This window comes from Mchenga conophoros, linkage group LG2 (genome assembly GCF_057382185.1).
Source record: "Mchenga conophoros isolate Kocher_MC1m ecotype Shallow Benthic linkage group LG2, M_conophoros_male_GT1.1, whole genome shotgun sequence".
NCBI classification, from domain to species: domain Eukaryota; kingdom Metazoa; phylum Chordata; class Actinopteri; order Cichliformes; family Cichlidae; genus Mchenga; species Mchenga conophoros.
Window position 1 is genome coordinate 32,659,053 of NC_140527.1, and position 60,948 is coordinate 32,720,000.

The window sequence follows — 60,948 nt, forward strand, 5'->3', positions numbered from 1 at the left end:
TGACAGCCTCTTTTCAAAAAGTCAGCATAACCCACCTGTGGGGCACTTGACACCTCATGTTGTTCATTAACTTTATGCTGCAGTCCACTCTTTACAGCATCAGCATAAGATACCTGTTGTACATGTGCAGGAACATGTTGACCTGCCTGTTTGACACTGTCAGAATTGGTCTTTGTAGACACACTGTCTTCTGCAGAGCTCTGAGGAAAATCAAACTCAGCTTGTTCACATGTTGGTACTTTGTGAAACTCATGAAACTTTTTCCAGCGTTGTTTTGCAGCTTGTGACTTTTTCTGCTTCCTTGGCATTTTCACACACCTGCAAGTGTTTCTTAGTCTTTAGAAAATATGTTCACAAGATAAGAGTGGCACACACCAGGAGATGTTGTCTTTGTTTTTATATTTCAGTTTTTATTTGTCTTAAACAGTTGTCTTTCGTTTGACAGTTTGTTCTTCAGTTGAGAGAATATTATGCACTCTCTTTATTGGCTTGGCATTTTTCAGCAGCAAGCCAAGAGTGAAAAACAGGTAGAGAGAAAATTTAGAAGAGAGAACAGGCAGAGCAGGAGAGACACGGCTGGGAAATCACAATCAAACCGTGAATTAGTTTTCTTTGTTCAGTTTGTTCTCAGGTAGAGGCAATATATGCACTCTTTATTGCTTTAATGGCTTGGCGTTTTTCAGCAGCAAGCCAAGAGTGAAAAACAGGTAGAGAGAAAATTTAGCAGTGAGAACAGACAGAGCAGGAGAGACACGGCTTTAAATCAAACCGCAGATTTTTCTTTGTTTGTTCAGTTTGTTCATAGGTTGAGGCAAAATATGCACTCTTTATTGCTTTGTTGGCTTGGCGTTTTTCAGCAGCAAGCCAAGAGTGAAAAACAGGTAGAGAGAAAATTTAGCAGAGAGAACAGACAGAGCAGGAGAGACACGGCTTTAAATCAAACCGCAAAAGGATTGTTGGTTTGGCAAAATTTCTCACAAACCACAGAGTGAAATACAGATGAAAAGAAGGCAGAGACAATAGGTGGAGCAGGACAGAGGATAGAGGGGTTGGGGGGTTGGGATGTGAGAGAGAAGACTGGAGATCTGGTCCTTGTTCTTCTTCTTCTACACACTCTGAACAAAAAACAAGAAAAAAAAATAATTTTATTAAAATTATATCACATGGTAATTGTATGAACTAAATGTGACTACTGCAAAAGGACAAAACAAATATTCAAGCTAAACTGTTGTCGGCTGCCATGTGCAAAAAGTTGCATAATTGGGCACTTTTTAAAAGAATAAATATTTAATTAAATTCAGCAATAATATTTTTAAATACAAATATGATTGAGTGAATCATTAATTAATCACATGTAGTGTGACTACAAAAATGTACGAAAAAAATATTTTAGCCCAATTGTTAAGCTGCACTTATGTGTATTTATTATAAAATTGTGTTTAAAAGGTCTAGCACAAAGTTTGAACCCATCACTTTACAGCTTATATTAGTCATATAATTTTTTTATTTTGGTCTACTTCTCTTACAGTATGTGCACACCTACCAGGCAAAGCACAGTGTCAGTCAGGTTCCTGAAAGAAACGAGAAATAATACGTTAGTTGTCTGTACAGTGTTATCAGACTAACAGAAATACAAAGCCCACACGACATGATACACTGAACTTCTAGTCAGCAGGGTAATTATAGAGTAATATAGCACACCAACTGATACAGCAGTCATTTTACAATTCAAACTAGTTAACTGAAGTATTGCCACTTATGTAAGGCTACTGTTAGACTGTTACTAGCCTTAGCATTGCTGCTAGCGCTAGCATTCCGGCTAGCATTAGCACTTCAGTTAGTGTTAGCATTGCAGCTAGCGTTAGCATTGCAGCTAGCGTTAGCATTGCAGCTAGCGTTAGCAATGCTGCTAGCGCTAGCAATGCTGCTAGCGCTAGCACTCTTACTGTTAAAACTGAGCCACAATGGCAATAATAAAGCTAATTTCTTACTTTTGTCTCACTGACCGGCAAGAAATATCACAGGAATATTATTTTTGTCAGTTAACAACTGCTAAGGCTAGTGTTAGCACTATAGCTAGCGTTAGCATTGTTGCTAGCATTAGCATTGAAGCTAGCGTTAGCACTGCTGCTAACAGCAAAACGTAATAAACGTATATAAATGATAGCGAAGGTTATTCTTTTTTCTTTCTTTCTTCTTTGAATTGTTTTTAACTCTGTTGGACTTGATATGTGAGTTTAAATGTCAAACATGTATTTTTTCCATCATAAAAATAAAACACTGCAGTACTGAGTGTACTGTACTTACCACAGCAGAGAGCAAAGCGGAATGACGACAGTTGGTCCAGTGATAGGTTAAAAACAGATGAGGCGTTCAGGTGGTGCTTGGAAATTTGACCATCAGTTTGAACAGCAATAATGAGCATATACATGTCTGTGTGTTGGTCTCTGTGTGTGACAGACATAGAGAGATAGAGGGAAAAAATACACTATACTAGTGTAAAAATTGGTCCTTTTTGCCCAAGTATAAGCGAATGAGTGACATACAGAAAAACAGGGCAACTGGCATTAAATGAGCAAATAAAAAGTATTAAATCTTGAACTGTTTTGTGGGTTTTATTTTAAGACTACTTTGAGTATATTCGTGGGGAGATAAACTATACAGACTATAAACAGAGACATTAAATGAGATTAGGTTAGTGAAACGTTAGTTAAAAGGTGGGGAAATAAACTACAGACCGATAGATGCTGAGAGCTTTAATTATCCAGTCAGAAAGGATGATTTTGAAGTCATCAACTGACTCCAACTGCCCAGATCTGAAAAACCTTTGTGCCAATCACAATGCTCTACTTAGTTGGCATATACTAACTAGTGACAAACTATTAATCTGTGGCAAAACCCTGTCAAATCTGTCTTATTGTACTTTTGAAAAAGTTAATCTTACTACAATCTAACATTTTTAGGTTTAACCTTGGCAGAGTGAGAGAGAGCTCGTTAAGCAGGCAGGTGTGAGCCTGGTTGCTATAGTGACAATGGCTCCATACACACGACACAGACATGCGCCTCACTTTTGCTGCTTAAAATGAACAGAAAAGTCAGGCCGAAACAAATCGTTCCCAAATTAAAAGTACAAGTCGTATTGACAAAATTCTTTCACCGTGAGCGACAGCAGCTTCTAGTCTACCAAATTCTCAGTTTTCATGCCTGTGGAGTTTATTATATGGACGTGGTGACAGTGTAAAGACACCATGCTCTTCTGATTTTCAAACGAACCTTCTGAGCCATTTTAACATTAGAGTCTATGGAAGAGTTGGAAGGAGGAGGCTGTGCATTGGTGACATTTATGAAAGAACCGTAACACCTAGGACAATAGTAAACACATTGGATGAAAGAGGACAGCCATGGCTACGTTTTGAGGGTAAAATCATACCTGTAGAGCAAACGCTGTGGACACAGCAGCAGTTTTAAAAAAGATTTTAAGATTAATTTTTTTGCTCCTCTCACTCTAGCAGTTGAGCTGTCTCACTCTAGCCCCAACATTCCGTCCCATACACACCCATTATAAATTTTGAAACGGGTGAAAAAACATCATGAAACTTAAACTGGAACTGAAGAAAAAGTATAATAGATATTGAAAAGATAAATACAAGTTGAATAGTTGAATGTCTTGTCTTCGTTTTAAAGTTTGAATGGTGGCTCTATGTCAATGTATGTGGAAGTAGTAAGAGTTTAAAAATGAATAAGTTGAATGAGAATTTGAAGGGTCTCCCCATTGAAATACATGGGAAATTTTGGGAAATTTTTGTTGAATAAAGTTGAATAAAATTAAAAATATAAATGTTAAAAATATGAAAAATAGAAGCAGTGTTGTCCAAAAGAATAGGAATCTAACGGTGTTTGAATGGTTTTTCTAAGTTGAACGGTTTTGAAGGAGTAGGATTACAAAAAACGTACGGAATAGATAAAATATAATAATAATAATAACTAGAAAGTGCATTTTCTGAAGAAACTGCAGTGTGAATGCTTGAATCTGAATGTATGCACTTAAATGAATTAATTACTGAATTTTGAGTTAAAAATTTTGAATGAGACAAAAAAAAAAAAAAAAACAACCTGAATTTAACCTGAAAACAAAGGTGCTGAACTGCTAAAAGCTGAAGGTTACACAGAAGAAGGAGTTGGAAAAAAACTGAAAATGTTTTAAATGTAAATTAGAAAACCCTAAGAAATGAGAAAAGAACATTTAGAGTCAGAAAACATCTGAATGAATATTAAAAGGTCATATTCTTTGAATCACTGAATGACTAAAATGTGATCCCTCCACTTGGACCCACACAGTTTAAAAAGTTTACATCTCTGAGCTTTGAAAGACAAGATGTTGGAAAAAGAACAACGATGGCGACGTTTTGAGGGTAAAATGATGGCTTTAACACTGTGGACACAGCAGCAGTTGAAAGAGAAGTGTTTAAGATGAATCTTGGCACAGTGGCAGGCAGAGCTCGTTAAGCAGGCAGGTGTGAGCCTGGTTGCTATAGTGACCGCACCCAATGGCTCCATACACACGTACACAGACATGCGCCTCACTTTTGCTGCTTAAAATGAACAGAAAAGTCAGGCCGAAACAAATCGTTCCCAAATGAAAAGTAAAAGTCGTATTGACAAAATTCTTTCACCGTGAGCGACAGCAGCTTCTAGTCTACTGAATTCTCAGTTTTCATGCCTGTGGAGTTTATTATATGGACGTGGTGACAGTGTAAAGACACCATGCTCTTCTGATTTTCAAACGAACCTTCTGAGCCATTTTAACATTAGAGTCTATGGAAGAGTTGGAGGGAGGAGGCTGTGCATTGGTGACATTTATGAAAGAACCATAACACCTAGTACAATAGTAAACACATTGGATGAAAGAGGACAGCCATGGCTACGTTTTGAGGGTAAAATCATACCTGTAGAGCAAACGCTGCGGACACAGCAGCAGTTTTAAAAAATATTTTAAGATTAATTTTTTTGCTCCTCTCACTCTAGCAGTTGAGCTGCCTCACTCTAGCCCCAACATTCCGTCCCATACACACCCATTATAAACTCTGAAACGGGTGAAAAAACATCATGAAACTTAAACTGGAACTGAAGAAAAAGTATAATAGATATTGAAAAGATAAATACAAGTTGAATAGTTGAATGTCTTGTCTTCGTTTTAAAGTTTGAATGGTGGCTCTATGTCAATGTATGTGGAAGTAGTAAGAGTTTAAAAATGAGTAAGTTGAATGAGAATTTGAAGGGTCTCCCCATTGAAATACATGGGAAATTTTTGTTGAATAAAGTTGAATAAAATTAAAAATATAAATGTTAAAAATGAGAAAAATACAAGCAATGTTGTCCAAAATAATAGGAATCTAACGATGTTTGAATGGTTTTTCTAAGTTGAACGGTTTTGAAGGAGTAGGCTTTCAAAAAACGTACGGAAAAATAAAATATAATAATAAAGATTAGAAGAACAATACTGTGAATGCTTTTCAAGCATTCACACTAATAATAAAGATTTGAATAACAATACTGTGAATGCTTTTCAAGCATTCACACTAATAATAAAGATTAGAAGAACAATACTGTGAATGCTTTTCAAGCATTCACACTAATTAGAAGAACAATACTGTGAATGCTTTTCAAGCATTCACACTAACTAGAAAGTGCATTTTCTGAAGAAACTGCAGTGTGAATGCTTGAATCTGAATGTATGCATTGAAATGAAATAATTACTGAATTTAAGTTAAAAATTTTGAATGAGATAAAAAAAAAAACCCGAATTTAACCTGAAAACAAAAGTGCTGAACTGCTAAAAGCTGAAGGTTACACAGAAGAAGAAGTTGGAAAAAAGCTGAAAATGTTTTAATTGTAAATTAGAAAAACCTAAGAAATGAGAAAAGAACATTTAGAGTCAGAAAACATCTGAAAGAATATTAAAAGGTCATATTCTTTGAATCACTGAATGACTAAAATGTGATCCCTCCACTTGGACCCACACAGTTTAAAAAGTTTACATCTCTGAGCTTTGAAAGACAAGATGTTGGAAAAAGAACAACGATGGCGACGTTTTGAGGGTAAAATGATGGCTTTAACACTGTGGACACAGCAGCAGTTGAAAGAGAAGTGTTTAAGATGAATTTTGGCAGAGTGGCAGAGAGAGCTCGTTAAGCAGGCAGGTGTGAGCCTGGTTGCTATAGTGACCGCACCCAATGGCTCCATACACACGGACACAGACATGCACCTCACTTTTGCTGCTTAAAATGAACAGAAAAGTCAGGCCGAAACAAATTGTTCCCAAATGAAAAGTAAAAGTCGTATTGACAAAATTCTTTCACTGTGAGCGACAGCAATGTCTAGTCTACCAAATTCTCAGTTTTCATGTCTGTGGAGTTTATTATATGGACGTGGTGACAGTGGAAAGACACCATGCTCTTCTGATTTTCAAACGAACCTTCTGAGCCATTTTAACATTAGAGTCTATGGAAGAGTTGGAGGGAGGAGGCTGTGCATTGGTGACATTTACGAAAGAACCATAACACCTAGGACAATAGTAAACACATTGGATGAAAGAGGACAGCCATGGCTACGTTTTGAGGGTAAAATCATACCTGTAGAGCAAACGCTGCGGACACAGCAGCAGTTTTAAAAAAGATTTTAAGATTAATTTTTTTGCTCCTCTCACTCTAGCAGTTGAGCTGTCTCACTCTAGCCCCAACATTCCGTCCCATACACACCCATTATAAACTCTGAAACGGGTGAAAAAACATCATGAAAGTTAAACTGGAACTGAAGAAAAAGTATAATAGATATTGAAAAGATAAATACAAGTTGAATAGTTGAATGTCTTGTCTTCGTTTTAAAGTTTGAATGGTGGCTCTATGTCAATGTATGTGGAAGTAGTAAGAGTTTAAAAATGAGTAAGTTGAATGAGGATTTGAAGGGTCTCCCCATTGAAATACATTATAAATTTTTGTTGAATAAAGTTGAATAAAATTAAAAATATAAATGTTAAAAATGAGAAAAATAGAAGCAATGTTGTCCAAAATAATAGGAATCTAACGATGTTTGAATGGTTTTTCTAAGTTGAACGGTTTTGAAGGAGTAGGCTTTCAAAAAACGTACGGAAAAATAAAATATAATAATAACTAGAAAGTGCATTTTCTGAAGAAACTGCAGTGTGAATGCTTGAATCTGAATGTATGCACTGAAATGAATTAATTGCTGAATTTTGAGTTAAAAATATTGAATGAGATAAAAAAAAAAAAAAAAAAAACGAATTTAACCTGAAAACAAAGGTGCTGAACTGCTAAAAGCTGAAGGTTACACAGAAGCAGAAGTTGGAAAAAAGCTGAAAATGTTTTAAATGTAAATTAGAAAACCCTAAGAAATGAGAAAAGAACATTTAGAGTCAGAAAACCTCTGAAATAATATTAAAAGTTCATATTCTTCTAATTGAAATGAACTTAAAAGATGAACAAACATTCTGCAGAAAATACAAACTTTAATATACAGCATGATGTTTTTCAGACATATACACATGTGTATATCATGTTTAATAGTATTACATACATCAATTTGTTTTGTATGTCATAGAAAATAACATAAAAATCTTAAGTCATATTTTACAGCTTCTTTCTGAAAAGGACTGGTAGAATAAAGAAAAATAACTAAATTAAATAACTAAATAAAAAATAATGAGCAACATATGAAATACATGAAAATTCAACTTTTAAAACCACAATCCTGAACCTTTAAATTGTGTTGGTTTCTTAGAACATGGCTGAACAGCTGTTTCTATCGGTCTACTTAATCTTCTGATCTGTCTACACATCTTTTTATTACTCATTCTTTTTTATGTTTTAATGTAAACAGAGTCCACACAGTGGTAAAAGAGAACTGTATAGAGATTTGTGAGTAAACTCAAATGAAAGCCTAAGGTGGTGACACAGTTTAACACATGCAAATAATCAAATAAACACATTAGTCCTTTTTGTGAACATAATAAGTAGAAAGTAAGTAAGTAAGAAGAAATAAGTATCAATACAGCATTGTTCAGCCATGCCACTAAATGCTTTTTTACACATTGTTTTAACCTGGGCTCAGACACAAAGTCCCAAATTTAGTTAGTCCCTGACTTTGAGTTGTGGTTATGACTAATTATTATACACAAGTCTTTATCTATCTGAACTCTAAGGACACAAATATGAAAAAACCTATACTTACCAGCTGATACCCCACACTACACACTAGGTGTGCCATGTGACCTGAAACTTTGGTACAAAATCATCATAATCATTCTGTTAACACTGTTTTTTAACACTGTTTGTGTTGCTGTTCAGCAGTTTAAAATGTTTTAGATTGGATTACATGGAATGAATTTGAATTTTCTTGGGGTTTTTTGTATGTGTTTCGTTCTCAGCAGATTTTTTCTTCCATACTGTTGAATTCCAGTTACCACATTTCTGGTCATATGACATCCCAAGTGCCCACTTAAAAAAATCCCCACAGTTAATTCAACATTAAAACAAAATAAAAAAATGTTAAATAAATAAAGGTTTGCTCTGTGATGAAATATTAAATAAGCATACATTGTACAGAGCACTAACAATGAAAACAATCCTTTAGCCTGTTGATCAGAGAGAGGCAGTCATTATGTCCATTTAAAACCTGTAATCACAGAGCACAATGTTTCTGTGAAACTATGAAGTCCCATATGATCCTCATCACGTCCAGTGACTTCAGAGTGGATCCTCCCTGTCATCCGGCCAGTGTTTGATGTGTGGCAAGCAGCACAGAAGCAGGATAGCTGAGGACTTTAAAAGAAGAGCAGAAAACGGGAACATATGTAGTTGTAAATGTAAATATCAGTGATACTTGTCTTGTCAAAGGGAATAAAATAATGAAAATGTTAACTTACACACTCATTTAGGGAGGATCTTGACACTGCACAGAGGAGGCACAGTCAGTCTGACAATGATGGTGATCTCCAGGGATGTTTTCCTGCAGCAACATTCCTGCCAACTGGCCGTATGATCCAGAGTAGTTGGTTTGTAATGAACAGAAAGGTGTATATGTTAGGTAGTGTGCACTCAGAGCTGGTCCTAAGAAACAAACACATCCTGTAATAAACTGAATACCTGTAGTAGTGCTGCTGCAAATATGAAGCCCTTCTATCATGAGTGGTTTCAAAGAAGGTGTTTTGGAGGCTCGGTCACAGAAACTGTGCAGTCTGTTCAGTCCTGAGTGTCTCAGCTCTGATGGGGATGGATCACAGAGGGAAACACCTGAGTACAGACATTACAATACACTCTAACACTCCTAAGGTCAAGTGAAAACACAATTTAAACACTTTACAAAGAATGAATACATGTTTTCATGGAAATTATGTCATTAACCCTTTTTGTTGTGAGTAAATCTCACCGACTGCTTGTGGGACAAGCTAGAAGGAGGACTTATCACAGAATGTCTCCTGTGCTCCAGATGTGAAGTCTCACGCTCTGATCGTACGGCGATGAAGATGGTGATGATGAAGCCTCTCTGATCTGTGGCATTACAGTTTCTAGCTGCTATGTGCTTCACACTGTTGGATCTTACATGTGAAGCTTGGAGAAGACACAGGAGGACTGTGTCTCTCTTAAAAAAGAAAAAGAAAAAAGGAAACCTAACACCCCCCCCCCCCCACTCAACTCCCCAACCTCACACCATCCAATGTCTATACAAATGTAGGGTATCAGCTGGTAACAGAAAGCAAGTGTTACATATGTACTACTTATGTAACACTGCTGAAACATTTCTGGCCAGAAATGTGCAGTTATCAACCCAGACCCACCCTGATGATTGCACTGGCCGAAACATGATAAAAGCTCATAAAAATGTATGTTTCATCGAAAGATTTGTCCAAAAATATAATCGTATACTTTTGAAAAAGTTTAAAGTTTATAACAAACCAAAATAATAACATTTTTGTAAATAGTATTTCAAAATAGAGGCACACATAAAGTGGCTTAACTGTCATTATTGCTGTAATTAGGTTTGTTTGTTTGTTTGTTTTTTTAAAAAGCAACCTTTAGTCATTATTGTTCTCTCAGAAACAATGAAGAAGCTGTTGAACATTTATGTGTTGTGTAGGCAATCCTCTGGTCCACCCTCCCTCCCTCCCAGCCACAGTGAGACTGGGGCAGCCTGGCAGGATGTTGAAGCCTGGCTGCAGAGAGGATATGCCTACACTATTCATTTTAAACTGCTATATTTGATTTTTCTGACATTTATAGGTTACTGTTAGTGAATTTTAGATTTTCTGTGATAAATAAAATTGTCATCTTTTACTGATATCATTACTTAATTCATGTAATTGTATTTTATGTAAACAATTCAAACATTATACTGCAATGCAGGGCGTCAACTTTTAAATATCGCTCTACTTTCTTAAGTCATTCAAAAATATAGAAATTACTTACTGTATTCAAAGATCTAGATCATGAATCATCACAGGACAATACACAGTATACTGGGTCATGGTAACTATGGTATGTCTTCATGACTCCAGAATGGAGACATCGATCTGACTGAGAAATGAAAATTAGGTCAAGCAGTGTGTTCTTCTCTGTGGTAGGGGCAGTGATGACCTGTGCGTATCCCCTAGACTCAAACAGCTCCAGGATTGGTTTGTTTGCACTGGATAAAACATTCTCATTAAAATCACCACAAACTATGATGGGATGACAGTCCATGATCTCCAATGAGTCTAATAGGCTTACCAGGTTTTTCAGGAATGGCCTCAGAGTGTAGTCTGGAGGTCTGTATACAACTGCAATCAGAGCACTGACTGGTGCTTCAACCTTTAAAGCCAGAAATTCAAGGTCAGTTACATTATGGATGTACTGTTTTTCATGCACTTGAATGTCACTTTTCACATAAACAGCAACTCCACCACCACTTCTGTTTGCCATCTGGGGAAAGTTTGTGTAGGACAGGTGTCTGTTGCGTTTGAACAAATTGTAATTTTCCAAGTGGAGACTCTCTGCGACAAAAGAGCCCCGCAGGTGTGTTTCTGTTAGGCACAAAACATCTGCTAGACACAATTCATGGTGACTTTTGATGTCATTAATGTGAGCTGGCAGTCCCTCTGTATTATGATGAACAATGGTGAAAACCTCTGACCTGCTCAGTGTTTGCCTCACGTGTAGAAGAGGCATCATGTCATCAAGGTTGGCTTGTCTCATGTTCTCAAGCGCTGCAGTGATTTCTGGGTTGGTGAATATTTTTTTCTCTTCCATATCAAGAAGATACAGTCCACTGAGAGACGTCACTCTACTGACAGCTACGTAGGCCATGCCGGGCTCAAAAATGCTCTTAAGAGAGACAACAGCTGATGTAGTTGTCATACCCTGTACCTTATGTATTGTACATGCAAAGGCCAGCTTCACTGGGAACTGTCTTCGTACCACTCCTTTCTGCTTCAGATTCTCCTCTGCTCTCTCAATGTACACCATGTCGTCTGCTGGTGTGCGGTTATTCTTTCCAGATGTCTCATTATCCATTTTAAGTCCAAGCTTGATGATGTGTTGGTCGTTTTCAGAGTGAACTACTCTAAGTAGTATTCCAAAAGCTCCATTAACCAAACCATTTTGTATGTCAATGTTTCTGGTGAGCATGACACGAGCTCCTTCTGCAACTTTCAGTGTGTCTGGTAACTCGTTTTTACCTCCTTTCAACGGTCTGTCTTGAAGTGCCATTCTGCCAGTTCTAGGATCTTTTCTATAATCATCTGCATGGATGTCAATGATATGAGTGTGGAGCAGAGCCAGTGTTGCAGAGTTGTGTGCATCCACTTCTTTATTAGTTGCAAAAATGTGCAACGCATCAGTTGGACAATGGGCTGGTTCAGTTATGGCCTGTGACAACAAATTTCTATCTGCTTCGCAAAGCTCATCCAACTTTCCTTTCACACGAATTCTGTTCAGCATCTCTGCAAAGACAACATCATCTTTCTGACGCATAATCTCAGTCAGAGTGATCATCTGAAAATGCTCCCGCCACAGGTCGATCTCAGACGGGTCGTGCACACAGAGAGGTTTAGACTGTCGCACTGGGGGTAGCTGATAGAAGTCTCCGACAGCAATGACTGACATGCCTCCAAAGGGTCTCCGAGTCCCTTTGATCTGTTTGAGTCTTGCATCTACATATGCAAACAGATGTCTTGACACCATAGACACTTCGTCAATGACGATTATTTCAGCATTCAAAAGTTCTGATCTGACTTCATCCAGCTGATTGCCAAGTCCCTGAATGGGAGGTTTTAAGCTTCTAGGCAGCTTGAGAAGAGAATGCAGTGTTGTTCCAGAAATGTTAAAAGCTGCAGTCCCAGTGAAAGCAGTTAACAGGACAGTGGGTTTTGATATGTCAACGTCGTCTGCATATCTGGGCACTTTGCTCAGTATCTTAGATGCTTCTGAGTAGATGCATTTGATAAGATGTGATTTTCCTGTTCCAGCACCACCATTAATATAAAAGAAAAACTGCTCTGGATTTAGAGCACAGACTCTTTTAATGCACCAGTCTCTAACTGCATAAAATATGCAGGCTTGCTTCTTGTTCAGATTCTGAAACATCTGACGTAACAATGTGGGATCAATAGCAGGGGGTTCCCTGATGGCTCTGACTTCTGTTGAAGCATCAGCCTGACGGCTGTAGTCGGGCACATCTTCCTGTTCATTTTCATTGTCTCGCTCTCTTTCTTGTTCAACAAGTGGCAACCTTACGAGATCTGATTCAGGTGCCAGATTACACCATTCGTCAGTCACACCTCTGTTCTGCTCATATTCCTCAACAGCGCTCTCGATCTCCTCACTGTTTTTCTCATATTTTTCTCTGTTTCTTTTGACAATGTGTTGCACGTACTCAAGACGGTCAGTACCTGGCAGCTGTACACAGCCAGCACCATAGAAAGCCTGATAGGTTGGCAACGATGGTGTTTTCAGTTCGTGGTCTGAACGATGAGGAAGGTACAGTTTAAGCAGTCTTCCGTAATATTGCTCTGGATGTTTTTCTTGTGAGCAGCGGTGAAATCTGATGATAGCAGGCTTATTGTTTTTGCGCCTTTGCACAAACCCCATCTCATTGAGAAGGGGCAAAACATCTTTACCTTTTTTCTGTTGGCCATAGACAATCCTGCAAGTAGCAGCAAAGTCTGCCATGCACATCTCCTCATACTCTGGTGTTTCAGGTCTGGCTTTGTATTTGTCATTCAAAGATGTCATCCAAACATTGGAAGACTCAGGTGTTGTGTTGTCCAGAACTGACAGGGGACGACTCATTTTCACAGGATTATCATCAGTTGGAATGAATATTACAGCACGTGAGCATTGCTTCATGTGAAGACCACATGCACGAGCAACACACTCCTGTGCACTGATCTCTCGCTTCTTTGAATATGCCTGCATGACGGCTCTCATTTCATCGCACTCATTTACACTGTCCTTATGGGAGTTCTCAATGACAGTTTTCAGGTACTCAGATAGCCCGCCCTCTTTTTTTGATATATATTTCATTAAATAATTTGCAGCACCAAAAGCATCTAAAACAAAGCTTATGTCAATATTACTGTTCCAGGCTTCAAGCAGATGTGGATTATAGCCGTTTATCCAAGAGTCTTTTGGATCACGCTTTAGTATGATCGTACTCCTCATGTTCATTTTATTCAGGTATCTCTGATATTCTGCATGTGTCAACTTGCATCTTTCCAAGAGCTGCTCTAAACTCATGGAAGCAGTTTCAGGTTCATTCAGCAGCTGGTTCAGTGGTCTGAGCTTGTTCTTTGCCGTTTCTACTTCCAGTGCATCATCCTCACTGGGTCTTGTGATCATTGTCTCATTGCAGGGTGGTTTGGGAAAACCAAAACGGCACCCGGAGCTTAAACTCCTAAAGCACGTCTTTGTGTGGTTCTTACTGTGTTTTTGCACTTCTGTTACTTTTTTGTACAGTTCAGGTTGTTTATGTGGATCAGGCAGCTGAGCTGTGATGTATTTGTTTATAAAATCAACAACAGTTTGCTCATCATCCTCCTCAAACACAGGAGCACCTTCTACCCACAGGAGGCAGTGTATGTGTGGGCTTCCTCTGTGCTGAAACTCAACTCTGTAAAAGTAGTCAATGACTTTGCCAAGTGGCTCTGCGGGAGATAAGAGTAAATCTCTGAATAATGCTTCAACTCTCTTGTCAAACATGCGCATTGTTGTGACAGGATTGCTTCTCAGGATGTCACACTTTGCTGACCAGTCGAGTCCTTCAAAATTCACTTGTTCACCTTGCTGCCTTGTTATTGCCTCGATCACTTCAGGCCAGCGCATTTCAGCAGCTGAAAATGTGCAAAAGAACGTGGGAGTTCCCAACTGTCTGATCATGGCAAAAAGATCTCTTGTTGTTTTCTCCCAATAGGCTGGGGTTCCTCTCAGAGGCTGCATGAATCTCACTGCATCTTTATTTCGCACCAGTTTCTCCACCTCATGTTTATCTTGTAACATGCCTGAGGTTATTTTTCTACCATCTCTGGTCAGAGGCTTTGCCTTCCTTAACTGTACTGTCATGCTGGATGTAGCCAAGTGTATTTCAGTCACAAACTGTGCAAAGAATAAATAGTTTGTGTCTTTGGCAAAACGATCATCAATGCAGAAAAGTCTTGATTTGAAATACCCACTGGGGGATACTTTGATCAGCCTTCTTTCATCAAGTGTGTTTTGGCCTGTAGGAAACTGCACAGGGAAGGCCATGGCCTCCAGTTTAGGTGTTTTGAAAAAACTTATTGGATTGTTTCTCTCTGCAGGAGCAACAGAGTAGATTCCTTCACTGAAACATAATATCTCCTCAGCCACATCAGGGGGCTGCAAACAGGACTCGAGTGCAAAACCACCATTAGTCAGTCCATCTGCTTGCTCTGAATCATCTCTCATCTGTTCATGCGATTGTTCACCATCACAGGGTAACATGTCAATGTCCTGTTCATTTATATTTTGTGCTTCACTCAGTGCATTTTTCTCACAGCTGTCAATTTCCATTAAATCAGCCTCATCATAATCGTCCTCATTCATGTTTTCATCATCATCATCCTCATCATCTTCATCAGGAAGAGTTGGATCACACAGCTCAGCATCATCTCTGATGCTCACATCCTTATACTGTGGATGAATCTGCTTGAGTTTATGCAGTGCTTGCACAAGTTTAGACCAGCTTACAGTCTGAAACAGCTGATGACCTTTGTAAGACAAGCGTCTCTTCAATTTTACTCTGATCACCTGAGAATTAATTCTCAATCGAGGTAGTGTTTCAACAGTTTCCTGTACCTCTGATGGGACACAGACCACATTTCCTCTAATTGCTCTTTGTCTGCCTTTGGGAAGAGGAATGATCTTGGCAAATGGTATGCACTTGGCTATGAGATGTCTCTCCAGTATGTTGAGATCAGAAAGTTCAGCTGGAATATCAGCAAGATCCAACTTATTGGCAACAGCAAGTGCTGGCATGGATCCATTTTTAAGATGATCGTGGCAGGTGTGACATATCCACTCTCTCTTTCTCTCATCAGGCACTTTGCACTGCTCATTTCTGCAGTTTTCATCACAAACATGAACAAACTTTCCTGTCAAACATGTTGCAACTACATGTGGGTTTTTGACATACTTTGACCTTGTGCAGGGTCGCACTTGGTTTGGAAATGAAGCCTTGAAGCATACAGTACATGGGTATGATGGTCCAGCTTTGATTTGTGATTTGAACACAGATATGGCCTCGTTGATCACACTGTTGTCACTCTCTTGGGTTTGTCTGTTCACCCATCTGTATTTCCTTTTTATTTTCATTGCACATCTCATGTTGTGCATAATCCTGAATGCAAGATTACTTTGATACCTGTCTCGCATTAGTTGTTTCATTAGTTGTCTGTGTCTTACTCTGAATGCATTGTCACGTGCATAACGCTGAGTCACTCGAGATCTCTGTCTCTCTCTGAATTCAGGGTTTTCTTGATACCTTTTAGTTATATAGTTTTTTTGTTTTTGTCTAAATTCAGCATTGTCACAGTAGCGTCTTTTAATATATTGTTGTTGTTTCTTTCTGAATTCATCGTTCTCACAGTAGCGTCTTTTAATATATTGTTGTTGTTTCTTTCTGAATTCATCGTTCTCACAGTAGCGTCTTTTAATATATTGTTGTTGTTTCTTTCTAACTGTAGCATTCTCAGAAAAACGTTTTTTAACATATTGTTTTTGTTTCTTTCTGAATTCATCATTTTCACAGTAACGTCTTTTCATATACTGTTGTTTTTTCTGTCTGACTTCAGGATTGTTTTTATATGCCTCGCTTGTGCAAGACTTTTTCTTTTCTTTGTACTCTTTGTTTGAAGCATACTTTTGTCGTTCTTTCCTTTTTTGGTTTTTTTTTCTCTGATTTCTGGGTTTCTCTGATGCCATTAATCTTCTTCTCAGTTTTTGCCTTTGTTGTTTATTAACTTTTTTCACTTTTTGTAAAACTATATCAGAAAGGTCACAGGCAGCAACATTTGTTATGGCAGCATTTGATTGACATGAAAAAGCATCACTTGATGGAAGGAAACTTAATTCACTGCATAGTTCTTCAGTTGGTATATTAGGAGGTTCATTCTGATCTTCATATGATGTGAACTGAGTCACGTGGACTTCTTTTTGTTTCACCGGTGGCGTACAAATGGACATTTGACAAAAGATGTTCTCAGTCAGATCAGTCGTTGTGTTTCTCCTTGGAGTAGAGGAGTTTGCTTCATCAACAGTTGTATCAGAGTGAGTAGATGCCACAGCAGTGGCAGCTGTTGGTCTGCAGACTGTGTCTGTGATAGTATCACTCAGGTTGACTGTGCTCATACTGTAGAACTGCACAGGCTTCAGTTCATAGTTACAAGAGGGTGATATCTCCATCATTTCATAAGAATCTTGGATCCTCTTAATCATGTCACTGAGGAGTGTGAATTTCAGCATCACTGCTGTACCACGATTACGTGACTGTAGTAGTAGAGGAAGACCACTGGGTGTTCTGGAGTGTGGATCAAAGAAACCATATTTGCCTGATGTGGATCTGAACACTGCGATACACAATCCACTCATAATCAATAAGGCATACTGCACATCTGACAACAGGCAGCTCAGTCCTGCTTCTAAGCTGAGAAAGGTATCTACTGCTTCCTCTGGAGGTTCTTCAAATGTCCCATACCGGGAAGGCTGTGTCATGTCGACATCATACATAGACCAGCGAGCATCAACTTTGTCTGGCAGCTCATCGGTTGCCAAATGAATATTTTTAGGAAATCTTTTCTTGGCCTCTTTGTACATCACATCACCTTTATCCAAGACCAGATTAAGGTCAGCTGTAGTCATGTTATCATTCTCATGAAGGAAAGCAAGAAATGTGAGTGAGTTACATGTGCACTGCTTGTTTCTGGAGTCTCCATATTTGGGATGAGCCTGGCTGTGAGATGCACAGATATGTGTAACAGAGGGCTGGTTTTCAAAGTTCACTCTTTCTGCATGAGATGGTCCTGCCACATCACTGTGACGGCCTCTTTTTACAATATCAGCATAACCCACCTGTGGGGCACTTGACACCTCAGGTTGGTCTCTATGGTTTACCTGATGATCATTAAATTCATGCTGCAATCCAATCTTTACAGCATCTGCATAGGATACCTGTTGTACATGTGCAGGAACATGTTGACCTGCCTGTTTGACACCATCAGCATTGGTCTTTGCAGACACAAAGTCTTCTGCAGAGCTCTGAGGAAAATCACACTCAGCTTGTTCACATGTTGGTACTTCATGAAACTCATGGAACTTCTTCCAGCGTTGTTTTGCAGCTTGTGACTTTTTCTGCTTCCTTGGCATTTTTACACAAGTGTTTCTCTTAGTCTTTAGAAAATATGTTTATAAAATAAGAGTGGCACAGAGCAGGAGATGTTTTCTTTGTCTTTATATTTCAGTTTTTATTTCTCAGAAACAGATGTCTTTGTTTGTTTGACAGTTTGTCAGTCGAGAGAATAATATGCACTCTCTTTATTGGCTTGGCACAACTTAGCAGCAAGCACAAAGTGAAAAACAGCTAGAGAGAAAATTTAGAAGAGAGAACAGACAGAGCAGGAGAAACACGGCTGGGAAATCACAATCAAACCGTGAATTAGAGTTTTCTTTATTTGTTCAGTTTGTTCTCAGGTAGAGGCAATATGCACTCTTTATTGCTTTAATGGCTTGGCATTTTTCAGCAGCAAGCCAAGAGTGAAAAACAGGTAGAGAGAAAATTTAGCAGAGAGAACAGACAGAGCAGGAGAGACACGGCTTTAAATCAAACCGCAGAGTTTTCTTTGTTTGTTCAGTTTGTTCTCAGGTTGAGGCAAAATATGCACTCTTTATTGTTTTATTGGCTTGTGCATTTTTCAGCAGCAAGCCAAAGAGTGAAAAACAGGTAGAGAGAAAATTTAGCAGAGAGAACAGACAGAGCAGGAGAGACACGGCTTTAAATCAAACCGCAATAAGATTCTTGGTTTGGCAAAATTTCTCACAAACCACAGGGTGAAATACAGATGGAAAGAAGGCAGAGACAACAGGTGGAGTAGGACAGAAGATAGAGGGGTTGGGGGGTTGGTATGTGAGATAGAAGACTGGAGATCTGGTCCTTGTTCTTCTTCTGCACACTGTGAACAAAAAACAAGAAAAAAATAATAATTATATCACATGGTAATTGTATGAACTAATTGTGACTACTGAAAAAGGACAAAACAAATATTCAAGCTAAACTGTTGTCGGCTGCCATGTGCAAAAAGTTGCACAATTTGGCACTTTTTAAAAGAATAAATATTTAATTAAATTCAGCAATAATATTTTTAAATACAAATATGATTGAGTGAATTGTTAACTAATCACATGTAATGTGCAAAAATGTACGAAAAAAATATTTTAGCCCAATTGTTAAGCTGAACTTATGTGTATTTATTATAAAAATGTGTTTAAAAGGTCTAGCACAAAGTTTGAACCCATCACTTTAAAGCTTATATTAGTCAGACTCTTTTTTTAAAAATTTGGTGTACTTCTCTAACAGTATGTGCACACCTACCAGGCAAAGCACAGATGTGAGTCAAGTTCCTGAAAGTGTAAGACAAGAAATAACATGTTAGTTGTCTGTACAGTGTTATCAGACTAACAAAAAAACAAAGCCCACACGACATGATACACTGAACTTATAGTCAGCAGGGTAATTATAGAGTAATATAGCACACCAGCTGATACAGCAGCCATTTTATAATTCAAACTAATTAACTGAAGTATTTATTTAAGTACTTATATAAGGCTACTGTTAGACTGTTACTAGCCTTAGCATCGCTGCTAACGCTAGCATTCCTGCTAGCGTTAGCACTTCAGTTAGTGTTAGCACTGCTGGTAGAACTAGCACTCTTACTGTTAAAACTGAGGCACAATGGCAATAATAAAGCTCATTTGTTACTTTTGTCTCACTGACCGCCAATAAATATCACAGGAATATCACAGGAATATTCTTTTTGTCAGTTAAAAACTGCTAAGGCTAGTGTTGGCACTATAGCTAGCGTTAGCATTGATGCTAGCATTAGCATCGAAGCTAGCATTAGCACTGCTACTAACAGCAAAAGTCATAAAGTACTCTTACTGTTAAAACTGAGGCACAATGGCAATAATAAATCTCATTTGTTACTTTTGTCTCACTGACCGCCAATAAATATCACAGGAATATCACAAGAATATTCTTTTTGTCAGTTAACAACTGCTAAGGCTAGTGTTAGCACTATAGCTAGCATTAGCATTGAAGCTAGCGTTAGCACTGCTGCTAACAGCAAAAGTCATAAACCTATATAAATGGTAGCAAAGGTTATTCTTTTTTTGCTTTCTTTATTCTTTGAACTCTGTTGAACTTTAAAAAGACTTGATATGTGAGTTTAAATGTCAAACATGTATTTTTACCATCATAAAATTAAAACCGTGCTGTACTGAGTGTATTGTACTTACCACAGCAGAGAGCAAAGCGGAATGACGGCAGTTGGTGCAGTGATTAGTTAAAGACTGATGAGGCGTTCAGGTGGTGCTTGGAAATTTGAGCATCAGTTTGAACATCAATAATGAGCATATATATTTCTCTGTCATAGAGAGACAGAGAAAAAAATACACAAGACTCACCAGCATACAAATTGGTACTTTTTCTCTTTATGTCACTCATTCGCTTATACTCAGGAAAGAGGGCAACTGGCATTAAATTAGCAAATAAAAAGTATGTCATCTTGAACTGTTTTATGGATTTTATTTTAAGACTACTTTGAGCGTATTCGTGGGGAGATAAACTATACAGACTAAAAACAGAGACATTAAATGAGATTCGATTATTTAAAATGTGGGAAAATACACTACAGACAGGTAGATGCTGTGAGCTTTAATTATCCAGTCAGAAAAGATTATTTTAAAGTCATCAACTGACTAAAACTGCCGAGGTATGAAAAACCTGTGTGGAGAAGACAAGTCCACCAATACACAATCAACTTGAATTTAACAGGGCAATAATTCAGGGCTCTATTCAGTTAGCCTATATTAACTACTGACATACTGTTAATCTGTGGCAAAAGCCTGTCAAACCTGTCTTATTGTACCTATTGAAAAAGTTAATCTTACTACAACTGCTTAGATGTAACACACATTTTTGATTTAATCTTGGCAGAGTGAGAGACAGAGCTCGTTAAGCAGGCAGGTGTGAGCCTGGTTGCTATAGTGACTGCACCCAAGGGCTCCATACACACGGACACAGACATGTGGACTGAAATGAATTAATTGCTGAATTTTGAGTTAAAAATTTTGAATGAGATAAAAAAAACAAAAAAAACAACCTGAATTTAACCTGAAAACAACAGTGCTGAACTGCTAAAAGCTGAAGGTTACACAGAAGAAGAAGTTGGAAAAAAGCTGAAAATGTTTTAATTGTAAATTAGAAAAACCTAAGAAATGAGAAAAGAACATTTAGAGTCAGAAAACATCTGAAAGAATATTAAAAGTTCATATTCTTTGAATCACTGAATGACTCAAATGTGATCCCTCCACTTGGATCCACACAGTTTAAAAAGTTGACATCTCTGAGCTTTGAAAGACAAGATGTTGGAAAGAGAACAACGATGGCGACGTTTTGAGGGTAAAATGATGGCTTTAACACTGTGGACACAGCAGCAGTTGAAAGAGAAGTGTTTAAGATGAATCTTGGCATAGTGGCAGAGAGAGCTCGTTAAGCAGACAGGTGTGAGCCTGGTTGCTATAGTGACTGCACCCAATGGCTCCATACACACGACACAGACATGCACCTCACTTTTGCTGCTTAAAATGAACAGAAAAGTCAGGCCGAAACAAATCGTTCCCAAATGAAAAGTACATGTCGTACTGACAAAATTCTTTCACCGTGAGCGACAGCCATGTCTAGTCTACCAAATTCTCAGTTTTCATGCCTGTGGAGTTTATTATATGGACGTGGTGACAGTGTAAAGACACCATGCTCTTCTGATTTTCAAACGAACCTTCTGAGCCATTTTAACATTAGAGTCTATGGAAGAGTTGGAGGGAGGAGGCTGTGCATTGGTGACATTTATGAAAGAACCATAACACCTAGGACAATAGTAAACACATTGGATGAAAGAGGACAGCCATGGCTACGTTTTGAGGGTAAAATCATACCTGTAGAGCAAACGCTGCGGACACAGCAGCAGTTTTAAAAAAGATTTTAAGATAAATTTTTTTGCTCCTCTCACTCTAGCAGTTGAGCTGTCTCACTCTAGCCCCAACATTCCGTCCCATAGACACCCATTATAAACTCTGAAACGGGTGAAAAAACATCATGAAACTTAAACTGGAACTGAAGAAAAAGTATAATAGATATTGAAAAGATAAATACAAGTTGAATAGTTGAATGTCTTGTCTTCGTTTTAAAGTTTGAATGGTGGTTCTATGTCAATGTATGTGGAAGTAGTAAGAGTTTAAAAATGAGTAAGTTGAATGAGGATTTGAAGGGTCTCCCCATTGAAATACATGGGAAATTTTTGTTGAATAAAGTTGAATAAAATTAAAAATATAAATGTTAAAAATGAGAAAAATAGAAGCAATGTTGTCCAAAAGAATAGGAATCTAACGATGTTTGAATGGTTTTTCTAAGTTGAACGGTTTTGAAGGAGTAGGCTTTCAAAAAACGTACGGAAAAATAAAATATAATAATAATAATAAAGATTAGAATAACAATACTGTGAATGCTTTTCAAGCATTCACACTAACTAGAAAGTGCATTTTCTGAAGAAACTGCAGTGTGAATGCTTGAATCTGAATGTATGCACTGAAATGAATTAATTACTGAATTTAAGTTAAAAATTTTGAATGAGATAAAAAAAAAACCCCGAATTTAACCTGAAAACAAAAGTGCTGAACTGCTAAAAGCTGAAGGTTACACAGAAGAAGAAGTTGGAAAAAAGCTGAAAATGTTTTAATTGTAAATTAGAAAAACCTAAGAAATGAGAAAAGAACATTTAGAGTCAGAAAACATCTGAAAGAATATTAAAAGGTCATATTCTTTGAATCACTGAATGACTAAAATGTGATCCCTCCACTTGGACCCACACAGTTTAAAAAGTTTACATCTCTGAGCTTTGAAAGACAAGATGTTGGAAAAAGAACAACGATGGCGACGTTTTGAGGGTAAAATGATGGCTTTAACACTGTGGACACAGCAGCAGTTGAAAGAGAAGTGTTTAAGATTAATTTTGGCAGAGTGGCAGAGAGAGCTCGTTAAGCAGGCAGGTGTGAGCCTGGTTGCTATAGTGACCGCACCCAATGGCTCCATACACACGTACACAGACATGCGCCTCACTTTTGCTGCTTAAAATGAACAGAAAAGTCAGGCCGAAACAAATCGTTCCCAAATGAAAAGTAAAAGTCGTATTGACAAAATTCTTTCACTGTGAGCGACAGCAATGTCTAGTCTACCAAATTCTCAGTTTTCATGTCTGTGGAGTTTATTATATGGACGTGGTGACAGTGGAAAGACACCATGCTCTTCTGATTTTCAAACGAACCTTCTGAGCCATTTTAACATTAGAGTCTATGGAAGAGTTGGAGGGAGGAGGCTGTGCATTGGTGACATTTATGAAAGAACCATAACACCTAGTACAATAGTAAACACATTGGATGAAAGAGGACAGCCATGGCTACGTTTTGAGGGTAAAATCATACCTGTAGAGCAAACGCTGCGGACACAGCAGCAGTTTTAAAAAAGATTTTAAGATTATTTTTTTTGCTCCTCTCACTCTAGCAGTTGAGCTGCCTCACTCTAGCCCCAACATTCCGTCCCATACACACCCATTATAAACTCTGAAACGGGTGAAAAAACATCATGAAACTTAAACTGGAACTGAAGAAAAAGTATAATAGATATTGAAAAGATAAATGCAAGTTGAATAGTTGAATGTCTTGTCTTCGTTTTAAAGTTTGAATGGTGGCTCTATGTCAATGTATGTGGAAGTAGTAAGAGTTTAAAAATGAGTAAGTTGAATGAGGATTTGAAGGGTCTCCCCATTGAAATACATTATAAATTTTTGTTGAATAAAGTTGAATAAAATTAAAAATATAAATGTTAAAAATATGAAAAATGGAAGCAGTGTTGTCCAAAAGAATAGGAATCTAACGGTGTTGGAATGGTTTTTCTAAGTTGAACGGTTTTGAAGGAGTAGGATTACAAAAAACGTACGGAATACAGAATAAAATATAATAATAATAATAATAATAATAAAGATTACAACAACAATACTGTGAATGCTTTTCAAGCATTCACACTAATAATAAAGATTAGAATAACAATACTGTGAATGCTTTTCAAGCATTCACACTAAATAGAATAAAGATTAGAAGAACAATACTGTGAATGCTTTTCAAGCATTCACACTAATAATAAAGATTACAACAACAATACTGTGAATGCTTTTCAAGCATTCACACTAATTACAGTTAAACGAGTTCTGCAGTCATCCTGTTTGTGGCACTAAAGCGGTGATATTTTTTCTTCTCAGGGCTCCTTATTCAGCTGCACTGACACGAAGGTCCTAAACAAGAGGATGTATGAGACAGAGAAAGACACATCAAAGCTGACCTCATATGAGAGATAAGTGATCATAATTCAGTAAATACTGACCCATCACGTCTGGATTACGATTAGCTGGCAGGCTATAAGAGGTTAAGCTGGACAGAGAGATCATGCAGGGGTCCGGCTGTCCCCAGGTGTCATAACATGAACACGGCTGGTCTTGGTACACGCTGCAAGAGATGTCCCCTGCTGGAAAACAAAACAGTTCCAGCTCAGGTTCTCTTTTATTTCCCTTCCTGTCTCCATTTCTATCTTCACTTGTGCTAATTAGACGAATGATGAAACACATGCATGCCTGCGTTTCCAGGGGTAACTATGCATATTTTTCCATGCAATCTCCTCTTCTAATGCTCGCAGTGATGGAGATGTGAGGGTGTATGGGCCTGTAATGAGAGGCCAAGGTGAGGAGGAGGCAGCGAGGAGCAGAGAACCTGCTGGCTTTGAGGACAGAAGCCTGGGGAGCTGAGGTGGACCTCCTGCCGCGGAGGTTGTTTTAGTCAGACTAATATTAACATAAGACCGCTGGCTTTTCACATCAGTCTGCCATGTGGTCACAAGCTGCGGAGAAGAATAGGCTCTAAACCCTGAGCCTCCTCTGTAAATACATCCATGTGTGTGAGCTCTTACAGTAGAAAAAGAAATGGCCAGTGAAGTTTGTCTATCTTAAGGATGCAATTTCAAACAATGTGTTTGACTTTTCTTGCAGAAATTATGTTTTCTTGGTATGACTTTAAAATATATATGTATTTTTAAAAAGGTGCATCAAGAAAAAAACTTGTTGGAAAGGTATTAAAAATAGGACTTTCAAAGACATCTGAACAATGTGCAGATTTGCTTAAAAAGAGAAACTTTACATTCTTCACCAGTTATCCAGCTAGTGTCTGCAAGCTCCAGAGGCACCAGCTCATGAGCAGATATGAACGTTTCTAGATTTGTGACACCAACATGACTACAATCAGATGAGAAGATTGTATGACTCAATATGAAACACAGTAATAACAGTTTAAAAGTTTCTCCTCTCTTCTAATCTCTGTCAACAAATGTGTTTCCCAGGTCTCAATAGCACTTAGAAAAAATATATGCAAGCATAGCCTAAACTTTCTCTCAGCTCCACATCACCACAAACTGTCTGCCAGACATCACTAACTGCTTCTGTGACCTCAGGATCTGATTATCTTCCAGTTTTCTCAAAATTAACAAAAACAAAACTCATGTTTTTTTTTTTTATTAAAATGCACTTGTATGAAGAGTTGGAGCTCAATTTCTTGCAGTTCATGGTTGTTTACTACCTGCCCATCCATGATGGCTAACAAACTACGGTGTATCCTGGACTTGACCTTATATTCTATTATCTTCTATTTAAACTAAAGCTTCCTGGGTCCAGATATTCACCTACAACCTTTTTCAGTGTTGGGGTTTATTTCAACCTCTTGCAGCATCTCTCATTTCTGTCATTAATTCTCCTTTCTTTCTGTTGCTTTTTTCACCTTTTGTTTGAACGATTGTAACAGAATCTTTTCTGTAGCATTAAGATTCATATCCCTGGAGCATCCCCTGCTCAAGTTCCTTTGAGATTTTGTGTCTCACAACCTCTATGAGCAACTGAATCGCTACACCATCTCCCAAAATCTTTGCTCCATTGACACTGAGCAGCCACCCATTTCCCTTTCTCTGGACTTACATGTGATGCTGCAGGCAGGAGTTGCTCCTTAATAATGTCTGACAAAAATGGAGAGCTGCTAACAGCAGATAAAGCAATCGAGTGTAGAAATTGGTAGTAGAAGTGAAAATATAGAAATTAATAGAATACTCGTGAGCCTGAACTTTCAACATGAACAATTGCAGATCATGCTCACAGATTACATTACCTTCTGGTATCTTGCAGCTATATTTTGAGATTCCCAGAATCCCACTGATGGAAAAGCTGGTTGGGGAGGAACAGGCTGTTCCCATGGCAACTGATGATGCTGAGGACACTGCAGAGGCAGAGGTTTAGTGTCATTAAACATTTGTGAGAGCACTAGAGGGTAAAAGAAACAGTCTTACCAGCTTCACAAGATTCGGACTGAACTTTCTTCCTGATGATTCTGTGAGGACAGAAATAACCCACTCAACGTTTTTCTTCACTTTTAAAATCTGTGTAGTCAGACACACGTGAGTTCACACACTGTACCTGTTGATGGAGCTGATGCTGGGCACACTGTTCTGGTCACACACTTGCTCCAGCAGCAGCCTGTCTCGGATCTCCCAGGCGAACATGGTGGGGTTGTGGTGTTTCAGTTGGAGGATCTTTTGCACAACTTGGGGAGTGGCCACTTTGGGCTTAGAGCCCCCGATCAGTCCGGGTCTGATGCTTCCTGTCTCATTGTACCTGAACAAACAATGTCAATATCTATCAGTTGGGCTAACATTTTACCTGAAAGCAATGCTGTATAACAACCACATCAAAAAGTCACCTTTCAAGGATTTTCACCTTTAATCAGCTATTGTAATATTTTTTTTTTACATTTTCCATAAAAACCTCAAGCTGTAATGAAGTGAGAAAAACCAAGAAGTTTAACAGTCCAGCTTAAAGCTTAAAAAAGCAACAACAAAATATCACAGCATCACAAAGAAATTACACTCACTAGCGTGCTCACACAAAATATTTGCATTAATATAAGTAGGACATGGAATAGATTAAAAAGATAATGACAAGTTTTACAAATAAGCTAAAAAAAATTGTTTAAAATATGTGGTTTTCATATTCAATTGATACACTTTGCTTTTGGAAAAGTGGTAAAACAGCCAAGCAGACATCACTACTAACACTACTAAATAAAACAAATAGTTGTTTCAAGTCAAATAACAGTTGTTTCAAGTCAAACGGGCGACCGTGGCTCAGGAGGTTGGGAAGTGTATCTGTAACCGGAAGGTCGCCGGTTCGATCACCGGGCTCTCTGTCCTGGTCGTTGTGTCCTTGGGCAAGACTACCGCCTACTGGTGTTGGCCAGAGGGGCCGATGGCGCGATATGGCAGCCTTGCCTCTGTCAGTCTACCCCAGGGCAGCTGTGGCTACGACCGTAGCTTTCCTCCACCAGTGAGTGAATGAATAGTGGCATTGTAAAGCGCTTTGGGCTATATAAATCCAATCCAGCTCCTAGGCTGTGTAGATGAGTTAGTGAAACAACTTGATCAGCTGTCTTCTTGCGTCTTGTGATACAACATATGCCCTCTAACCATCGGTATCCGTACACCTTTCCATTACCAGCTGTTTTTATTTTACTCTTCCAAGCTCGTGTTTTTTCTTTTTGACCAAATGCAGCTTTCAGCTCTTCAGCGCCCTCATCACATATCAGCAAACTGCGTTCATGAGCAAAAAAAAAAAGACACAATCGTACTTCATAATTAGTTTTATTAACAAGGGTTAATAAAACTAATTATGAAGTACGATTTCACTATATAAAGCATTATATAAAAGGCGTCAATCTTTATATTTCAATCTGACATTGATTAACAATCACGTGGCCCTGATGCTCCTTCGTACATTACAGACTCCGTTTACCTGGCCAGTATTTTGCTGACGCAGCCGTGACTGACGCGCAGGCGGCGGGAGATCTCACAGGGACGCACGCCCTGTTGCGCGAGCTCCACGATGTGCTGTCTCACCACGTGAGGTAACGGGCGGCCGTTAATGAAGACACCGCCAAGCTGATTGACTCCACCGTGCCCTGAGCACCGGAGCGGATGAAGAAACATCAGTTAAATTGTGCTATACTTTGGACCACCCATTTATGCGACTGCCGCGTACTACTTAAAGTTAAAGAGGTAACACTATAACTTAGTCTGGGCTACGGTGCTGGTAAAGTCCCTCACTAGGAAACATCATTAGGCTACTTACTGTGCATAACGGTGAGCGGAGCCTGTCCAAAATGCACTTCCATCACAGACTTTTGTCTAAGTGTGGAAAATGCTTTGAGATCTGTTGGACTTCTGCTTCTGGGTGCGGTTATTGTGGAGGTTGCAACATTTTAAACCAACCTGGAAACTGAAAAACTAAAGTTGTGCGCGGTGGCAGGTCAGAGGCTCCTCTCTGATACTTTCAGCACCTGCGCGCTGGAAAGCTGCTGGAGCGCTTTGAACGCACACGCACGTGCAGCAGCTCATGTGAGCAGGGCTGTACCAGGACTTTAGGAATACAGAAGTGGTGAATCAGAGTCCCCAAGGCGGAGCCCCTTAAGTCCCCACAGTCCATGTGCTTTTAAAGTTATTTGTCATAGAAATATCGTGAGATATTTAATATTTACAAACACTACACCTGGCTTCTTTCACGTACAGACACCATTTGCTGCATATGAAAGATGTGCTAATCCACACAATGCACAGCCTGAGCAGCAGATGATTTGTGCTTATGATAAATCAGTTTTAACGTTTAAAGCAAGAGCAATAAGCAAGCTGTGTAGCTGACATCTGTCTATTACAAAAATATTATAGTAAATCATCAGGTGCATACAACTTATTTTCGGTGTGCACATCAAATCATTTTTATGTGTAAGAACGTCACAAATTTAGTATTTTTATAATAGATTATCGTGTGCACTCCAACTACTTACATCAGAATTAAGATGGTAAGAAGCAGCCAGATGCAAACTGATCATCAGCAAGTGAGAAACCTCTATAAAAGCAGAAGTTCTGGTTTGCTGGTTTAATGTCCTTTGGACAGATAAAAACCACAGTGGAGATGTTTGGCACTTTCTGAAGAAAAGCATCAAGGCAAGGCTGTGGGAAGCAGGGGAGCTGCAGCTGGTATACTTTTTCAGCGCAACATTTAGGTTAAATTTTGATTGTTTATTGTTCTCTGCTATGTGCAGTGATGTAAGATAATTGCAAGACTAACAAAATTTGTAGAGCATGACAGGATGACAGAGACCCCCTCCTCTGAATTAAGGCGTTGCAATGGCACAGCTAAAGTCCAGACATAAACCTGATTGAAATCCTCTGGTGGGACCTTAAGAGCTGTGCACAGCTGAAAATGTGCAACCCTCAAATGAACTGAAGGAATATTGTAAATACTGCAAACGGTGAGTCAAAATTCCTCCACAATCATGTGAGAGACTTCTGAATCATGTGGCGTTATTAGTTTTTCCACACAATTCTTGGTTTAGTTTTTTTTTAAAATAAAAAATAAATAATGACAGTGTAATAAGTCACGTGTTACTCATCTCATTGTATTTATATTTTATCTTAAGACCTGATAAGCCTTCTGATAAATGGACTGTGCCCCATACCCACACAGCCATTCACACAGCTACACTGTAAGATCCACAAGCGGACTGTGTTGTCCCTGTCTACACACGCACGCACACAAACACACACGTACACACATACAATACACTCCTCAGATACTCACACTACCTAATTTAACCATCCCCTTCAGTGAATGGACTGCTGCTATCCATCCGAACGAATGTCACTTGAGTTTGTTTTAGAACTTTGATTTTATGCTATTATTATCCATAACTATTGTTGCAATTCATTACTGCCTTTTAACTGCTCTTTTTAAACTTATTCTTTTTAATCTGTTTATTCTGTTTAAACTGTATTGCTTATTGCACTGTGGAGGCTGGTGAGAAACCGTATTTCGTTTCAGGCTGGGTAACATCATACAAAATGACAATAAACTTCTTGAGTCTTTTATTATGTCTTGATATGTAAAGCCTTAAAATTGACAAAGGGTGCACTTCTTTTTTTTAGTTATTTATTTATTACATTGATTGTAATATAACACTAGACCTTTATAGTTAACCTCTAATTAGGATTACGCTTGACTGAATGTAGGCTGATAGTCCTATTTCAGTTCAAAATGTATTAATGTGATTACATTTCTTAGTTAAATAATCTATTTTTAGTTCACAAAATTAATCCTACAGCTGTAGCTACGCTGCAGACTGAAGTCCATATTATAAAATGGTCTAACTTCAATCGCTAACAATTAAACCCAACAAAAGTAGTTTTTCATACAAACGTGGACCTCTTCCTCTTTTATCACTGACTATACCTGGAAACTCCTAGACAGACTTTGGACGCTGGGTTCTGTTTTGGTTGTCCAACATTTTCCGGAAACGCCGGGTAAACCGCTCCACACAAGTAAACAAGCATGGGAGAAAAACAAGCTTTTTCTGCGCTGTATTGAAGGAACAATAATTTTACGCCATGAACCTGAAAGCGAAGTATTGGGAGTTAAAGGTGTAGGTAGCCGGATATCATGTTTACTGAAGTTATTTGACTTGGTAATGTTTAGCTGCTACTTTAGCTAACTGCCTCGTGCACTGCGGTGCTACTTAGCTCGCGACAAAATACGTTTTTTTAATGTTTGCACACCCGCGCGGTAACTATCCCGGTTTAAACCAAAACGGTTTTAGTTCGGTCGGATAAAAGACGTTAATAAAAACGTGTAAAACACCCATCAGTCAGTTATCGCTGTTTGCTAGCAGTGAAGACAGTCGCCTGTGAGTGGCGCTGTTCAGCTACAGGTTGTGTCAGGTCTGATTATGGAGCACACTGAGGAAAATGAAGCTGATGATGGGCAGGAGGGCTCCGAAGACTTCTTTATTCGGGGGTCCAGCAGTTCAGAAGACGAAGGAGGGTGTATGAGACATTCGATGAGCTGCAAACAAGCTGCACGGCAGAGCAGAGAAAGCTCCCCTCCGCTCCTCCTGGTCTTTCCATTCTCCTCTGGAGGAAAAAGGGCTCTGCTGGACGCTGAGCTGGAAGTGTCTTCTAGTGATGACCTACGGGACGATAAAGATGAGGATCAGCCCATAGAGGACTGGATGATCCTGGAAGGGGAGGAACAGGTGGAGGACTCAAACATCCAGCTCAATCTGAGCTACAGGAACAGCTCCGGGGAGGAATTAGATGATGAAGGTGAAACTTGACTTGGTCAGCTTTTGGGTTAAGAATATAGTTTCCTGCCATTTTATTTCCGTAGTCCTAATGCAAGCGCGAGAGGAAGATTTCGCAGAGTTTAAATATGAAAGCAAAAAGTCAGAAGTAAGTGCAATACAGGAGTGATATCCAACCAAAATCTGCAATAACAAAATAAATAAAAGTAAATGCGATTATTCCACTACCTATTTGTAATGTGCGTTAAAGCTCAGCTAATCCAGATGGATGGATGTTATTCACAGTGACTATATGTAGATTACATATTACTGTATGGCTTCACCTTTGAAGTTTTGTCTGGTTAATGTATATTATTGATATATATATATGTGGAAAATTGAAAATTGATGTACATTTAAATGTAATTCCAAAAGATTACTGAGGCCGTGCAGTATTAATTTGATTGATCAGTTTAATTTGATTCTAATACATACCACAGACCAAAACAATCCCACGATACTATGCGTGCAATAAGTAAATGAATAGAAGCATTAAAATTAATCATACTTATTCTCATAGTGGACCTTTTGGAAGTGTTACCTGACAGAAACGATGCTAGCACAAGCAAAAAAACAAACAAACAAAATAAAGCAAACTACAAGAAATATAAAAACATTATTGCATTAACTAAAAACATCCAGTAAAAATTATGTACTAACTTGTTGTTCTAAAATGCTCCTTGTTTAGTTTAACAAAGCAATTTTTCATTTTGAGATTTGCTTAGATTAATTTTTTTTTTATGTTGAAAGGTAATTTGTTTCAGCAATTTCTGGCAAAATATCTGAAGTTTTTTTGTGCCTGTGTTTTAACAATTGGAGAAATGTACACCAAATCACATCCAAGGGTACTGTAACTGGAAAACAACAAATTCTAGTGAATATAATACATGATTTTGATCTGCAAAAGTCATCAAACACCTAAATTTTGTGGCATGAATAGGTCTTTGAACCATGCACAATTAATTACATGCGTAATCAATACTTAAATTAAAATAAGGGGTGATAACAAAAATGGGAGCCCAAGAAATCACGAACTGTCACCACATGCTTGTGCTCACTGGTATGGGGATTGGTTCACAAAAAAACTGGATGCGGGCGATCAAAAGAAAGACTTTAATACATGTACTTTAATAATTATTTAATTAGAGAGAAAACAGCTTTGAAATGCAGCTAGTGCAAACAACAAACAGATGCTACGTACTTATTGCTTACTTATTATGCTACTGTTGATGTTTCCATGAGCTGTATTGTTTTCTATAATGGGCTGTGGTGATACAGTTTAGTTATTCTTTTGTGGATGTACCAGCTTCCAGCATAGAGATAAAAATGAAGAAAAATAAAGGTGACTAAAAACACATCTCTGTAAATGCATTTCAACCAAAAGAGTAAATGGATCCAGTAAGTGCACAGTTATTTTTGTAAATGTGTGGGAGTGCAATTTATTTAAAAAGTGTATACAGAGACAGTTTGCTTAGCTTGGTGCTTTGGATGAAGATTATCATATTCACACCAGGGAGCTGCACAGAACAACCACTTTGATTTGACCCACCAGCTCGGGGCTCCACTGGAGCAGTAAAGTTTTAGGTTTTCTTTACACATAAGTGATAGTTAGTCCAGAAAGGTCAGGTGCCCTTCATTATTTTTTAGAGCTCCTGCTTTATCGAGACTGAATGCTTAGAAAAGATTACCAAGCTTTGAAAAACCCTATTTTTCTTTTTATTCCCTTTTTTTAGGTGCTTATGTTTCTGTTCAGTAACTATGCTGAGATCAGCTTAAATTTGGATATTTTATTGCACACAATATTTAGTTGTATTTATTAATGTTCCCCCTGGTCTTTCTCTCCAACACAGATTTGAAGGGCAACGTGCGAAAATCAGTAAAAGAAAGCTGGGCTGTATCTGTGAAAGACAAGGTAACTTTTGAGGTAACTTTTGATTTTTATCAGCTTTCATGAATACTATAGGACGACTCACTGCAGCTCATCTGCAGTGAGTGTAGCCTGTCAGTCCACAGTTTACCTCAGCTGTCAATATGCCGGGTGTCCACTTTAATTTAATCTGGGGGAGTCTGTAAAATGTTGTGAAATAAGTCCAATATGAATCAACGAGTCAGTGAAGCTCACGTCTGCCCAATGACAGCAACACTGAGGTGAGCTTTTGAAGATGCTGAACTTTTCTCTATGTAAGTGCTGCTATTAGCTTCATTTAGCTGCTATTAGCCCTTGTTAACCTCTGTTAGCTGCAAAACCAGTGTTAGTGAAACATTCTTTGACATTGATCTAAAATTGTTGGACTGGAGCAATTGCGACAACATTGGGAATAAATAAGCATTTTATGCATGCTTTTGTGTGTTAGAGCTCCGATTTCAAGTCAGGAAAGGAGGTTTGAGGTGAGGAGGAAGAGGATCAGGTGGAACAGAGGGAGAGCAGTGATGGAGAAGAAAGACAATGAAAAAGAGATTTAAGGGTTTTGGAAGGCATTGGTGTGTTTGAAGATGTAATTACACTCTAATCAATGTATATTCATGAGTACAGCATTCTTTTTTCTGTCAAATAACTTCAACAAATTGCTGGGCTCAGATCTACCCCCCGTCCCAATCCCTTTTTGTCCCCCATAAACCCCCCACCAGAGCGGCCAAAGGTTCGCCATCGAGCCCCACCCTCAACAGAGCAATCGAAGTCACATTGCCCAGCCTCGCCCCCCTTAGTTCCTCTTCATGCCCTGTCTCCGCAGTCTGATGCGTGATGTGTGAAGGGTCCGGGCTGTGAGGATTATGGCAGTGATGACTTTTCCCAGGAGAAGCTGGGACCCTGTTTACTAGAAGGTTTTAAAATTTCTGTACTTTTAGGTGACAGGAGACATGTGGCCTGGTCAAAACACAGAGAGCTGCACTCTAAAAGATCTTTAAACATAGTAAACATACCTTGTGTGCCACAGACTGCTCCCAAACACGAGGGGACAAGTAATACCTCTAAAACACTTAAGTTGGCTTTATTAAACATTAGATCTCTAGCTGGGAAAACATTTTTAATTAATGATTTAATCACTGAGCACAGCCTTGATTTTATGTTTTTAACTGAAACTTGGTTGGACCAAAGTAACAGTGGAGCTGTTCTCATCGAGACGACCCCTCCTAACTACAGTTTTATCAGTGAGGTCAGGGCGAGCAGGAGAGGAGGAGGGGTTGCTGTCTTATTTAATGAATCATTTCAATGTAAGCAGCTATCTCCTGGAAGTTTTCAGTCTTTTGAATATGTGGCTTTACAGCTGAAGGCCCCATCCAAAGTTGTGTTTCTTAATGTTTACGGGCCTCCCAAATACTGCACAGACTTTTTTAATGACCTCAGTGAACTGCTGTCTGTGATCTGTGTTGATTTTGACTGTGTAATTATTGCTGGGGATTTTAACATTCATGTGGACAACCCTCAGGACAAAGGGACTAAAGACCTGAGTAACACTCTGGGCAACTTTGGGCTGACTCAGCATGTAACAGAGGCCACACATAATAGAGGACACACTCTTGACCTACTGATCTCCAAAGGCCTGAGCATTTCAAAGGTTACTGTGTCTGATGTGGGCCTGTCTGATCATTACTGTGTTTTCTTTGAAAGTAAAATCTCAGCCCACACAAATATATCAACAACAGTGATCACAAAACGGTGTATAACTGAACACAGTAGTGCAATTTTTAACCAGGTCTTCCCATTAACACCTGACCTGTCCAGAGGGTCAGTCAATGAGCTCGTCAATAGCTTCAATGCTAACATGTTAAATGTAATGGACACTATTGCTCCCATTAAGGTGAAGGTTATCTCTGGAAGGAAAAAGTCTCCATGGAGAAACTCCACACTGGTGAAAAATGAAAAAAGAGAGTGTAGGAAAGCTGAGCGCAGATGGAGAAAAACAAACCTCCAGGTTCATTATGACATTTATAAAGAGAAACTTCACAATTATAATTTACAACTGAGGAATGCAAGGAGGTCCTACTTCTCTGACATCATCACTAAAAACAGCCATAATGCTCGGGTCTTATTTTCTACAGTTGACAGGCTAACAAACCCCCCTGTGTCAGTGGCAGCTGAACTTCATTCGACCATGGCCTGCAATGACTTTGCCAAATTCTTCACTGAAAAAATCCAAAAAATTAGACAAGCAATTGGTACATCAACAGCAGATCCAGGATATGTACTGTGTCCACCAAAAAACTGTTTAAACACCATGAAACAGTTTCAACCTATTAACAGCAAAGACCTGGAGGACATCTTAGGTCAACTGAACTCCTCCTCCTGCTGTTTAGATGTCCTGCCAACAAGTTTTTTCAAAAAGGTCTCAAAGACTTTAGAGTCAGACCTGTTACAGATCGTCAACTTTTCTTTATTATCAGGTGTGTTTCCAGAATCACTAAAAACTGCTGTAATCAAACCTATACTGAAAAAGGACAATCTTGACAAGACACAAATGAACAACTACAGGCCGATCTCAAATCTCCCGTTTTTAAGTAAGATCATTGAAAAAGCAGTTTCTCAACAGCTCAGTTACTTCTTAAAACAGAATAATTGCTACGATGCCTTCCAGTCAGGTTTTAGACAGAACCACAGCACTGAAACCGCTCTGACCAAAGTGTTTAATGACATATGTCTGAATACAGACAGTGGAAAAATGTCAGTCCTAGTTTTACTGGATCTCAGTGCAGCATTTGATACAGTTGACCACAACATATTACTCAAACGACTGGAGAACTGGACAGGTCTTTCAGGAACTGTACTAAACTGGTTCAAAACATACGTAGAAAACAGGAAATACTTTGTATCAATAGGTAACTTCACATCTGAGCAGACAAGTATCACATGTGGAGTTCCCCAAGGTTCCATCTTGGGACCCCTTCTGTTTAACATCTACATGCTCCCACTGGCACAGATTATAAACAACAACAAAATAAACTATCACAGCTATGCAGATGACACACAAATATATATCACAATGTCACCAGGAGACCGAGGCCCTGTACAGGCTCTTGGTAAATGCATTGAGGAAATCAATGACTGGTTGTGCCACAATTTTCTCCAGCTAAACAAAAACAAAACTGAGGTAATAGTCTTTGGCGCCAAAGAAAAACGATTACAGGTCACCAGAGAACTTCAATCTATACATCTAAAAACCACAAACCAGGCGAGCAATTTGGGTGTAGTGATGGATGCAGACCTAAACTTAGAAAAACACATTAAGACAATAACAAAGTCAGCTTACTATCACCTCAAGAATATATCAAGGATAAAAGATCTGATGTCTCAACAGGACCTGGAAAAACTAGTCCATGCATTCATCTTTAGTAGGCTTGATTACTGTAACAGCATCTTTACAGGTCTACCTAAAAAATCAGTCAGACAACTACAGCTCATTCAGAACTCTGCTGCTCGAGTCCTCACTAAGACCAAAAAAGTGGACCACATCAGTCCAGCTCTGAGGTCCTTACACTGGCTGCCTGTCCGTCAGAGGATAGACTTTAAAGTTCTGATGCTGGCCTATAAAGCTCTGAATGGTTTAGGACCAAAATACATCAATGACCTCCTGACCCAGTATGAACCATCCAGATCCCTCAGGTCATCTGGATCCGGTCTTTTATCAGTTCCCAGGGTCAGAACCAGACACGGAGAAGCTGCATTCAGCTTTTATGCTCCTTATATCTGGAACAAACTCCCAGAAAGCCTCAGATCAGCTGAAACACTCAGTTTATTTAAATCCAGGTTGAAGACTCACCTGTTCTCAGCTGCATTTGAATAAAGCACCAAATCCACACTTTAAGCTTAAATTTCAAAACTTACATTTAACTACTGATTTTATCTACTGTTCTGATTTTATCTGTTTTGATTTTATATACTGTTGTTTGTTTGTTTGTTTGTTAATTAGTTAGTTAGTTTATTTGCTTGTTTTAATCAATTTTAAATCATGCTTTTTATTTGTTCTTGTTTCTAATGTCTCTGTAAAGCACTTTGAATCACCTTGTTGTTGAATTGTGCTATACAAATAAACTTGCCTTGCCTTGCCTTGCCTTGCCTTGCCTTGCCTTCTGTACCTTTGATTTTGCAGTGTGGAGACAAAATTATGGTTTAACCTAATTTTAAAAATCTCTGTGTTGTCTTGGATTATTCCTGGATCATCTTATCTAGAGTGGCGCGGATCAGTCTCTGACCAGCCGTTATTTCTCGCCTGGTTGTTCCCTGTTCTGTCGTGCATGCAACAGGACAGGACACCTTGCCAAAAGCTGCTCCTTCCGCAAGGTAAATGAACTCACTCATCAGTGCTGTTTCCATGGACACCTGCAGAGGTTCCTCAACAGGACCATTTTAAAAATCTTTTTTTTGTTGTTTTTTTTGTCTTTGTGTTGACAGAAATATCCTATATGTGTCCTTTGTGGGATCCAAGGTCACATCCAAAGGAAATGTCCAAGTCGCCCCTGTGGTAGATGTGGACTGCCTTCACACGGGCTCAAGCCATGTGATCTGCCTCCAGTATGGAACCAGCACTGCCTGCGCTGCGGGATGACAGGGCACCTTTCTGATGTGAGTTCGCAGGTCTGGCCCCTTTGAGTGTTGGTGTTGCAGAGTGTGTTATTGTGCTGAAGGAAGCGTTGAAAACATTTGACAGTTGTTTGTTGACAGATTCTGTAACCTCATGATTGTGTGGGCTCAATTTATGAAGTGTTGTTTTATTTCTTGCAAACAGTTCTTTGTCTTCCTCGTTGTTGCTTAAAGAAAACATTTCTTCTCTGTTTTCTGGATTTTCCTCAGGCTTGCCCTGATACATGGAGACAATACCACTTGACAGTGAGTTTTGACTGCTCTTTATCTGCTCTTTTTTTTTTTTTTTTTTTTTAAATCTAATCTTCTTTACTCAGCAAAATGCATAATAACAAGCCTTTCTGGCTCAATGTGTAAACCTAATTGGAGTTCTTAATGATTTTTCTCTAAAGTAAGCAATAGAATTGATCTAGGTACTAGGTGGCAGGGGACCGGTTTAATTAGGCAATTTTGAAAGCTGTATTCGCTGCCTTTTCATTGATAGTCACAGGACAAAATAGATGGAAAATGGGGGAAAGAGATCAGGGGAATCAAATGCAATGAAGATCCCACGTGCTGGGGATCAGACCAGAATACACCCATTATCAGGAGCCTGTTGATAGGTGTGTACTGCTAAAATAGCCAAGAGATCAGTGAAAGTCTGTTATCGCTGTAGAAATGTCCTTCATTTGACCTTTTTCTTCCAGATTAGGGTAGCGGTTCCCCTCAGGCCACAGGCAAGCCACAGCCTCCATCACAGGAAGTGCCGCATTCATTGTTACAACTGCTCTAAAAGAGGACATTACGGTTATGTAAGTGATAAATACATTTAATCCTCATCTTACTTTTACTCGATCTTTGTCTGCCTTTATGTCTATTGCCTAATCTGTTTGGTCTCTCACTTGTCTTTTCCCTAAACTTGCTACTCTTTTTTTGTTTAGTTTTTTTTTTTGCTTCACCTCGCTACACCAAATTCTTTTCTCCCCCTGTTCTTTTTTTGTGTTGAATCAAACTTAGTTAAATTCTCTCTATTTAAGTCTCAGTTGCATCCATTTTCCACTGTCCTGTATCCATCCTTCAACTCATTTTTTCTTCTTTTGTCTCATGTGTATCACTGTCTGTCTTCTGTATCAGGAGTGCACTAAAAGGAGGATGGTTACGGGCACTTTTCCATCATTGCCTTATGTTTACCAATATGACACCAGGGAAGACATTCTCCAACTTCGGACCAGGCGAGAGGAAAGAGTTAAAGGTGATGAAGCTGATATCAGAGTTTTTACATTATTATTTTACAATCGGTGTATCTTTGTTTGGGCTGTACATGTGAGTTTATTGGAGCTGCCTGTTAGTTCGAAAACAGCAGATGTAAACTGAACACTGAGCGTGAATTATAACCAAAATTATCTCCTGAAATGGGTTGTTCATTTATATATACAGTCAAGTCCATATGTTTTCTGTAAATCCCCCAAGTTGACTTTTAATCGAACAATCAGATCATTATGTGTTGAAGTGCAGACTTTGGTTTTATAACTGCAGGGATCAAAAGTCATTGGATGCACTAACTTTAAATATTTTAAATATAGTGAAATCCTTTGCATTCAATGACTTGCTGAAGTCTACTACCCACCGACATCACCAAATGCTGTTTTTCCTCCCATGAGATGCTCTGCAACACCTTTATTGCAGCTGCTGTCAGTTCAGGCTGTGCCTTTATTTTGGCTTCAGTAACTGAAAAGCATGCTCTGTCAGGCTTAGATCAGGTGACTGACTTGGCCATTGAAATATCCCATTTCTTTGCCTTCAGAAAGACTTTTGTTTGTTTTTTGGGGGTTTTTTGTAGTACAATTTGGGTCATTATCCATATGTACTGTGAAGCACTGTCTAATCAGTTATGCAGCATTTGTTTGAATCTGAGCAGAGAGTTGAGTCCTTTACATTTAGGAATTCATCCCGCTGCTTCTATCAGCAGTCAGCTCATCAATAAACATCAGTGATCTGGTTCCACTGGCAGTCATATGTACACATGCTGTCACATTGCCTCCACCATGTTAGGAAGATATGTGTTGTGTGATGTGATATGCTTTGGATCATGAGCTGTTTTGCTCCTTCCCCATACTTTTGTCTTCCCATCACTCTGGTTCAAGTTCATCATGGTTTTGTTGGTCCAAAGATTTTGTTTCAGAGCTGCGCAGGCTGTTTTAGATGTTTTCTGACAAGGTCTAATCTGATCTTACTGTTCTTGAGTGTAACCAGTGGTTTGCGCATTGTTGTGAGCCCTATGCATTTCCATTAATAAAGGTGTCTCTTGATTGTAGACTTTAATAATGATACGCCTACCTCTTTGAGTGTTGTTCACATTGTCAGATGTTGTGAAGGAGTTTTTCTTAACCATGGAAATAATTCTGTCATCATGCATTTTGCTGGCCAGTGCATTCATCCTTTTTAGGAATGGACCAGATTCTTTAAAGATTTTGGTCACTTCTTAAGTGCTTGCAATCTCTCTGATAGGTTTATTTTGATTTTTCAGTCTAACGATAGCCTCCTCCTCCTCCTCCTTGAGATTTCTAGTGAATCACCACGAGATACAAATGATGTCAGCTGGAGATGGTTTATCTGATTAACCTGTTTTATTTACCTTTGACCTGGTAGCGGCCCTATTTACAGGCACTTTTTAAATGACTGTGTTCCCATTTGTGCTTGAGACTAAATTAAAACGGATTTGAAGACGAAAAGGTGAGCTTTACAGGAATATTCGATGTATCATGGTAGCACAAAGCATTTATAGGTAAGTTGTCCAATTAATTCTGAAAATACCTCTGAAAATGGAGGGCTATGTATAAAAATAGCTGTAATTCCTAAACAGTTCAGACAATATTTTAATTAAACCCCTTGAATTAAAGCTGAAAGTCTGCACTTCAGTCATACCTCAGTTGTTTGATTTAAATCCATAGTGATGGTGTACAGAGGAAAAATGATTTTAAAAATGTCATTGTCTAGAGATGTGTGGACCTAAATGTTTGTTGGTTTTGAATTGGAAATGCCAGCCATTTTTCTGCTTTGGGATTGCTTTAATCATACTTAGTTTTTTGTGATTCTATCCAGACTGTTATTCACCTTGCCCAAGAAGCATCGCAGAATCATGATAATGATACAAGGCTTTGGGTATTTAATCAGAAGTGGGATACAAAATGCAAACAGATCACATCCTGCCCAGAAAAACATTTCAAATGAAACGATTTATCAAAAGACAAATGATGTTATTGGGCATCTATGCTTTTTGCTGGCTCTTTTGAATGGTGAGGGAACACTTTCAAAATGCACCAGCGTGCTTCATTTTGGTGAGAATAGATTGACATGTGAATTCTGTGAAGGTGCTTTCTTTGGATTAGTGTAACTCTGGGTCTGAAATGTTAGTTATTGGACACATTTTCTTGATCTCTAACAGCTCTGCAACAAAGTATGCCCCTTCACTATTTAAATGCACCAATTACTGCTTGGGTGGGATTGGTAGGTTTATCAGTGCTGCCTTTTAATGACTGAAACCAGCACTGTGAATTAAGTGAATTAAAACATAAAACTAATACAATGAACTGAAAAACATTATCTCTGTAGAGTTAAGAAGAACTGCACAGTTGGTTGATAAAGCGTTCTTTTCACACCGCGTTTGATCAGGAAATAAACGAAAAGATTTATTAGTTCAACAGCTGCTTTTAATCACCTGTTATTCAGTTAAAACAGGATCAGACTTGTCAAGGACGTCTTTTGTGTTTCTGTGTTTTCAGAGCCTGCACATGTTTTCTCAGACCTGTCTGAAAAAACAGGGACGAGCGGTGAGGAGAATCGATCAGTCCAGGGGTGGACAAAGACAAAGAAGGAGCTGCACACCCGAGCTGGCACGTGGAAGACGTGGCAAGAGAGGCGCAAGGAGAGACGAGAGGTGAAGCGTCTGAGGAGGGAAGCTCAGGCCAGGCGGGAAGGAGGACTACTGATAAAGTCCCGCTGTAGCTCTGATGACGAAGTCTATCCCAGAGTCCCCTTTAGTCGGCCCGATGACAGGCAAAAACAGTCCACTGCACCTCCACAGAAGAAAAGGAGGGATGAGACAGGTGGCAAAAAGAGCAAGAAGAGCAGAAAGGTGGAAGAAAAGAGGAGGGGTAAAACGTGGGTATTTGTATCCCCATGCTGACATAGATATCAGGAGTGTAAATCTTCTTTCCCCAAAACAAAGAGTACGCCACAGAAAAAAATGATAGCTGATCTTTTTTTAATGCATTTATTTTTTAGGTGCTAATAAATGTAACAAGTTTGCAAAGAAGTCATTTTGTGTCTGTGATCTTTTGATGTGTTATTTATCAACATTTAATGACAGTACAGAAAACTGAAAATTATACAGGAATGTACTTTGGTACTTAATATTTAGTTTTGTAGTTTAATACTTAAGTGTTTTACACCTACACAGTTTTGAACATGTTTTGTTTTTATTAGATTATATTAAATTAGATTTTTATTCAGATGTAATATTTTGTGAATGTACCGTAGTTGCCTTCCTAGTAATATTTAATTTTTTTGTATTATTTTGAAATCTGCCTAGATGTTTAAGTGGCATATTGTAAAGAAAAGCATGAATACTGTAGTCTAAGGAGCTTGGAAACCAAAGCAACTGGACATTTCACCTCTCATCTGAGAAGCTTTTTCACTTCTAAGACCAAATGGTGGAGAATCCCAGGTATTTAAGCCCTAGTGGGAGTTCTCCCTTAGGGGTTAGGGATCTCAAAACTGGATCGTAGGTGGCAGACAGTTGGTGTTGTAAGCCACCCCTTCTGTTTATGGTCCTTCACAGTGGACATAGATGGCTTCTTTCACTCCTCTTTCAAATTATCTGTCTTCTCTGCCCAAAATGTGATCATTGACGTCCTTGAAAGAGTGACCTTTATCCTTTAGATGCAGATGTACAACTGAGTGTATCTCCTTAGATTACCAGGACCTGGATGATTGAGAACCTACACAGACATACCTACCCTCTTCTCTTCACCCTGTACACCTCTGACTTCTGCTACAACTCTGAATTATGCCACATTCAGAAGTTTGCAGACGACACAGCCATCATGGGGTGTATCTGGGATGATCAGGAAAAGGAGTACAGAAGTCTGGTGAGGAACTTTGTCGCATGGAGTCACACAAACCACCTGCAACTCAACACCTCAAAGACTAAGGAACTGGTTGTGGACTTCGGGAGGTCCAGAGAAGGTCCACTGCCGGTTCAGATGGAGGTGGAGGTGGTCAACAAGTACAAGTACCTCGGGCTGTGGGTGGACAATAAACTGGACTGGTCATGCAACACAGAGCACCTGTATAAAAAAGCCCAAAGCCGACTGTACTTCCTCAGGAGGCTGAGGTCTTTTAACATCTGCAGGAAGCTCCTGAGGATGTTTTACCAGTCGGTGGTTGCTGGAGTACTTTTCTATGCTGTGGTGTGCTGGGGGAGCAGCACAGCAAAGAGGGACTCATCCAGGCTGGAGAAACTGATCAGGAAGGCTAGCTCTGTGGTCGGCATGAAGCTGGACACTCTGGTGACAGTGGCAGAGAAAAGGACATTAAAGAAACTGCTGGACATTATGAACAATGCTGGGCATCCTCTGCACACGGCCATAAACAATCAGAAGAGTCTGTTCAGTGACAGGTTGCTTCTCCCCAAGACAAGAACTAACAGACTTAAAAACTCCTTTGTCCCACACGCCATCAGACTGTTTAACTCCTCTCTGGAGGGGAGAGGGAGGGGAAACAGGAGGACAAAGGAGGGGGCAACAACTAAGCTGTAGTGCCTCTTCACCTCACTGTGCAATACCTTGTGCAATACTTTTTGTAAATAGTCAACAGTGCAATAGACTCAATACTTGAAATGTGCAATTCACTTGTATTTTTATTTATTTTTTATTCCTATTTATTCTATTTATCCCCTTTGTATATTTTATTTATATTTGTCTCTGTATTTATATGTGTGTGTGTGTGTGTGTGTGTGTGTGTGTGTGTGTGTGTGTGTGTGTGTGTGTGTGTATATATATGTATATATATATATATATATATATATATATATATATATATATATATATATATATATATATATATATATAAAACAATTCTGTAACTGTAACTTCGGTCGTTGCTGTGCTTTTTTGGGAAGTCGAATTTCCCAGAGGAACCCACCCGAGGGATTAATAAAGTTCTATCTTATCTTATCTTATCTTATCTTATCTTACATGTATACTGTAAAGGAGAAACTGTGGAAGTCTTGAATCACTCATTTCGTTTTGTTTTCCTTCTAAAGTGCCAGACTTTTCTGTAATTGTTTTAAAGTAGCCTTGAGCAAAAGTCTTTCAAAGTTTTTCTTTGGACATTGGAATATTGTTTTTTACATTGAATCATTTAAGCACAAAAAGGCACCTAAATCTAGGGCTGAACCGGTGTTGTATCTACAAATAACAGAGGCCCTAGCAAGAAACCAATTTAAAATGGAATTGTAACGTATTTTTCTTACTACCAGACTGTCACAAAGGCACATCATTTGTTCCTTTAAAAAAAAAAAAAAAGCCAAATCTATGAAAAATGCCAAAGATAACAGTTTGACAAGCATAAAATACTATTTCTGCACTAACAAGGTAATTCCCAAAAAGCTATTAGCCTAAGACTTGGCATGTCTCAGTATGGTGTGCAGTGAGTCCTTCAATATTTTGAGGAAACAGGCCTGAATGATTGATAATTCCAAACACACTGCCGATGCAGTTAAAGCAGTTAAGCTATCTTTGATTGACCTCCCCAAAGCCTGAATCTCAATACTATTGAAACGGTGTGGGATCGTCTTGACAGAAAACAGAACAAAAGGCAGCCAATATCCAAATAAGATCTTTGTCTTTCAAGAAGCCTGGAAGACTCTCCCTGAGGACTTACAGAAATTGCAGGAAAGCTTGCCTAAGATAATTCAGGCTGTGTTGAAGAATATAGGTGGCCATAACATATATTGACTTTCAATCTCATGACCATTGTACAAACTCTGTTTTCCTGATATACTGTATTTCCCTGTATGTTTGCTGCCCCTATTTCTCATTTCTTAGAAAAATATAAAGAATAATGACTCAAGACTTTTGGACAGTACTGTATAATTTGTGATCACAGCACAAGAATAAATATTTTCTGCGTGGAAACCGAATAAACGGACTTAGGTTTACGCAGTGCATTGGTGAGTATCCGTGTATGTGGAGCACATCCAGCTGAAAAAGCCCCGGGATGCCAGCGGCTCTCAAAGCCTTGTCTCATAGTATTTCTGCTTTGAAGCTGCTGAATAATTAATGAGCGGAGCTGACGCCTGCGGTTGGCCAGACAAAAATAGTCAATTCCGAAAACAAGCCAGTAGTTAAAGTCGACCTTGGCGCATGCTAATAAGACATATTTTGCTCTCGTCACTTTTCACTTTTCCTTTCTAGCGACTTTGTATAATTTTATATGAAAAGTAGAAAGCAATTTAGCAAAATGTCGTTCTGCTATCGATTGATGATGACTTGACAGCGATGCGAACCTCCCATTGATTGATCTCCACTACACTCCCCGCTGACCAGAGAAAACACTCGATAGCGAATGCGAGAGGGGATTTAAATTAGACATATACTGTCCACCTCAGTTCACGGACGAGGTAGCTGTTCGCTTTTTCATGTAGATAGGATATTCGCTATTTAGCTTTGCTCACCGACCAGCCTGACATTGACACGGAACGACGCTCGCTAGCTCGTAATGTCGGCACTGTTGGACTTGTTTTCCCCTCTAGACCCCGCTTCCTGTTAGCCTTGGGCTAGCTGGAAAATCGAATTTATGCTAATGAACGAGTAGGTATAGTTAGCAAACGCAGAGGGGTGTAACTTTTCTGTTTACTGTAGGCAAGCCGCTGTGGTTTACTTCTAATTTATTGAAAAACTTATGCTAATAACTTTATTTTGCAAGCAACTACCGGGCGGCCGTTTTTTGTGTTTTGTTTTTAGTTCGCTAACGCTTTACAGCTAGCCATCTTGCTTATGTTTTGTGTTGTCGGATCGAAGTGTTTTATTTAGCTGGCTTTTTGGTGGCACAGAGCTGGCTATTATTTTCAGTTGTTCCTCAGCATAAGTCTCGGCAATGGTTTCACTGATATAAGACTTAATTCTGTGCGACCAGTGCTTATAAAATACTTTTATTTAATGTGGGGAAAGCCTGACTGTTGACTGTGAAAACACAAAAGAGACGCAGAAAATGATTAAACCGTTCTAGTAATGAGGACAGCACTGACGATAACGGAGAGTTAAAACATAATTTTGTTGTACTGTATGCAGCTGTATTAATTTTGAATCCTTATGGTTTAAGAAAAATAATAAGCGGTTTTTCGTTAAGTTGAGCGGCACCGATAGCAAAAAGGAGAAAGTGGATGGAGTCGATGCAGATGGTGCTTGTGCGACATACGAGGGCTGTGCTTCCCTGAACCTGCTGCCTTCAGGTGTCTCATCTCATTAAAACAATAGCTTTAAATGCCTCAGAAAACACTCGCAGTAGCAGGTGATCGTCAGAGGTAACTGGGCGGGTAGAGAGAGAGAGACGGAAAAGCGGTCTAAAGAGCGAGGCACCTGCCCGTACGTCACATTACATCCACCACCGCCGTCGTCCTTTTCTAGCCATGGACCCCCCGAGGACTCGTTCGCGGTCTCGGTCTGGCTTCTTTCATTTCGCCATGAACGGCAGCGTTGGAAGCAACGGCGGCGCTAACGCGATCGGTAACGGGGGCTTGATGAGCGCCAGCGGCGGAGGGGTGAACTACCCGCAGCAGAGCAACTCTAGCTGGGCGCCGCACCACGGAGGTCGTAGCTACCCCGAGAACCAGCAGCAGCACACCCAGGGGAGCTACCTGTCCGCAGGGGCGCAGCGCCACTCTTCACACGGAGCTCACAGGCATCCCGGAGCCGGTAAGCAGGGTTAAGTAGTCGGGGCCTGCAGCCCGGCTAGATGCATTGCATCTACATTACATACTAACACAGGATGGATCCCTCCTCTGAGGGATGCAGCCTCATCACTAGCAGCTTAAAAGGCTTGGTGCTTTCACTGCCAGCTGTTGCTTGAAAGGCCAGCTATGGGTCGCTGCTCGGTAGGCAGCAGTCTCTTTTCTTTAGAGGTTTGGTCAGCGTTTACTCATGTAAATAGGGAAAACCAAGTTCACAAACTTTGTCTTGTATGTCATTGGAAAATGGACTGGTTCTTATGTAACGCTTTTCTGCTCTCTCTGAGCACTCAAAGCACTGTATTCAACATGCCCCATTCACACAAACACTTGTTTCTAGGCTTAAGTGCTTTTTATCTGACATTCAGCTTCTGGTTAGTATCTTGCCCAACTTGCCAAACTATCTTGCCAAACCCCCAACCTTCCGATTAGTAGGTGACCTACTCTACCTCCTGAGCTGACTTTATTTCCAGAATTCAACTTGCCCTGCCCACAGTAGAAACTAAGCACTGCAGATAAATCAAAAATAATATTATTCTATTGGCCTGCAACTTCTCCCTGTATAAACTTATTTGTAGCTTAACTGGAAGACTATGACTTTTATGTCTTAGTTTTATCATCCAAGTAACGGTTAATGATTGATGTTTGAATAAGCATATTTGACTTTTTTCACATTTGGGGAAAAGTATATTTAAAATTGGCAGGGAGCATGTTGTTGTTGTTGTTGTTGTTTTTTGAAAAATACAAAGGTTAAACTTGTAGAATTGCTTTTATTAATCTTTACAGAAATACAAAAAAAATGTAAAATGCATGTTAAGGATCAAGGAAACGGGTTATCTCTTATTGCAGTGTGTCTTGGAGTGTGCATTGTTCACACATCTCTAGAAATAGAGTGCAAATAGGTCACAAACTTTTCCTTGTATGTCATTGTCTGGCTTTATTCTCAGAATGCAAATGATCTTGGCTATTAGTAGACATTTCACACTGCAGATTTTTCCTAAGGCTAATCCAAGCACAGTTGTGCTTAAGGCCTCCAGATCACATCGTGTTACTCATATGAATGCAGTTAAACAGTATAAGGAAAGTAACACCAAAAACATTCAGATTACTGTTATCTAGATAGAGATATTTAGCGATAAAGTTGAATTGCTTTTGACATTGAATAAAACAAATCTTTAAGTTCTTCAGACTGTAATCGTGTTCGCTATAGAGCAGCAGTGCAATTTCATTTATCAGATCAGAGACAAATGCATGAGCCCACTGGTTAAGACATCCCACATGCTCTTATTCAGTTTCTGCAAGACATGTATGAGAGGAGTCTGATTAATAGAGCAGTTGGAGCCTTGAAACAAGGCTTGTCCTTTTCTCGATAGTGATTTATTTTTAGTTTCAGTGCTGTGGTGCAGGCTGGCATTATACAGTTTTCCTTGTTTCATCCTTAAGCATTATACTCTTCAACTTGCATTTTACCCTGAGTAAAGCTTGATATTGTCTCAGATTAGTCAAATATGTCTTTCTTTACTGTATTTAGCCATTAACAAGTAAAGATTGATGTTGCTGAGTGCAGTTGTGTGGGCTCATTGTTTGTTTCATCACTTTCTCACATCAAATCTAATTGTACTGTCCGGTTTCCATCAAAGGTTTATTCAGTTAGCGGTGTTTCTTTACCAAACCCAAACTCGTCAACGAGACAACAGAAAAAAATGTAAACAGAAGAGGAAAAAGTGAATGAAACTCTCATAAAAGAAAATAACATTTGAGATTGCACATGAGCCTCTTTTTGTTTATTATCTCACCACTGGCACCACTCTTTAGTGTTCAGCAAGTTTCCAGTGAAAAGTGACTGGAAGCCCTCTGTAAAACTAGACTGGCTTCCCTCAAAGGCAAACAAAAGTGCAGGGAATGAATGAAAGCAGGCTTTTAATGGTGCCATGTCGTAATAGAAGAAACTGTTGCCAAACAGCCAAAATGAGCCACATAGACAGACTCTCACAGAAACACACGCTTCCCAAATTGACAGACCAAAGTAGGGTTTGTGTGAATGACTTCAGCACTATATTTCCCATCTGTGTGAGCTGTCTTCTTATTCCTCTTAGCAGCTGCACATGCCTCATCCTTTGTGGCAGGGGTTTGTGTGTAAAATGTTCTCTGTGTGTAAGCAAAGCAACACTGTGTATATTTAAGTGCATCACAGATTTTTTTTGTTTGCCAGGTCTTGTTTGTACATGTCACTGTATTACGCCTCTTGGCATCACTTTATGCAGAATGTGACAGGGTTGGATTTGGGGTTGTTAAAAATGTATCTAACTGCCTTACCTCTGTTATTTTCTCCTCCTATTTTTTTCTCTTCCATTTTCAAGCAATGTCATCACTTGGTATAGCTGTAATAGCTGGCTGACATTGTAGTTACATATTTACACATCTTCATCTGCAGATTCTATTTGTAAATCGAGTGGTTCTCTGATTACATCCTGTCTCTCCCACATGATACTTGAAGTTTTTGAACTTCAGCTAAAGAGCATGAACAAATTGCTTCTTGATGACAGCTGATGCTCTGAGTTCACTACCCTGCTCGACTCAATTGTCTGTTGTAAAAGAAATGGTGTCAGTCTCCCATCAGCAGCCATGCTCAAAGGGAAGCAAGGTCGCATCTACACACCAACAGAACCTGTCCAGTCAGACTCACCATCCCCTCTCCTAGCTTCCCGGGATGAATCAGCATATACCTCAGATGGCCATGCATAAACTGCATGGCCATCTGAGGCCCAGAACCCTATGAGGTCTAAAGAAAAAGGGATGGTTTGATGAATAAACATGTAAGCCAATGTACTGGCCCAAATGTTGGCTAGACACTCAATCACCCGTCCCTCTGTTCTCCGCAGCCACTAGCGGGGCATCTTTGAGCTGTCACTATCGGCAGACTTCACATGGCTCTGGAGTGGCGTCGCAAAGACAAGAAAGGGGTAGGGGGCTGCCTTCAGATCTGTTGTTTCTGAGGAGGCAGAAAGGGCTGTCTGGATGAGAGAGGTTTACAGAGGAAGAAACAGAAAAGCATGAGGGGAGGAGTCCCCCCTCCTCTTTTTGGTGATTAAAGGTTTTTTGGGGAACTGCTTAGAGGAAACTCTTGTCAGCCAAGTTCAAGGACATCCTTCTTAAGCTGCTGAAAGGTCTGCATGCACATGTTGCTTCCAGACTGCACATGTGGACTGTTAGATAAACAGATAGGAGAGCACTGTGTTTTTCTGAGATTACGTTTATAGCATTAGTGGTTTATTCAGCAATGTTATTTTTAGTTTTAGGTTTTTTGGGCGGGGGGCACATACTAATTTCAATCCCTTTTAGTGATGCTCTGTTGATCTTATAAAATAGATTCTTTATCAGAAACAAAGCTGTCATTGCAAACCTGATAGTGCTTGACTAACCTGCTTAGAAAATCTTTAGCACACTAAAAGTGGGTCAACATGACATTTGAAGCCAAGATTCTTGCTAATACTTTGTACGTGAAGGGGATAGTCAGCAGGTATAGGGTCACTCCAGTTTATGGGCTAATGCTAGGGGGTTCAGTTGTTAAATGTATTGTGAAATGCAAAAAAAAAAAGTAGTAATGAGCATGTCCATCATAATTTGCCAAAAGATCTCTTTAGATTGCAGGATAAATGCATATCTTCACATTTGAGAAGCTGAATTCAGGAAATGTTTGGAACTATTGCATGATAGGAATAGCACCTATTATCGCTTTTTATGTTAGTTATTTTCCTTATCTTCATTATTAATAATTTTCCTTCTTTATGCTACAAAAGTGGGTAAAGTAGTTATTTGCATTTGAAGTAGGTCACATTTTAAAAATCAAAAAGTTGCTCTGGCGTGTTATACATACGTGTGTGTGTGTGTGTGTGTGTGTGTGTGTGTGTGTGTGTGTGTGTGTGTGTGTGTGTGTGTGTGCGGGCTTTTCATGTAAGATCAGAGGGAGTGACTTGGCTGTGACAGCTAGCGAGGAGACGTCCAGGGTGACATCTTCCAGAGATGACTCGCTTTCTTGTCTGCTCATTTAAAGCAGAGAATTTAAGTTTGTTTAGAAGACAAACCCTATGGGAGGGCAAAGCACTTTTCTGGTTGTGTAACAAAATGTCACATTTTTGTTTTCTACGTTGGACTTTGTGGTGTGAAGTCTTTAGAAATGTTTAGGCAAGAAAAGGAAAATAAAATGCCAGAGGCAGCCAGTTACCTGTGTATGTTTGTGTGTTGCGGGTGGTGTATTTTTGTCTGCTTGGCTTGCAAATGTCCATGTGTCTTGTGATGTTTTCCTCAGTCCTGTCTTATCTGATTATGATTTTTTTTTTTAAATCTGTGCGGCCGGCAGGAGGAGTGCTACATTTTCATTCAGATAACGTGTGCAGCGAGGATCGGGACAAAGTAAGTATGAAACATGACCACCGCCTGTTTTCCTTGCTCTTTTTCTGGTTTAAATAGAATTTGTATTTCATTGTGCTCTCTTTCTTATTCATCCTCTCCCTTATTGTTCTCACTTTTTTTTTTTTTTTTTTTTTTTTTTTTTTTTTTTTTTTTTTTTCCCCCCTCTAACCGAACATTTGTGGTTTCCTCTCCTCCCTCACCTCTGTGTCCAGATGGAAGACAGCCCAAGCCCAAAAAGGCAGCGTCTTTCCCAGCAGTCCATGTTAGATTTAAACTCCGCCCCACCCTCAACTCCTTCCTCTCCCATTCGCCCCTGGGAGCTGCCGCCGAGTCGCAGACCACACCCTCACTACATGCCAGAGCGATGCCACACACCCCTTCGAAACCGTCGCAGGTTTGTGTCTGACACAAATGCATACAAACAGACTTCATTAATAAATTTAATTTTTCAGCCTGTAAATGTAATGACTTATGACAGATTGGAGATCTTGCAATAGTATCTTTGAATTTGTCTGTATTAATATTTATTATGCTCAGTTTTATTAGTTGGCAGCTGGCAACTTATATTTTGTGGCATATTAGTGTCTGTGTTCTATGTGACTGGAATAAATTTTAGTATTGTCTTCTCATATTTTCTAGTATAATTAAATTAATCAGATGTGTTAAATCAGGAAGGTCTATTGAGGTTACAAAAACAAAATACTTGAATGTATTAAGGTATCAGATACACAGCAATTTGCTCTGATGCATTGCAGTCTGCATGCATTTGTGAATTTTCACTTGTTATAGTGTATTTGGCTGTTTGTCTGAATGTTAGAATTGATTTGAATATCTGAATGAAAAATTCCATTTCAGAAAGCTTAATAACTTGAATACTAATCTGCCTGTTGAGTGGTTTTGACTCTTGTTTGGTTAAATGATTAGGAATTAAAGTTTTAGTCATGTTGCCATAGGTGGCTTATCAGGTCTTTCATGATGCAAATGTCAACATAACTCCTTCTGCCTCTTCTTTAGTTTTTCCTTCTTTCTTCCACCTCAGCCCTCCAATGAGACGTCAGCGTGGCCGGAGAGACCGTCTGACCCGACACCACCACCACCACTCCCACAACAACAACAACCATCACCACTACAACAGCAACAACAATCACCACCATCACCCCAATGCCCACCATCATCATCATCACCACCACCACCTGCACTCCCATAACGGCCCTTCACCTGGCCATCAGGATGAAAACTACCGCCATCCGGCTCCTTCACAGGGCTACCCACCCTATAACCAGCAGCTTCCCCGAGGGCCTGGGGCAGGGCCCGGGCCTGAAGAACGCCCTGGGTACCATCCTCCAAATCCCTCCCCGAGGCCTCTTCACCAGTCTCCAAACCTTTCTCCCAGGCTTCTGCACCCTGCAGCTCATCCACAGCACCCACACGCCCACCCTTCCCAGCAACAAAGCAGTGTGGTGTTGGATCTTCATGAGCAGGTGGGTTCAAAGCAGATGATGTAACCTGTTTTAGGAAAGAAAAATAATTGAATTCCTGTTAACTGAATCATTTTCTGTGCTTTTGTCTCCTTTTGTTTTTTAACTCTGCTTAAGATTGAGAGATGGGTGCAAATAACACTCTAAGATGCAAACAAGTCAATGTGAAAATGAAAGCCTATCACTCGTGGGTGTAAAAACTTATTTATGGCTGTAGATGGAGACTAATTAGTAATATAATTTTGTTTTGATCATACAGGTAAAAGGTTAATGCAGGGTTGTCTGTTAATATATCTGGCTTGTTTGTGTTTTATTCATCTCTACATGCATGAATACATAATCTTTACATAAATCAATACATATATTTTAATGCACATATCCAGCAGTCTTAAAGTAAGCATTTTGAACTTGTCTCTAGAAAAGAAAACATAATGAACAATGGATTTAATGATAACACAAAAAAGAAAAAAATGGAATAACGAGTTTTCAGCTGCAGGGAAATGCAGACCTCAGGGTTATCATCTGCTTGATTTGTGCTCCACAACAAGTATAAATCTGTGGTGTTAGCAGTGATCCATGAAGTTTTAAAATTTGTTATTTACAACTCGGACAATGTGGATTAAGTCTGCTAACTCCAGCTATCCAGCTTTTAATTAAAATTTACAGCCATAAAGTGGCAGACCTTTTTTTTTCTGCTGATCTCCATATTTAGGGTTCGGCTCCAGTCTCGTATCCTGTGACACCACCGGGAGCGCCACCTGGCCTGCCACCTCGCTCTGCCCCACAGCAGATCCCAGCATGCTCTGTGGTCTTCAGTGGTCAACACTATCCTGTGTGCAGCGTCCCTCCTCCCGTGAGTGTTTTTGCTTTTTTGCACGTTTTTTGGTGATTTTCTGTTTTTTGTTGTTGTTGTTTTTTGTTTTTTTTTAACCTTATGGTGAAATGGGGAGAATAGTGACAGTTTCTTAAGGGAGAAACTGCTAAACTGAATATCTGAGCTGAATATAATTTCATCCGAGACTCAAGGTAGAAAATAATACTAATTTTAAAAAAAGTTTGGCTACAAGAAAAAGAAAAGATAAAAAAGATTATATTAAATGAAGAATATGTTTGTTAAAAGGATAAAGTCTAGAGAAAAGATGGCCTTTCTCTTTAGTATTTTGTTTTCTTTACATGCAAGTTATTTTTATGGCAATTCTGAGAATTTTGTGGCTGATGTTCTGGGAAAACTGCAAATAATTACCTGAAGGAGGTAATAAAAAATAAATAAATAAATAGTACCGTATTTTTCGGACCATAAGGCGCACCGGATTATAAGGTGCATTAGGCAAAACAAAACGGTCAGATAACTCAAACTTTACTCAACTCATTCTTCTTGCTTCCTCTTTTCCGTACCATTGATTCATTAATGTTGAATTCTCTCGCTGCTGCTCTATTCCCATGTTGTTGTATATTAATGACTAACCTCGTATTGTGGATGGATTTTCTCAGTTGTTCTCCTGCCTGAAGTTTGGTCCCTTTACAGCATCCTGCCATGCTATTGCATTTGTCTCCAACCATCCGGAACCCTCATGTTTATTGAGTCACTGCTGTTTAGTTTCATGTTTTTATTTATATTGGAAGTGAAAGCAGAGCTGTACATTTTAATTATTTCAGAAATCTCTCAGTCAGAACATGGTATATCATGTTTAGGTGGAAACTAGCGAGCTCGCTTCTAACTCCATTAAATTTAATACATTCTGTTTTCATGGATGCCTGGATATTAAACTTCATTGTTAACGCTGACCGTTTTATTAAAGATGAAAGAATTTAGACAGTTTTTAACTCTTACTGATGTCGCAGTGTTCGTTTGACTTTGGGACTCCTGACTACGGTAGTCGTAATGCTCCGACAATCCATCAAGTGGTGTGGCTTCGTAGCTTACCAGAGTCGTACTAAAACATTTTTTGACAGATTTTTGAGCGTTGTGTATCACATAAAATCGGTTCGAGGTCAGTAAGCAGAACCAGAATTCATACATAAGGCGCCCTGTCGATTTTTGAGAAAATTAAAGGACTTTAAGTGCGTCTTATAGTGCGAAAAAAAGGATAGTAGTTTTGATCCCACGCATGGTCAGAGGGGTTTCTGAATTTTTCCGTGAAGTATGAACAAAAGCATACAAAAGTATTATCAATTTATGAATACATTTTATGCATGCATGATTTGAACACAAAAAAATCTATGCTCTTCAGAAGTGTTGTAGTTTGTTCAGATGTGTTTTTTAGAGAGTCTTTCTCTTGGCAACCCATGCTTGTTCTTTCCTTTTCTAATTAACCAACAAACAGCCAAAACTTCTGCTTTTAAAGAGCCGATCATAATTTGTTGATCTTCATTTAATCTAGTGCATTTGATTAGCACCAGCTGGCATCTACGTCACTGCCTAATTTGGAAGTGGCAAAAGTGTACTTACTTTTTCACAGGGCTGTATTTCATTTTTTGTTTTGGAATTAAAGTAGTTATAGGTGTAAATAAGCATTTTATCGACATGAATTCAAATCATGTCTGTTAAATGTTACTTAATCTTCTTCTGTTATTTTTATTTATCTATTTATTTAAGAAATCCTTTTTTGTAACATACTTTAACAAGTGAAACTTTTGTGTGTTTCTGCTAGGTCCTTCAGACTTGTTCTGTACAGCACTTACCGATGCCCTACCCATTCCCATCACTGTTGTCCAGTGATCCGGCCTTCCTGCTCCCTCCACCTCATCTCACCCATACCCCCACACATCTTTCCCACCATCCACCTCATTTGCCTCAGCCTGGACAGTTTGGACCATATCCAGCACAGCAGGCCCGTTCGGTGAGTGGGAAACCTTTTGATAACTTGGTATCAAATACAGCTTTTGTATTAGGTGTTTTAATTTAAGCTAGTAGTTAGTCAGTCGAGATCTTTCTGGGAAGCTTTCAAAATTCCTCCTGGAATTTCAAAAACTGTAAACTTTATAAAAACGTCTTACGAAGTTCAAGCTAAATGGGTGATGCATATTTTAAACACTAGAGTTGAAGCAGTTTGTGGTACTCTTGAGTTTTGGCAACAAATGAGTATATGTACTGAAACTGTGGTATTGACAGCTCTTTTGTGCACATTTTGTCTTTGCACAGCTTTAATCTAAAACTTTATTTCATTTGCATTGGCTACATGTTAAAGCAGCTGCCAATTAACTGATTAAAAAACGATTTCAGAGATAATTCAATTGTTTTTTTTTTTTTTTCTTTCTGAATTCAGTTATTTCTTTTCTTTATCCCTTTTGTAAACACTTGTATTTCAAAGGTTGAAACTTTCTTTCTTAATCCCATTCAGACTCTTTAATTAAATTTATTAAGTTGTTAAGTTGCTTCTTATGCTGTAATAACAGGAAAAATCCTGGGCAATATCACCTATATGTTTTGAATTTTAACATTTTGTCCTTGATCTCCTCAGCCGTTACAGAGGATAGAGAATGATGTTGAGCTGCTTGGTGAGCATCTGTCTTTAGGTGCTGGGCTTCACTATCCTCCTGCCACCCACCCTGCACTCACCCCACACTCCACACAACTCCACTTCCTGTCCCATGACCCCCTGCCACAGGAATTCTTTGGAGTGGTGAGCATTTACAATAATTTATAAAATATGTTTATTTCATCCCACTGAAGTGTTATATAAAAAAATGTAATGCTGTGCAAATCATCTGACTTGTATTTGTTGTATCTCTCCACCTAGTCCTATCCAAACTTCATTCCTCGCCGTCTCCCAGGGCGACGGTACCGCTCCCAGCAGCTGCCACCTTCGCCTTACCACCCCAGCCTCTTGCCTTACTTCCTGTAAGTAGAACGGGGAATAAATTCACTTAGAATGATTTTTTTAAATTATCTTTAGACAAATATCCAGAGTGTATCAGAAAGAATAATCTGATTTCAAAAGATTATATTGTTTTTGAAGTAATGGACATAGAAGCTTGTGGTAAATTTTAAAATACATGGCTGAATATAAAATTTTGTTCAAAACCTCAGTGCGTCCCCCTCCAGACAGACAGCATATGTCCACATGATAGTCCAAGTCTTCCTATACTTTTGTGACCATGTCTGGAGTCACTGCAGCCACTGCTGTTATGCTACTTACCTACAACCACATAAAACTGATGACTTCCCTCTTTCTTACTGTATGTGTTTCAGTCATTACCGGTGGACAGCTGCAGAATTAAAGGACTTTTAAATCGGCTCATTCTTTTTAATTTACCTGATATTTATTGCTGGAATGTGAATATTTATTAGTGTGTTATTGATAAATATGTTAATTTTGCTGCGTGTTTAAAAGAACCGAAGAACAAATCTTGTCCACACCGACAAAATAAAAGCAAATTAATAAAGTCGAGATATGAGATGCAGCCATTAAGACTTGAGCATGGTCATTGAAAATCCCCTTGAGGCTAAGGAACTAATACAGAGTTTATTTATTTAAACAAAGAATACAATGACTGCAGTGCAGGCTATTGGTTAGATTTTACTGATCCCCTAATGAGTCTTCATCCAAACTGTGTTTAAGGTCAAGATGATATTTGTCATTTTTACAGGTACTTTTCAATTTCCACTCCTGGATTTGACTGTTTGTGAGCCACCTTGACTTAATTTTCATTATTTTGTACTATACAGCCAAGCAGTGACAACAAAACATAACTTTATTGCAATGTGAAGTACAAAAAGTAACTTTGTATTGTGATGATTCAAGAGCTGAATTAACTACTATGTTATTAATGTTTTGGTTTGTGTTAAATCGCTCTTCTGTAGATCAATGCTGCCAGTCCAGCCAGGTCCTGCAATCAGTCTAGAGCTGGATGTCGATGATGGTGAAGTGGAAAATTATGAGGTTTGTTCTTGCCATTCTTTAGCATTTTGGTTTTGCATTTCCTGGTGTGCAGGGTGGGGGAGAGACTCTAATTCTACTGTCGCTGATGTTTTCTCCCACAGGCTCTGCTGAACCTTGCTGAGCGCCTGGGAGAGGCTAAACTCCGGGGACTGACCAAGGGAGACATAGAACAGCTTCCTTCTTATCGATTTAATCCAAATAACCATCAGTCTGAGCAAACACTGTGAGTACTTCCCTTTTAGAAACTATGTACTTGCTAATAATGGACAATTATCCTAATTATTTTTTTATTTATTTATTTTTTTCAGCTACTCAGGGTTGAGAATCTCATTGTGGACTTTTATCGATAACAGACTGTCTTTGTACATTTTATTTAGCATATTTATAGTTTTGAAAGCTTCTGAGGGCTTAACACACTAATATCACCCATAAACTCTCTCTAATGGGGTTGGATACCATGAGAAATATGTTCACATTCAAAATGTGCATATTTTTTAGTAAAGCGTACATCCAAGTGACCTTTTTCAAAATAATTTCCACAGATACCCTAAGTTACTGGCCTAACTAAATCTGCCTGAATGCACTGTCTGTCATTTAGAAAGTGTCAAAAAGGTCTCTTCTTTTGCTGTAATTTGTGTGTTAATAGCTATCTCATTGCAGGTGTGTGGTATGTATGAGTGATTTTGAGTCGCGTCAACTGCTTAGAGTTTTGCCCTGCAGTCATGAGTTCCACGGAAAGTGCGTCGACAAGTGGCTGAGGGTACGTGTGTCCAGCATGAAGCCCACCAGCTTATGCTGATCTCTGTTACACACACATATTTACAGTTAGCCAAGGCTTATTGCGCATTGTTTGGCAACAGATTCACATCACTGTTCACACATGGCATTAACATCAAAATAAGTGCTCACTCCAAGTGTAAATTTGAGTCCTCTCAAGACACTTTAAGGGATGATCTGATAACCTAAACCAGATTTTGAGCTGGTCTCAGCCACATAAGGTCACTTTGTTTTTCAAGTGAGCATGAAATTGTGCCTGAGGCCTCATTATGAAAGACTGCCCTGCTCATTGATGACCTCTGTGCAAGCATAATAGTGCGCTCATTGGCTCTCAAATGAGATACACAGTGCCTTTTAATGTTTGTAAATGATAAAGACAGTTTATGAGTGTGTTAAACACCTTGGGTGATCTGGTTTGCCAGGAATGTATCAAAGAATAAACAGAGTCTAATATTGTTGTGATTTCTTCTTCTAACATTAATTTCTGGCAAACTAGTATTGAAAATTGCATCACTTTGGTCTCTGCAGAGAGAAGTGGCACACATTTTTCTTTTTTTTGCAAATGAAGCAGGAAAGTGAGAGACGCTCACAGGTTGTCACTTGAGACACATGTGGTGATGGATTCTAATGTCAAGTGTAAATTAGAGCTTTCTAAATGTAATAACATCATTCATGACCATGTGTGAACAGGGCAGAAGTCACCCAGCAAAGTGTTACATAACATACCTGGAAAACTTTTTGGAAGTTGCTGAAAGGCACAAACCTAATCAGTCCAAGCACACATGTATTAAGATACACAGACACCTCTTAATTATAGGATTCTAGTGAGAATCTCACTCTTCAAGAGATCTGATAAATAGCAGAAGCAAGTCTCAGTCCAAGTGTGTTGAAATGTTTCTAAATTCATCTCATCTGATTTACTGAAATCTGTGAACTCGCACTAACCCCAGGATACTACAGTCAGAAGGTGCTGAAGATTTCATAAACACGTGATTTCCCACTGAAAATGCTAAATGAGGCTCTTGAACACCAAGTTCTTGTTGATCATACTAGTCTTATGATTTAGACACACGCTGCACTCTACAAAGCCTCAGTGTAAATTGGGTTAAAAGGGTTGCATATTGATTAAAAAATAAAATATCTAAGTGTGGGAACATGAAATCAGTATCCTGACTGAATATAAGGACCATCTCTCAAACCTAATTTGCTGTTTTCTCCCTCAGGCCAACAGGACGTGCCCCATTTGTCGAGCGGATGCCTCAGAGGTCCAGAGAGACTCGGAGTGACCACACGAGGGAGCCAGACACTCCTTAATGTCTGTCAGACATGTTCAGCACTGCCTGCTCTCTCTCTCTCTCTCTCACACACACACATACGCGCACACACACACTCTCACACCACAACCTTATATATTTGTGACCATAATCTTATATGTTTGTGCAGCACTCTCTCTTCCTGTTTTCTTTTCATTCTTTGCCAAAATGTTGCATCCCCTCGTACATGTAATGTCATTTTCATGGGATGACTTCCTCTCGCACTTTTCTACCATGCAAATGCACAGAAGTCCTCCAGTATCTCCCGCTGTAGTGTGTGTTTGTGTGTGCGCGTGCGGGCGCGTACACGTGCATGCACCACACCTGTGCAACTGTTGCTGGGCCCATTCTGTAATGCAGGGCCGTGTGTGTGTGTGTGAGAGAGAGAGAGAGAGAGAGAGTGTGAGTGTTTTTTTTTTGTTTTTTTTGTTTTTTTTTTTTAAACATCTCCTGAAGCATGTCTGAGTTTTCTGTTGAGAAAAGTAAACAACATGTGAGAGCTTTTTGCTCTCATGAGTGACTGACTTTACTTCCTGTTTGTATGCTTATGCACTGTCTGTATGCATACTATGTGTGTATGTATGTTATAGACTTAAACCTTTTCTCTAGTTTGACACTAAGGGTCCATGCTGCCACTATAGTTCTTGGTTGCTTATTTGTTCAGTTTATTATTATTATTATTATTATTATTATTATTAATATTATTATTATTATTGTTGTTATTGTTATTATGGTTATTATTATTCAGCTATTATTAATGGTTATTTTCCTTCCTTGCAGTTACCTCATCATTCCGATTTTGTTCATCTTTCATTAAAAGCTTCACAGCACTACTTTGAAATTAAGCACATATATTTTTCTTTTCCTTTTTTTCTTGGCAAAAATAATTTTGTCTGTGACTTTGCAGTGGCACATGTTAAATATATATATATAAAAAAACTTGCTCTCTTTCTCTCTCTCTCTCTCTCTCTATATATATATATAAAAACTGTATAAATCTATGAATATCTGTATACCAAATAAAAGGCTTGATATGGACTTTTTAAATGTAGTAATTTGTATATTTTTTTTTTTCTCCTTTTTATTTTATTTTTAACATTCAGCAGCAAAAATCATGTTTGGTTTGCTGGATTTCTAAACATGAAACTACAGACCGCTGCTGTGGATGACTCCCTATTTTTCAGAAGGTGTAACAACTTTCAGGTGACCACTGGGTGGTGTAACTGCTCTTCAAGACTGCCATCCCCACCTCCCTTGAGAACTTGTCACAGTTATTGGGGCTGATCCAACACTTCTGATGGCGTTCAAACTGATGATCAAGCGCCTAAAACCCTTTTGCACTCATGTTTAATTAAGTGAGAAGCCTCTTGACCTGG

The 60,948-nt window shown here is 39.0% G+C and overlaps 3 protein-coding genes, 1 long non-coding RNA gene and 1 pseudogene across 5 annotated transcripts; 2 read left to right on the forward strand and 3 right to left on the reverse strand.

Annotated features, from left to right (window-relative positions):
• Positions 1 to 9,142: 9,142 nt before the first annotated feature.
• Positions 9,143 to 17,927, reverse strand: LOC146582385 (uncharacterized). Its single transcript, XM_085246161.1, has 2 exons — positions 10,782 to 17,927; positions 9,143 to 9,278 (listed from the first exon to the last, which is right to left on the reverse strand). Exons 1-2 carry the CDS (start codon positions 17,925 to 17,927, stop codon positions 9,273 to 9,275), a joined length of 7,152 nt encoding a protein of 2,383 aa, XP_085102287.1. The 3' UTR covers positions 9,143 to 9,272.
• Positions 17,928 to 17,997: 70 nt separating this feature from the next.
• On the reverse strand, positions 17,998 to 21,014 carry LOC146582386 (uncharacterized). Its single transcript, XR_014894776.1, has 3 exons — positions 20,073 to 21,014; positions 19,150 to 19,178; positions 17,998 to 18,730 (listed from the first exon to the last, which is right to left on the reverse strand). It is a non-coding gene; the product is annotated as an uncharacterized LOC146582386 (long non-coding RNA).
• A 3,067-nt stretch (positions 21,015 to 24,081) lies between these two features.
• LOC146582387 (paired box protein Pax-5-like) lies at positions 24,082 to 28,142 on the reverse strand. Its single transcript, XM_085248331.1, has 7 exons — positions 28,100 to 28,142; positions 27,764 to 27,929; positions 26,393 to 26,590; positions 26,266 to 26,306; positions 26,088 to 26,195; positions 24,268 to 24,408; positions 24,082 to 24,178 (listed from the first exon to the last, which is right to left on the reverse strand). Exons 1-7 carry the CDS (start codon positions 28,140 to 28,142, stop codon positions 24,156 to 24,158), a joined length of 720 nt encoding a protein of 239 aa, XP_085104457.1. The 3' UTR covers positions 24,082 to 24,155.
• Positions 28,143 to 30,302: 2,160 nt separating this feature from the next.
• LOC146582388 (zinc finger CCHC domain-containing protein 7-like) lies at positions 30,303 to 42,081 on the forward strand (annotated as a pseudogene). The gene is made up of 8 exons (XR_014894777.1): positions 30,303 to 31,125; positions 32,993 to 33,054; positions 37,309 to 37,419; positions 37,531 to 37,701; positions 37,930 to 37,965; positions 38,406 to 38,510; positions 38,833 to 38,950; positions 41,481 to 42,081. The product of XR_014894777.1 is annotated as a zinc finger CCHC domain-containing protein 7-like (transcript).
• A 3,203-nt stretch (positions 42,082 to 45,284) lies between these two features.
• LOC146582389 (E3 ubiquitin-protein ligase RNF38-like) lies at positions 45,285 to 60,626 on the forward strand. The gene is made up of 12 exons (XM_085296148.1): positions 45,285 to 46,676; positions 51,069 to 51,121; positions 51,334 to 51,515; positions 52,161 to 52,602; positions 53,312 to 53,452; positions 55,251 to 55,439; positions 56,061 to 56,222; positions 56,340 to 56,440; positions 57,404 to 57,482; positions 57,584 to 57,705; positions 58,143 to 58,242; positions 59,483 to 60,626. The coding sequence occupies exons 1-12, from the start codon at positions 46,391 to 46,393 to the stop codon at positions 59,543 to 59,545; spliced, it is 1,920 nt and encodes a 639-aa protein (XP_085152274.1). The 5' UTR covers positions 45,285 to 46,390; the 3' UTR covers positions 59,546 to 60,626.
• The last annotated feature ends 322 nt before the right edge of the window (positions 60,627 to 60,948 follow it).

Excerpts from the sequence above, each read along its gene's own strand:
- LOC146582385 (XM_085246161.1), bottom strand. The coding sequence starts at position 17,927 with ATGCCAAGGAAGCAGAAAAAGTCACAAGCTGCAAAACAACGCTGGAAG.
- LOC146582387 (XM_085248331.1), bottom strand. The coding sequence starts at position 28,142 with ATGGAAGTGCATTTTGGACAGGCTCCGCTCACCGTTATGCACA. Across the intron at positions 26,307-26,392 it reads AGCATCAGCTCCATCAACAG|AATCATCAGGAAGAAAGTTC; the intron begins GTACAGTGTGTG and ends CTGTCCTCACAG. Across the intron at positions 26,196-26,265 it reads GTCCGAATCTTGTGAAGCTG|TGTCCTCAGCATCATCAGTT; the intron begins GTAAGACTGTTT and ends CTGCCTCTGCAG.
- LOC146582389 (XM_085296148.1), top strand. The coding sequence starts at position 46,391 with ATGGACCCCCCGAGGACTCGTTCGCGGTCTCGGTCTGGCTTCTTTCAT. Across the intron at positions 51,516-52,160 it reads CCCCTTCGAAACCGTCGCAG|CCCTCCAATGAGACGTCAGC; the intron begins GTTTGTGTCTGA and ends CTTCCACCTCAG. Across the intron at positions 57,483-57,583 it reads GTGAAGTGGAAAATTATGAG|GCTCTGCTGAACCTTGCTGA; the intron begins GTTTGTTCTTGC and ends TTTCTCCCACAG.